This window comes from Haliotis cracherodii, unplaced genomic scaffold (genome assembly GCF_022045235.1).
Source record: "Haliotis cracherodii isolate W230 unplaced genomic scaffold, xgHalCrac1.p SCAF_5, whole genome shotgun sequence".
Lineage (NCBI taxonomy): Eukaryota > Metazoa > Mollusca > Gastropoda > Lepetellida > Haliotidae > Haliotis > Haliotis cracherodii.
In genome coordinates, this window is record NW_027266308.1 from 50,369,685 (window position 1) to 50,441,773 (window position 72,089).

At 40.7% G+C, this 72,089-nt stretch overlaps 1 protein-coding gene across 2 annotated transcripts; it reads left to right on the top strand.

Annotated features, from left to right (window-relative positions):
* Positions 1 to 8,653: 8,653 nt before the first annotated feature.
* LOC139442470 (uncharacterized) lies at positions 8,654 to 54,202 on the top strand. Of its 2 annotated transcripts, none has more exons than XM_071223278.1 (2): positions 8,654 to 8,973; positions 50,894 to 54,202. In XM_071223278.1, the coding sequence occupies exons 1-2, from the start codon at positions 8,916 to 8,918 to the stop codon at positions 51,664 to 51,666; spliced, it is 831 nt and encodes a 276-aa protein (XP_071079379.1). In that variant the 5' UTR covers positions 8,654 to 8,915; the 3' UTR covers positions 51,667 to 54,202. The 2 variants fall into 2 exon arrangements, with proteins under 2 accessions (XP_071079379.1, XP_071079380.1); XM_071223279.1 differs by lacking the exon at positions 8,654 to 8,973 and adding an exon at positions 22,570 to 22,630.
* The last annotated feature ends 17,887 nt before the right edge of the window (positions 54,203 to 72,089 follow it).

Genomic DNA, 72,089 nt, shown 5'->3' on the forward strand with positions numbered 1-72,089 from the left:
ATTCTTGCTTGTGCCGTCGATAGCCAGGGGAATGTCCGGTGCAGCATCCTTAAAAAGCCTGGGTTTAGCTTTCGTGTGGCCATACTCGGTCATAACTCGGGATCCCTTTCATAATTCTTTTTCGAGATATACAAATTTGTTAGTTCCTCTTTTCGGGGAAACAATTAGCAAGTGACGTGTGAAAAAAAGGTACACATTCATGATTGATAGTGGATAAATATTAAACAAACAAGAAATGGTCATTAGATGGTGATGTATTTGATACGGATATCACAATTGTGTTTGGGACGTTAAGTTTGCAGTGTTTTCATCCTAGAAACGTTGTTCTGGTCAAGTTCAAGTTTCAAGTTTTGTTTGTTTGTTTTACGCCGAGTTTCAATCACTAGATTGCCTCGTTCAGACTCGATTATTTACAGACCGCCGTCATTTCGCTGGAATATTGCTAAGTGCGGCGTTAAACAACAAACCAACAACCGACAACAACATGTACGTGGGTCGATCTACAGTGAGACGGGTTCAGATCATCGACTGAAGTGGACGGATTGCACGGCTTGTCGTGGCCCAAGCGACGACTACGTCGACGATGAAGAATCGCCGTCGGACTTCCGGCCAATGTGTAAATGAGAGGACGGGTCTACATGTTGGCCACTCGGTCCCGGTGTGCTTTCTGTCACACGATTGCCAATAGTTGTACCATTTCGACTTATTTCAACCCATCAACAATAAACATGGCTGCTGTCGTCTAAAACTTCAACCCTATGTTTTGTCTTCCATCATCACCCTGAGCTACCATCGGAGGGGAAAACCTACGATCTTGGACAAAAACAACAACTGAGTGAGGTGAAATGGGGTTTAACGTCGCGTTCAAGATTATTGCATTTATATAGCGACGTGCCTGCACGTATGTGTGTGGCTGCTTGTACTAGTTGCTGATGCCGATTATTAGTGCTAGCTCACTGAGATACCATGCCGCAGTTAAACATGAATACCCCACTCAGACACAGTATACTGACTCCGAGCCGACCAGTCCTTGTTTTAGCCCCTAAATGCCGAGCGCAAGACAGGGTAACAACAAGTACCATCTTTTAACGTCTTTTGGTATGACTCGGCCGGGGATCAAACCCCGGACCTTCCGCTCTCCGGGCGGACGCTCTACCACTAGACCACGGAGGCGGTCACAACAACTGGGGGCCCGAACTTGAAGCAAACATATTGTCTCGCCATACATTGATTCACAACAGGATGTCATAGCACCGTGTGATTGGCAGCGATGATTGCCAGTCATAGGATGGTTTCGCTATGATTTGGCCTAATAAAACATATTAGTGTGTCTTCACGTGATTTCTGTCAACACAGCTCAGAAGATTGATCTCTTCAGAAGCACCTGACACGTGCTCGGTCAATATGGCTGACGGTCCCAGAAGAGTATCACGTGGAATTACGTTTGTTTTATGAATAAGACATGTGGGCGCCTCCGCCAACTGGAACGCCTGGGAAGATGGGATTGGTCAAGTGAGGTGGGCACGATTAGCACGTGCACCTGAAACATGACACGCCACGACACCTCGCACACATATTAACCGTCCCTGTGGGAGATGCGGCTTCAGAAGGTTTTCGTGGAAATCACGTTTCACAAATATATTTTCGGACTGGCAAGCTAATACGACAAGAGCTGATGACGCTTGTAAAACCTCGTGATTCCTCGAAAATAATGACATCGTTCATTTTTTAAAGCAACATTGTTGTTCTGGGACGATGCCTTTATTAATGGAACATGTCGGTGTAACGAATAGAACACGTTCAAAAATATTTGTACTGAGTTATTGCACGGAACTATTGGCAATCGACCGAATAGTTACATTGTAGATTGATTTTAACATACGACGTTGTTACATACACCAATAAAAGTATGAATTATTCAGACAGGTTTATTGGATCAATCTTACAACAGAAGAGATGTACCAAACGCTGCTTGAGTATGACGACAGCTCTAGCAAGGGAACGTGCTTCGATTTAGAATTATCCTTCTTGCACATGAAGAGGACCGCCTCCGTGGTCTAGTGGGAGAACGTCCGCCCGGAGAGCGGAAGGTTCGGGGTTCGATCCCCGGCCGCGTCATACCAAAATATGTTAAAAGATGGTACTTGTTGTTACCCTGTCTGGCACTCGGCATTAAGGGGCTAAAACAAGGACTGGTCGGCTCGAAGTGGGGTATTCATGTTAAACTGCGGCATGGTACCTCAGTGAGCTAGCACTATAAATCGGCATCAATCCGGCTTAGTACAAGTAGCCACAAACACATACAAACACGTGCATGCACGTCGCTATATAAGTGCAATAATCTTGGACCCATTTCACCTCACCTCCCCTGTACATGGTGACACAAGTAAATGAGTGAGATATGTTGCAGAACAAGCAGCTCATAGTGGTGCATAGTGTTATTTATCGGAATAGGAACTCATAGTCACACACAGGTTCAAGTGAGTGCGGCGTGAAACAACAAACAAAACAAATTCAAACAATTCATAGTTGTACAGAAATGCATAGAATACAGCTTTGCAATTCGTGTTTGTTAAAGCAATTTACACCTGTTAAGGCAAACCCACGTTCCCCACGCAATTCATAGCGATTCAAAACAATTTATAGTGGTGGAAAGGAAAACAGTATGCAAGCAATCACAGAAAATACTAGTCAATCAATTATACAGGGAAGAAGATGGCTTTTTTCTCCACAACATATACAGAGCTCCCACTATTACACAACCATACATTAACACAGTGTGGCGCGATCGTTTTTCTCCCCACCTTAATCTCTCTGGACCTGACTTGCCAAAACTGGAAGAATATTCCCAACGTCGTAACCATTTAATATATGAATTAGCATTTTCTATTCACTGGCTGCCGATGCTATATATAAATTCTATTCAATCATGTATTCACCAGAAAAGAATTTGCCACCGCAAGCTGAAGACTAAAACATAAAGCTTGATTATTTATTCATGGTTATTTACTTTATGCGCAGTAATACGGACGGTGTGTCGGCGAGATAATGTGATGGAAATTTAATGCTCAGTCAGCGCTTTTTTATATATAGAAATTTGAGTTTATAAAATGTGTTGTTTACTGGGAGTGTCATGACAGACATAGCTATTAAAAGCAGACGATAATCGGTGTTGTTTATAGTCCTGCTGAAGGTTCAGTAGACGCTCACGGAACTCTGGGAGGTCGTCTCTCGCCATGGCGGAAGGTTACCACAACGCCAGATGGCAAATTGAACCCGCACGGTTTTATCGAGAAACTTATATAAACCATGATTTATGTGCGCGATGGGCTCATTACTTCGACTCTCTAACAACCCGGAAGGTTGGAATGTTTCTCAAACCTGACACATTTCACACCTGTTTGTCCGTCCGCCCGTCCGTCTGTCTGCATCCGTTTCTGTCTGTCTGTGTTGTCTCTGTTTGTCTGTTTGTCTGATTGTCTCTATATGTATGTGTCCGTTTCTGTCTGTCTTTTTCTCTCGCCTTAGTTGTTGTCTGTATGTCTCCGTCTCTATGTGTCTGTGTCCGTCTGTCTGTCTCTGTCTGTGTCTTTCTCTCTCGCATCAGTTGTTGTTTGTCTGTCTGTCGGTCTCCGTCTCTATGTGTCTGTCTCTGTCTGTGTCTTTCTCTCTCGCATCAGTTGTTGTCTGTCTCAATATGTCTGTGTATATCTGTCTGTCTCTTTGTCTCTCTAACCCTTCCTCGTTCGACCATCCTCGTTGCTGTTTAAACCCAACTCACTAACTCAGTCACGCATAAACTCTAACATGTCCAACTGGGGCGGTGGGGAAGCCTAGTGATTAAAGCGTTCGCTCGTCACGCCAAAAACCCGGGTTCGATTCCCACCATGGGTACGATGTGTGAAGCCCATTTTTGGTGTCCATCGCCGTGATATTGCTGGAATATTGCTAAAAGCGGCGTAAAACCATACCCACTCACTCTCACATGACCACCGACCTCATACAAACACTCTCTCCCACAATGAATTAAGTCGTCTCGAAAACTCTCCCACACACCTTGAACATAAACAGTCAATCCCTCTTTTTGTGTATATGTCTGTTTATGGTTCCATTACGGTGCACGAGGAAGTCAGCAGCGTGGCATGCTTCCCACTACATCCACGCCCTCCTTTGCTCCGTACAACATTGACAAAAGACACCCGCGTTTCACGTGTCACTTAATGCAACACCTACATACATTTCTATATCACCAAACACGATCTTTTAGTTTCAACATCATATCAATCGACTCCATGGCAACTTCAACCACAAAACACTATTGATTCCAACATACAAAAATCGCTAATTACATTACTCAACATTCTTCATGGTCTGGTGTATGTAAGTATTGGATCAATGCATAATTAAACAGGACTTTCTGGATACCGCCCGGCAATTCAAGGTGAAGGGTTTATTGTGGAGAACTCAGTTTGAAGGACATGCGAGTACATCAATATTTACATCTAAATAGGCGTCGGGCGTGTTGGGAAAGAAATCAAGGACGTGCGTTGTCAGCAAGAAAATTGATGTCACGTTATTCTTCTAGAACATGGAGACTGTCAATCTGGTAAAATGTAGTTTGTATTGATTTCGCGCCTCTATATTGTTGCAATGATAATCAGTTCGAGTGTGTTAACAGCTCTAGAGACGTCATTTATAGCGAGCACGCGTATCTCGTAACTGGAGTGAGTGAGGGAGTCTGTTGAGATTAAGTTGACAGTCTTCGGTTACCAGCTCGTGGGTTTCTCTACAGTGATAAACGTGTAACCCTGTCGCTGCCGGTATAATACTGCTATCACGACATCCGGTTTTTATAAACACCCTTCCGTCTTGTGCCACCTGGTTTTAAAACAGATAATTCCGTGCCTCTTTATACCTTAATGAGAACGAATATATGCACTTCCAGTGTAATGGCATGACTCCCTGTTTGCGTTTGCCTTAGAAATAACAAAGTTACATGTAGTTCCGCTTTAAAAACCATGTCCTTCATTCATTTATACATTCGTAAGATTGATTATTTCTTGCGACCTTCGCTAAGAATGATATGATATGCATTTAATTACATTTAATTTCGGCCCTTGAAGATCCGGGGTAGGATCGGTCTCCAGCAACCCATGCTTGCCGTAAAAGGCGACTATGCTTGTCGTAAGAGGCGACTAACGGGATCTGGTGGTCAGGTTCGCTGATTTGGTTGATGCATGTCATCGATCCCAATTGGGTGGATCGATGTTCATGTTGTCAATCACTTGATTGTCTGGTCCAGACTCGGATTATGTACAGACCGCCGTCATATAACTGAAATATTGCTGAGTGTGGCGTTAAACAACAAAGAAATAAACCAGCAGACATTCAATTTCATTCTACTACCATTTTGAGCATACAATTTTGAGTGTATGACCTTGAGAGTGAATACAGAATTTTAACAACATATGTTCAAAGTCTACACTGCTTAAAAGCCAGGTATGATATACCTATGTGGTATTCAATGTAACAACAAAATGTGGCATATAATGCTCACTGACCCATGAAGATTCCGGGTTAGAATAGGTCTACAACAACCCATGCATGCCGTAAAAGGTGACTTTGCTTGTCGTAAAAAGGCGACTCACGGGATCGGGTGGTCAGGCTCGCTGACTTGGTTGAAGCATGTCATCGATCCCAATTGCGTGGATCGATGCTCATGATATTAATCACTGGATTGTCTGATCCAGACTCGATTATTCACAGACCGCCGTCATATAACTGGTATATTGCTCAGTGCGGCGTTAAACAACCAACCAACTATTATGCTTACTGTAAGTAGGTCTCCTTGACCTACTATCGTATAGGATTGTCATCACCTATCGTTCATAACTGTTCAAATCAGATAACCGCTATATGATATATCAATATGATATGATATCGCAATACAAATGGCAAGCATAACGTACGAGTGTCCTACATTGACACCTTGACCTTAGGTCACCACAACGTTCTTTTTTGTGATCGAGGCCCGGCTCCAAGGTTGGCTTGTACAAGTTACATGGATTTACAACAAATCCCCTTCGAGTTGGTGAACAACGTTTTTCAGGCTATGACCTGGAGGATGGCCTTGACCCTTGACACGAATGATCAGTGGTCTAAATTCCCCCAGGGATGACATGTATATATTTGATATCCATGAAATGTTCAGTGTCCGCGTGGTTACTAAAACAAAGTATGGCGGTGGAGATCACATTCTGACATACAGAGAACTACGGTTATAACGAACTTAAAAGGACCACTTAATTTAGTTCGTAATAACCGTAGTTCGTTATAAGCACATACACAGAATATATACATCAAATGGACGGGGCAAAAAAACAGTTCGTTATATCCGTCAGTTCGTTATAAGCGTGTTCGTTATAAACGTAGTATACTGTACAATGTGACCGATTTAAAACAACCTCAAAACGTGACAAAAAGCTTACGTGCCCAAATAACATTCAACCTATCAACTTCTAGAGCCGAAATTTTCTGTGCTTGATAAAACATTATCACATGCCAAACAATATGTTTGGTTGTGAATAATCAATAACTCAACATGTATCCTATTTAATTATTTATGGTAATGAAACACCAATAATTTAAATTGGTCACAATCCCCAATAATTTTCACATTATAATTGCAATTGAACATGAGATCCTAGATCAATCCATCTTGTTTTCTAACCGTCGTGTAAATAAGGTTACGTTTAAAAATCCATTTTAAATACAATCTTAAAATCGACATTTAATCAGTCTTCCATGCGCGTGTGTGTGTGGCTGCTTGTACTAGTCCGGACTGATGCCGATTTATAGTGCTAGCACACTGAGATATCATGCCGCAATTTAACATGGATACCCCACTCAGACACAGTATACTGACTCCGAGCCGACCAGTCCTTGTTTTAGCCCTTTAATGCCGAGCGCCAGACAGGGTAACAACAAGTATCATCTGTTAACGTCTTTTGGTATGACGCGGCTTGGGATCGAACCCCGAACCTTCTGCTCTCCGGGCGGACGCTCTCCCACTAAACCACGGAGGCAGTTTTCAGAAAGGTATAAATAACAATATGTAGTTTAGTGTCAATGTACAAATCTAAATGTGTTAGGCCAGAGCATCAGCCGTACACGAAGCATGGTTAAAGGATGACTCATTCACGATAAAAACACCGATAGGTTCTTTGCATTAAACCTACACTAATTCAAAAAAATAACTCGTTTACGATTTCCTAAAATACATAGCAAGAGAAGCCTTTATCCACAAATAGAATATGACATCTTCCTACTGGCCATTGACACAGCACTAAGACGATATGACAATGTGACTTGTGACGTTGGTCGTTTTTTGTTCGTCGCTCAGTGTAATCCCAGCGTTGAGTTCTCGACGCAATTCCCTCTCCTGCCTCCTCGACGTCAGCGGTAGAAGGCTGGATGAAATCTAAAGGGGGACGCTGTGATATAAACAGCTAATATATATATAATACCAATAAGGTGAGGCGAGGTGAAATGGGATTGAATGTCGCGTCCAAGATGAACGACTCATATAGCGACGTGCATGCACGTGTGTGTGTGTGTGTGTGTGTGTGTGTGTGTGTGTCAGTGTGGCTGCTTGTACGCGTCCGGACTGATGCCGATATATAGTGCTAGAAGACAGAGATACCATGCCGCAGTTTAACATGAATACCCCACACATACACAGTATACTGACTCCGAGCCGACCAGTCCTTGTTTCAGCCCCTTAATGCCGAGTGCCAGACAGGGTCACAACAAGTACCATCTTTTAACGTCTTTTGGTATGGCGGGCCAGGGGATCGAACCCAGAACCTTCCGCTCTCCGGGCGGACGCTCTACCATTAGACCACGGAGGCGGCCACTACTATATAAACATATATAAACACACACATATATTAACATCACTGCAACACATGATTCATAAACTGAATGTTTTTGTTTGTTCGTTTCAAATCGTTTGTTGTTTAACGCCGCAGCTATATGGCGGCGGTCTGTAAGTAATCGAGTTAAAGTTGATGTGCGAATTACGAGATCGATCTCAAAATATTCCAGATGCACCAACACGCAATTGATACCATGACGCGACTAGTTAAATCTATGTCGTATTCCTCATAACTGCATTTGAATACAAGAATGACACAAATCGAATAGAATTTAAATAAAAATTATATAAACTGGTATTTGTGTGTACGGTCGATATCGTTTGCAGATACAATCACGTAAGTGTGTATCAGAAAGATGTACTTCATGCCAACCGCACTGAAGAAATTGTAATCTAGGAAAAACTCGTAGTAAAATATTTATGTATATTATTAGTTCCCACGGTGAACATTATATCCCATACACTAGGCACAGCAGCGGAATTCTGGCAAGCTTTGGACCAGCAGCCAGACATGGATCTACAGCCTTCCCCACCTACACATCGGAAGGGCCTGCCACCTAAACGATGCGGAGCTGTACGTACGATTAAATCAATGCAGCCAAACAAAAGCCTTCTGTGATGTTGAAGATGCTGATTGGTTGGTGAATTACGTATGCACGCGTTGATCTGTCAGTTACAGGTCCACGTGTGAGTGTTCGCTCCAGACTGTGGGCTTCCCTCTGCAGTAGGAATCCCCGATATCGTCTCCTCCGCTAGCTCTGGTTACATGGTCTAGGTCGTAACTGCCTGGGCTATCGCTCAGGTTGTAAAACTGTACACGTCACTAGGACTAAATATATAGGCAGTGAGACCATAGCTGTATGAATGTTGTGTGCCGATTCATGAAAGGACATTTACTATCCATGCCGATAAGAGGAATCCCTGCTGTGAGCAAGTGTAATACACGGAGGTAGTATTTGCGGGTACCCCGACTGTTAACATGGGCAACAACACTAGCAGGAAGGACCAACGCCGATCTCGGCCTGGGGGACAGGCTGGTGAGTAGACTACCCACATGAATGCACATACTTGACAGAGATTCAAACCGACAAATCTCAATTACTCAATATACAAGTCGTTATTTCGTTTGGAGTAATTAAGGTGCATATGTCGAAATGTGATGGTAGGACATTATTATATATTTTAATTGTTTCTCGTATATATCAACGCTTTAGCTGATTAAATGTTAAAGAGTTTAAACGTTTTCAATTTAAACATTATTGCATAAGCACGTATTCTGGATTTAACTGTTTCATGTTAACGATATAACGTTTTAGCTAATCTAATTAAAACGGTAGGCTTATTTTCAAATTGAACGCGGCTGATAAGCTTTAGACACAGAGACCTACTTCGAGCTGTGTTCGTTATCGAACTGGGAGATCGCATAATCTCATTTGAACAGGGGAGAAGATAGTGTTGGTGTGACAGATGGTCGTGCAAACATATTAACCTATGCGGATGTACCTTGCGTCTGGCAGTAGGTCATCACCCTGTACCATCAGGTGGAACTGTACCAGCTGCAGTAGCCTCCCAATGAGATGTCAGTTCCAGGCACGGAACACATGAAATATACTAGCATTTCCTGTTGCATATATCACTTCCTGGTTCTTCAGCCCTGCTGGAAGCGACACATGGTGGATATGGATGAATGGTAGTGTGGCTCATAGACGTGTAGGGTTCTACAAACACTACACCAGCTGACAGAGTTGGTGGTTGGACATATAGTATCAGGTGGTTGTTTTGTCCCCATGATGGAATGGATCTGGGATCCTGTACAGGGAAAGGATGCTGATTTCCCGTTAGAACAATATCTGTTTTTCATCGGATAGCTATTATCAAATTGTTACATTGATATTCTTAGTTTTGGGTGTGCATGTGCCATGGAAATGGATGGTAGCGATTGGAAGGGTTGTTTCCAGATAACAGGTCGTTCCTTCCAGTATTGACATAGATCAGTGTCATAAAGATTCTCACACTTGAAGCTCCCAACCATCATCAAAGAGTTCTGTCTGTACTAGTTCCACTGGATCAATGAAACATTAAAAAAATATCAGCAGTGGATTACGAAGCCGTATCTGACCCACTATGGTTTTTTAATAGCTGTTCAATAACCATTCGATCATAATCAGATTTAAACATTCTCCAATTCATAACGTGATTCAGCGATAATTAGAATTAAACATTCACCGAGGAGAGAATCGGTCATAATCAACAAGAAACAAACGCCAATTCATGGAGAGAATCGATCATAAACAACATTACAAGAAGGCTAATTCATGGATAGATTCGATAATAATCAACATTAAACGAACGATAATTCATGGAGAGATTAAACATGATCAACATTTTACAAAGCAAACTCTTGGAGAGATTCAACAATAATTGGAATTAAACATAAAACATTTCGAGAAAATCTACCATAATCTACATTAAATACAGAAGGTCATCGCCAGAGAATACCCAGTCTCGATTATACGACGAAACAGATTCCTTTGGGCGTAAGAGACAAAATAGTAGTGAAAAGTATATGAATGGATCACTGAGAATCGGTGATACACAAGGTGTTCGCGAAAATATGGGCATGTCCTTGCCTAACACACGCCAGTTGAGATAGACCATTAAAAAACATTCGCCATCATGACAGTGAGAGATTCGACCTCGCATGCGTTATAGAAAAAGGACCTGTTCATTTCCCTTGGCCCACATAGTAAGTACACCAAGGTACGACATTGTCATGTGACAGGGAGATATAGCCTGGAGGATGCTTGTCTTCAACGCGGTAGTTAGGAATCAGTTGTCTTTCCCATCATTACACCTCCAGCTGTGAGTGTAGGATAAAGAACTCCCATGTACAATAAGTATCTTTGTACCAAGTCCCGTGAGTTGTAAACTGTGTATTGCCTCACCGTTTGGCCTATTTATACTGAGATCCACACACAGGCACACGCTGCCCTTTGCTTACACTCACACAGCTTCAGAAAAACGCGTTTAGAATCGGGAAACAGAAATAGCCTTGATAGTTTCACTCTCAATGTAAAATCAGGCCGCAGCGTAGATACCTAATCTTCGAATTACACTAATTGTGTGTGTTAAGATACATGTATCTGCAAAAACAGATTATTTGAGTACGTGAAACTGCTAATTAACCTAGTAATGAGCTATCCTCAAAGTAGTAATAACATCGACCCATCAGTGTTTATTTTCCGAAAGTTCACGGTTTCCTGAATTATTTACTAAGTAACGGGAATTTCTTATCGTTTTATATGAGGATCCTGCTAGCCTTGCTCCAAGGCTGTACTGAAGGATAAGTCCATGCGTGTGCAGGACACCCGTTTCTTATAGGGGCAACTTGTTCTTATTATTTATATAATCTAGAAATTATGATTTAAACTAATAATTAATGCCCTAGAGACTTGTGAAAGTCTAGAATCCTACCTACTCCCCCCCTATATATAAAACTGATGGTATTACTGCCCTACACGTAAACAGCCCTACAAGTCTAACTGAGCAGATATCATGCTGTATTCATTATGGAGTGTATATGCACGTCTAGTTCTTTCACCGTCACCATTGTTATAAACAAATCACCGGCGATGGAGTCTCTGATGGCACGGTCAGGATCTTAAAAGCAGCAGACATGTGTAAATAGTTAATTAAAACGTTTGGAAAATACGTGGATAACAAGCTGATTCCGACAATACAGTTTGTTTTAATTGTCTATTATTATTTTTGTGTGTTTAAATGATCGCGTTATTATGATGATTATTATTACTTAAATCTCAATCATCATCATTATCATCACAACTTCATCACAATTATTATTATTATTATTATTATTATAACAAGTGGTGGTAGTGGTTTGCGACAGCAGCAGCGGCAATAGTAGTAGTAGTAGTAGTAGAAGTAGTAGTAGTAGTAGCAACAGCAGCAGCATTTTCATTCCCAAAAGATCCCCAGAGAAAAAGTTATCCCTAACACGGTACCCCACATTGACAACGACCCAGACAGGTCCTGCAGACAACTTGAAGAAACCCCATATATGATGTTCGTGAATATACATTTTGATAGTCAACATCTAAATTTCGGCCTGATAGTTCCCCGGGGACCAGCTACATAACCGCCCCAAACCAAGAAGGTAATAAACAAATTGAACTCTCATTACCTTAATGACCAAACCGCTTCCAAATGATGAAGTTTCTAATGCTAATATAATCACTTTAATTGATATATGTCTGGCAAACAAACCATTTGATGTATATGTGTCCCCTATTCTCCTGATAATGCTAATGTAATTTGCCGATGATATCCTAAGGGTATTACATTCCTGCCTAGCCAGCGTTCAGCAAACAGCCCGAAATGGCAAAGATACCTCCAAAGTCCACTGTTGACGGTTCCTCGCCTCTGTCCACATCTTCATCCTCCAAAACATACAGCGGAGTCATGTGTTGCTTGTTCAGCTGATTCCAAGTCCCTCTTTCGGGGGGCATGTGCTTTATTTCCCCCCAATCCCCATTTAAAATCAATCGGGAGGAAATCAGGGCTTGATCGAAAGGGGATACGTTGGTGGTTGTTGTTTGAAGGTAGCCGATGGTAGATGAACTATCAAAAGCCCATTTTACTAGATTTGTAATATACGGGTTTCCCAACCAAAATATGACAAGACATTGTGTATCCATCTGATTCTGATCTGAGTAAGTGGTTGAGTGAGTTGGTATTAACGCAACTTTGCACGGCAATTCAATCGTATAATGCTGTGGTCAGTAAACATCTATCAAATCAGTTAGACCGTGAGCACTCATCAGCGGATCCTAGCACGGCTAATGTACGCAACTCTTCACAGTGGGCCACCTGTTTCCCCTATAGGTGTCCACGCGTGAGCTTATCATGTCTTACGCTGTATCTGCAATTATACAACTTTTTTCTTCTCGAGACGTAGACAATTTTCAATATCATACAAAACGTTGTCCACGTGCTGTAAAGTCGTGACTGGTAAAACCCACTCTCGCCGTCACAGACTCTGGAGACTGCCATCCTAGACCATTTGCATTCATCAGTTTCAGAAGTGATACAGTCTAACTGCAGCCTCCTTATGCATCCTTATGTTTCTGACTGGAAAGAGCATGAGTTCAATTACAGTGGAAAAGGTCCATTATTCTTTGGTCCATTGGACATAATCTATTGCACGACAGCAGAGGCCTGTTTGCGTAGGATTATTTTCGCCATACACCTGTACACACCGGGTTTTCTAGAAATGTCAGAGAGGTATCTTACATAAGCATCTTTTTATCAAACCAGACAATAACTTTAAAACATGTTAAAACCATCTGTTGTGACATGATGTCAAGCTAAATGAACTTAAACGCTCGATGTTCATGATACAAGATTTCCCGTTGTATAATTTGCTTGTTGTTTTACGCCGCACTCAGCAATATTCCAGCTATACAACGGCTGCTTGTAAGTAATCAAGTCTGAACCAGGCAATCAAGTGAGTGATAATATTAGCAACGATTACGATGACACGGTATGAACCAACCACCTGATCCATTATGTCTCCGTAGGTTACTTGGTGGACTAACATCTAGTCTCTGAAATGAACATATCTTAGAGACAAAGATGAAGCCAATTGCTAAAAGCGGCGTAAAACCATACTCACTCACTACAGGCAAAGAACAGTTGTTAAATTATTATAATAAAAATATAGTGAACAGGAGCCAAGAGACTCCATATATTCAAAAAATGAAGTAATCTAGACTTACCCACTAATATAACTTGCATGGGCCTTACTGGATATATTTGTTTCAGGGTCTGCATGACAGACAAGTTAACCGGTATCTTGACATGAATTCCTTTTTGATAGACATCAAAACTAAAATCATCCCGCGTACAGTATGTATATTATACTATTTATCAACCATTTTCCCTTGATGATACAAGTATATATTTCAGATACAATTGATATATTATTTTCAAAAGTACATGCTATTTCAACAGCTACTATCATATTTATATAACTTCTATTATTTATTTTCATGAACTTCACTTCAGCGTTGATACAGTGAGCCATGAGCACTACACTGTAATGTCAGTGGGTTCGTCTCCGTAGTTTAAGACACACAACCTTTGCCCGCACTTGCCTACACCCTCGAGGGGAAACAAACACGTGCCATCCCCACGGTAAGGATACCCATCTCAGGGCATAAACACCTATCGTTTCCCCTCATCTGTTTGGATAGAGTGCACCACCTACGGTTCCCCCTCCCCCTTAGAGGCCTTGCCAGATGTGCCCCTCAAATATCTTCTCCCCCCTCTCCGCTCCACATCCTCATCTTTTGGCCTGCCTTCGGCGTTATTTGAATGATGTCTGGTCAGTAGATCGTCAGTACGTTATTCACGTTCACCGTCGGTTTGAAGTGCCCGGATGGGCTCTGTAGTTCACAGTACTGTGTCAGAGTCGTCGTTTGTATACAGCTAGTCCGTCATACAGATCCTGAAACAAATACATCTAATACAGCCTATGCAAGTGGGCAAGTCTAGATTACTGCATTTTCTTAAAATGAAGAGAATCTGAGGGCTCCTTTTTATTATTAGTACACTACGTTTATAACGAACACGCTTATAACTAACTCACGAATATAACGAACCGTTTTTTGGCCCCGTCCATTTGATGAATACATGTATATGTATATGCTGTGTATGTGCTTATAACGAACTACGGTTATTACGAACTAAATTTAGTGGTCCCTTTAAGTTCGTTATAACCATAGTTTACATAATTTTCTTAAGATAAAGTAACAACTGTTTTTCCAGTAAGATGTTAGTCTATTATACAGCTTATCTTGATAGTTGTTCAGGTTTTTATATTTCGAAATAAAACATATATTATTTACATGAAATTCATTTCTGCTAAATCCTAATGGTACTTGAACAAACATCGCATATAATATTGTATTATAAAAAAACAAAACGCCATTGCCAGAGAACAACGAGTTATATCCTGTCTCGACCACTTTACACAAGACAGTACACAAAAGACAACCAGTCTCCTCAATAACAACATTTAAATCGGATTGATGATGATAGTTTAGACTTGCATCTAGTCTCTGAAATGAAACGTTTTTTCGGAAAAAAAACTGCTGTTAAAATATCTTGATAAATTATAAAAAAAGCCTGGACACTCTTCATTTTCACTCCTGAAACAGCAGTAATCTAAACTTGCCAATTATTACAGACTTGCGTGGGATATATTGGATACATTTTTCAGACTAATGATAGTTTATTATGAATATCAGTTTCAAAATCTTTTGGACCTTTTCATTATATGTTCACACTAAAACAAAATAATTTGATTTAACAAGACAAATACATTACCAGAACAAGATGTCATTCAACAATACAATGGACAAAAAGACTAAATTAAACAACATACCAGATCGATCTAATCACGAGAATTCAAACTGCAAATAGCATTCAACATAATGATGATGATGAAGATGATGATGATGATGATGATGATGATGATGATGATGATGATGATTAATGATGATAATATCGCAGCCAGTATAATGACTTGATTTTATAAAGGTTGCCTTTGCCGAAATTACATTTACAATAAAAACAGTTTATCATTCAGAAATCCGTTATATTTATATTGTGTGTATTATGACTTATACTGTTTATATTATTATTGAACCATTGAAGATTAAAATTTTGTCTTGTTCTAAAATCACTATATCTAATCCATAATTCTAGTGGTCGTATCTAAATAATAAGTTTTGTATTTTCTCAATATTTTATCTTACAACTATGGCCGGGCGCACCATCTTTTTTAATATCAGATACTAGGAATATTAAGGATATTAAGGGATCAGTGCACTCCGTAACTAATGAATAATTGTAATTATACACCAGGCAGTTGATTTAGAGTAAAGCTTCAATATTAGGTAACTAACACATTCTACAGAAGGCCTGGGTCCTTATATATACCAGTGGTAGATACTTCACTCTGCCACGAATAAAGACTTCAAGGGACTCAGCAGCCTTCTCTCTGTTTTAAGGTGACAGGCGAGTAATCAGTTCTACTAAGTTAATTCCCCAACTCTATCTGGTCATTGTGGCTTAGCAAACAGGACCACGCCCAGACAAGCCATGATGATAAGGGTGATGATGGTTATAATTTTTTATTTTGCCCACACAGTGTTTGACATCTTCATTCACAGATGAATAGGGATATTTTCACGGGGCCATATGTGGGCCCCTTACACCAAGGGGCTGTGAAAGTCAGGGACCATAAATGGTCCGTGACATCGAGACGGTTAAGCCTCGTTTTTCCTCGAACTTTATTAATCCAAAATTTAAGCCTCGTTTTTCCTCGAACCTTATTAATCCCACATTTAAGCCTCGTTTTTCCTCGAACTTTATTAATCCCACATTTAAGCATTGTTTTTCCTAGAACTTTATTAATCCCACATTTAAGCCTCGTTTTTCCTAGAACTTTGGGGCGGTCGGGTAGCCTAGTGGTTAAAGCGTTCGCTCGTCACGCCGAAGACCCGGGTTCGATTCCCGACATGGGCAAAATGTGTGAAACCCATTTCTGGTGTACCCCGCCGTGATATTGCTGGAATATTGCTAAAAGCGGCGTAAAACCATATACACTCACTCACTCCTAGAACTTTATTAATCCCACATTTAAGCCTCGTTTTTCCTAGAACTTTGGGGCGGTCGGGTAGCCTAATGGTTAAAGCGTTCGCTCGTCACGCCGAAGACCCGGGTTCGATTCCCGACATGGGAAAAATGTGTGAAACCCATTTCTGGTGTCCCCCGCCGTGACATTGCTGGAATATTGCTAAAAGCGGCGTAAAACCATATACACTCACTCACTCCTAGAACTTTAATTAATCCCACATTTAAGCCTCGTTTTTCCTCGAAGTTTATTAAATCCCTAATTTCAGCCTCGTTTTTCCCCGAACTTCCCTCATTTAAATGATAACGTGTTGTGGTATCAAGGCTCCACCAGACGCAACCCATAATATTTCCCCATGGTATTGATCTGTATATATATATATATGGAATTGAATCTTCTCAGTAAAACATGGCGACCTTTTGTACATATTACGTTCAGCATGAATATTTGAAATTGTGCGTTACACACTAATTAAGCAGACGCGTGGGTTTAGAATTGGTGTTTCTCCCTCACCGACCATCTATATGTATGCCGTATCAAAATATACGCGTTTTAATATTGTGTTATTCATCCCCCTTGAAATGTCAGAAGTCCATAGTAGCCATCTATTTCTACTATTTCCATAACACTTGTCACACAGCCTCGCACAAAACGCTTGATAAATGCAGGAAAATGTTTGATTTCTCCGATACAGCAATATCCGGAAGATCATAAAAAAAGCCAATGCCACACCAGGGGGAGCACGGTCGATATACGCTGTTACAGACAAGCTATATAATGGTTAGTCTCTCTATCGATCACACTACCAATTTCCTTCCTTCAAAATTATTATTCTCGGCGAATTGCTAACGGCGAACTTGTATGCGATGGTTGTAATCCAGACCTTATACATATTATTCGGTTTTTTTGTAGGTAACAACTGTTGAGCCTGGGTGTAATCCATGCCTTTCGTCGTGATATGTACCGTTACATCTAACGGTTGATTTTCCTTATAGTACTTACTACACGAATGTATTTAAGCTATTTGGAAGTTTGCTTACGGCCAATTACGGCAAATCGTTAATGAATATTGTTTGGTGATATTATATTATTTATTTTGTTGATATAATTTAAATTTGCGAAAACAAATATAGTTTATTTCATTAGATACACTTTTTGTTCATTGAAGAATCATTATGAGTCCTATTGAAATAATCGAATAATATATTGAATTTTTCAAGTCCTAGATATTTATCAAAATTCCAGTTTCAAAATGAAATTAAGAGGTGAGGTGAGGTGAAATGGGGTTTAACGTCGCGTCCAAGATTATTACACTTATAGAGCGACATGCATGCACGTGTGTGTGTGTGTGTGTGTGTGTGTGTCTGTGTGTTGCTGCTTGTACTAGTCCGGACTAATGTCGATTTTATAGTGCTTGCCAACTGAAATACCATGCCGCAGTTTAACACAAATACCCCACACAGACACAGTATACTGACTCCGAGCCGACCAGTCCTTGTCTTAGCCCCTTAATGCCGAGCGCCAGACAGTGTAACAACAAGTACCATCTTTTAACGTCTTTTGGTATGACTCAGCCGGGGATCGAACATTGGACCTTCCGCTCTCCTGGCGGACGCCCTACCACTGAACCACGGAGGCGGTCTATAGATAGAGGCTACACTAACGACATGATAAGGATTTCACTTTGTGTCCACAGCACTGACGATATCCCATGCTTCTCTATACGAGTGAATAAGTTAGCGCCGCTTTCACCGTTATCCTAGCCGCGGCGAGGGGCAGCAGGACTGGACTGGAGATATTGTAACATGTATGAAATAAAACCCTGGTCACTGGGACGAACCAGCGCTTTGAGCACCAGGCTAGCCGACCTCCAAGCGTTATGACGTATGTGTGTTTACGGCGTTAAACAGCACCCTCCCTTGTACAATTTATACCCCGAATCCTCCAGTCGTCATTTAAGTCGCCTCTCATAACATTCGCGGAGAACATCGTCCCCTCGCACCCCTTAGTTATCATAACTCGCTGATGGTAAGTTCGAGTCCCAGAATCAATCTCGGTCTGTCAGAACCATACCCCTGAGTTTTCCCAAAGTAACAAACTTCAACGATCTGAACGAATTCCTTCCCCGACAAGCTGTGACGCCGGGATAGAACTGGAATACTTTTCAATGAACCCTAACGTACCGACTACACACCACTACACATTCAAATATCTCATTCTATATTATTAATTATATTCCAACCATTTTTAAAAATTTGCAATATATATAATTTGTTTTCATAATACTTCGAATATTTTGAAATGCAAAACAACCTGTCGTATCCCTGTATCTATTAATTTGAACTTACCTCAATATCCCCACAAACCCAAATAGACTTGCATAATGTCTCCAAACTTGTTTAACTCGCATGTCGGACATACTTTCTTCCACCCGAGACCTGCATCACTTCGGGCTTTCCTCCCACACTAAGCTTACATGCCGAGATAGTACTGCATACTGTTCATAGCGGCGTTAAACCCAACTCACTCACTCACTCACTGAATTCTGATTCACCAAATTCACATGAATCCTAATTTCGCTCATGTTTGGTTACAATATTTCTCTCATAGAAACTCGCTCACACCACGTATCTAAAATTTGATCAAAAGTATCTGTTTTCTTTCTCAAATCACAAATCCCTGGATCCAAGATCCCCTCATCCGCCGTTCCACCTCCTCCACCAGAGATCCGTGAAGATCCGGGTTAGAATTGGTCTTCAGCAACCCATGCTTCTCGTAAGAGACGAATATGCTTGTCGTAAGAGCCAAGAAACGGAATCGGGTGGTCAGACAGGCTGACTTGGTTGAGGCATGTCATCGTATCCCAGTTGCGTGGATCCAGACTCGATTACTTAGAGATCGCCGTCTTATAGCTGGAATATTTAGGGGGCCTTAAACAACAAACACACAAACAAACAAATCCTCAACCAGTACCTCATGATGTAAGTGGACACTCCGCGCATATATTTTTGTGTCTGGCATCCTCCAGTGTCATGACATCACGCCAGCTATTAACTTCTGTTCACCCTCGACGGTGACAGAAGACTTGGAAACTGCACAAGCCAGAGTTCTTTTTCTTTAAAAAAATGGAACCTTCAAGGATGCTGAGGGAACAACCGTGCTTATTGTTTACTTACCCTTGTGGCTCAGCTTCCCAGCTCCATAGGTTTTTGGGGGACATGTGGTGTGATCTAGATATGTCATGTGTGATCTACTTGACACGTATAATTAGGATAAATTCCGTTCACTTTAAAGTTAGATAAGAGTAAATACGCATATCCGTGATATAATGATACAATCATAAGGTTTATGGTCAACTTGTTGATAATATCATTGTTATCATCACCAGTATCAGATTGTGTGCTTGACAACGGTATTATGATCTATACCGAAACGTCGCCTTTACAGTAAATACAGAAGTTGTTATCCAGAAATTGTGGCTACTTTATCACAGTATCTTCATGGTGTATTCTTCATAAGTGTGGCCCTGTCGTTTAGGGCTCTGCAATTCACGGTGCAGACTTGCGTACCTTTGGTGTGCCAGGATCCGGGGTTTTAGTTTTAATAGCAGTCCCCTATTGATGATTAATGATATGATTAATAGTTTGTCAGCACCATGCCCGTGCCCGTGAGAAGCACGTATGTGAACGTCTGAGGCCTGGATCACATTCCTCCAACATGACACTGACACTCCGTGATAAACACGTACAGTAAAATGCGGCGTTAACACACTCAATCATTCATAAGTATGTTATTGCATAGATAACGTTTAGAACACACATTTTCGTCTACTGTTGGCATCATTTGTATAATGCTTCTATTATTTATAGATGAAGCAATGTGACGTTTTCCAAACAGACTTAGATGTAGACCTATTCGGGGCTTCGTTCCACAAAGCGATCTTAGCACTAAGACGATCGTAACTCCCTTACCTTATTCTAGACTCACGACAGTCGTACCTAAGATCGATTTGAGGAACCGGTCCTGTTGGCCAACTGAATTGTGACCTTGATCTTTAATCTCCATGAGTGGTACTTTACAGTTAAGGCAGAACATCCCAACCCTCTCGTGAGTGAGTGAGTGAGTTGGGTTTAACGCCGCTTTTAACAGTATTCCAGTTATATCGCGGCGTGTCAGCTTAATGTGGGGGGAAAGCCCGAAGTGATGCAGGTCTCAGACGTTTACCACTTCGGTGAAAACCCACGAGCACGGGTATGGTGCTGACAAACCTAGAAACATAATTGGGTCGAACCGGAATTCGAACCCACAATCATAGGTTTGTGGCGTGCCCAAGGGACGCAACTCTGCACACCCGTGCCCCCCATCCCTCTCGTGAACGTGGTGCCGTCACTGTAACGTCTCAGTGATTCCTTACTTTCAATTGCTTTGGATTCTGTTGTTTCTCCGTGTGAAAGAAGACAGTGGCGTTTTTAATTAACCTGATTAGTCTTGTGTAGGCTTGACATATGAACCACATTTTCGTTCTAAACAGTGTCAAACTACGAAAGCCATGTCTGCACGGGGAATATGATGTGTCTCACACCACGGGAGTGGCTGATCAAGTAGTGAAAGTAGATCTAGGTTGTAAAGCGTCCGTGTATCAATTTCAATGACGGTTGTAGTTACTGGTTGTCGTATTCGGTTAAATAAAACAAGTTCTGACACGAGGATTAAAGTGCATCTACTCGCATTATATGGAAATGCCTGACCCGATCTGTCTTTCATGTATTTTTTATGCTTTGAAATGTGTCTCTCATAGAGTTGTTATACTTTCACATGTGTCTCTCATATAGTTGTAATACTTTTGTACTGTAACCCATCGACACAACAATGATTCATCGAAAGTAGACGTTTGGCTGGTGAACGCTGTGAGCACATATTGATTGGAATACCGTGCTTTCTTATGAATAAGGAAACGTTTTTCTCGCTATTATATATACAGTAAACTACGGTTATAACGAACACGCTGACCGATATAACGAACTTATTTTTTAGTCCCGGCCATATGTTTATATATGCTGTATATATGCTTATAACGAACTACGGTTATAACGAACTAAAATTAGTGGCCCCTTTGAGTTCGTTATAACCGTAGTTTACTGTATTCGGAATAAATTTATAAATTTCTTCAGGATATCTATAAAGTGTATTGTTGTGGAAATATGTAAAATATGTGCGTACAGACATATGAAATATTCACAAGCAAATAAGTGTGAAGTATATATCCGTTTACACAGAGCATAATGTTAGAAGTGCAAATCGGCCATTTATTTGTTTGTATCCTTACGCGTGACATAACTAAAAAGCATAACTATCTGCAATTGATCATGAGAAGTCACGTGATCCTCAATAGCATACTCAAGCGTCTCATGTATCGATCGTGTTCTTCCTGTGTTGACAAATCTAATACCCCCTGAGCCCAAGACGGCTTCGAGAACAATGCACGTGCAGCACGAGCTTGGCATGCAAGAGATAACGGACAATTACTGACAGTAATTAGTCATCCAGTGGTTCTAGTCTGCGGAGGAATCCCCCAAGAGGGGGTGTCAAGCCGATTCACCCCCATTGTGGTCTGAATAATCACACTCGAGGCCATCTGTCGAGTGGCTAACCCTTTCACAGCTAACGATCCCGTCACTGCATTTTGTCCAATTGAAATATTTATATAAAAAAACGACCAACAAAATATCAACAATTTCCCCGTTTCTGTATCTCAAGCTAAACCTTAAATGATTTTGATATGAAATAACCTTTCTTTAAGGGGCATTTTCGCAACACAAAGTGTTAATGTGTAACAAAGGGATACGAATTAGAATTGATTCATATTTCAGAAATCGATAAACGCGCGTGAAATTCTTTTGTTTGAGACCAACCATTTTGTGAGAGGGAAGCGCGACAGTGTCCTCTCCCCGTTGTCCTGCCATCACTGGGCATGCGTAAGTAACGCCATTTAATTTATATCTGGTTTACATACAGTCAGTTGATATTAAATCAACAAGGCCTTTGTTTACAGTCAGTTGTGATGATATTAAGAAGCCTTATATGTAGTCAGTTGAGAATATTACGAGAGGACCTTAATATATAGTCAGTTGAGAAGATAACGAGAAGGCCTTTATATAGCGCGATGAGATTAATACGAGAATGCTTTTATATATAATCTGCAGAAAGTAATAGGAAAAGGGCTTTTTACTTCTACTCGGTGTTACTTGAATCAAAACAGCTTTCTTACAGTTTTAGTTTTTTTGCAAGAGCTCTGCTGTTGTAGAATTAACTATGATTTTTTGGTTTTAAAGGAACTCATTTCGAATTCTATCAAGCAGCTTGCATAGTTGATGTGTATATTATTTTACATGCGATCAAAATAACTCGGAAAACCTCGCACTTAAACAACTCTAATTGGTGACTACAAGCTATCGTATCGTTGATACGACGATACTCGACAAGACTGCGGACTGTAGTTTTTAATGGAGCAGACTTGTAACATGTTTCTGATCGTTACCATATTACACAGTTTATTATACCAGTCTCAGCACGCCACCCTGTCTGGCACCAAGCCATGTTTCGGCCACACGCCATTACGCTGGAATCACTATTGCGTAGCCGTCGGTGTACGAGGAATAGCTCTGTGCTGACTCACAGGAACAAACACACATTATATATTAACCGGTCGAAGACTTCGTGTGATTCCATGGGGATAGGCGGCAAGTTAAGCCGTAACAAGCGCACCTGCTTTGCCGTCGTCACCTCGGTTAAATTGGCCATGGTGTTTATCTGACTCGAGGAATGTTGTTGGAGTTCTAGTATTTGGAAATCCTTTGTTGGGTGTTGATTCATCAGTGGAAGAAAAACATACTATATATTCTTTATTTGTTCTACTAAACGTTTTAGAATATTCTTAATTTCATATACCCCCCTCCGTGGTCTAGTGGTAGAGCGTCCGCCCGGAGAGCGGAAGGTCTGGGGTTCGATTCCCGGCCGCGTCATACCAAAAGACGTTAACATATGGTACTTGTTGTTACCCTGTCTGGCGCTAGGCATTAAGGGGCTTAAGCAAGTACTGGTCGGCTCGGAGTCAGTATACACTGTCTGAGTGAGGTGTTCATGTTAAACTGCGGCATGGTATCTCAGTGTGCTAGCTCTATATATCGGCATCAGTCCGGACTAGTACAAGCAGCCGCACACACACACGTGCATGCACGTCGCTATATAAGTGCAATAATCTTGGACGCGACGTTAAACCCCATTTCACCTCACCTCACCTCTTAATTTCATATTGAAACTGGAAATTTGGACAAATATCTAGGACCTGAAAAATTCAATATATTATTCGATTATTTCAATAGGCCTCATAATGATTCTTCAATGAACAAAAAGTGTATCTAATGAAATAAACTATATTTGTTTTCGCAAATTTAAATTAACTTTCGGAACTTCTGTTAAAGGTGTTGACTGCTTTTACATGATACCTTCTGAGTTGGTTTTTAGTTGTATTTTGTCATATATATCTGTGATCGTATTGATTTTATATTTATAAGAACGTGTATATATATTTTCTTATGTTCAGCCGTTTGTGGTTTTTTAGATATTTATTAGATATTTGTCTACACTTTGTGTTTTTTTTAGATATTTGTGTACACTTTGAGGTTTTTTTCTTGAGAAATCTACTGTTCTCTTCTGTTATACTATTGCTTAAAGCCTTTTGGTATTAATGGTTGAAATACAATGTTTTCCCTAGTTTTAATGTAGGTGGTGGAAAGAATTAATGAATAAAAAAATTAAACAAGTTTTAAGATTATGCCATCTTTATTGAATCTCACACATTTAAAGCAAAAGTCGAGGAGAACATCAACCCGGACTTTTGATAGTTTAAAAGTTACTTTTTTTCTAATTTCACCTTTTTATGTTGGTCCAATAAAATATAAAAGGTGTAACAACATGAAGAATGCCAGCTCTGTTTCTCTGCCACCCGGTGTCTTCAATGGCGTATTTTCAGGCATTATTTTTTTATTTCCAATTTCCTTTCATCGCTTGACTTCAAATTGTCATCTTCTTATACATAATATCAGTGTATATAAGTCTATATAATTGTGTTTTGCCCATTTCGATTTAGTTGCCGTTAAGACTTTGTCAGATCTTAGACGACCTCGGCGTTTTAGTTGCGTGGGTAATTACATGAGCAGTCTCAATGGAAAGTCGTTGCTAACAGACCGCTTCATATGTCCATGGTGGTCATTCCCTTGATAATCACGCTTAACCGGGAGCAGTGGTTATTAGATATTTGTGTAAGCTTATGTGGACAGGTCATCTTCTTGAAAGCAATAAATACGAATCCGGAAACAAGAAGACAAACGTTTATTCTTCTCGACTGTCGTTACCCTTTTAGCGAACACCTGGAGTCATAACTGATTGTCCGTCACCAATTTATATTTTTAATTTTCACCACTATTTTGGCTTTTTGGCCCAACAGAATCTGGTATCATCTGGTGTTGACGCTGTATATTTAAGGAATTTGTAATTCCTACAATTAATGCATTTCCATTTCTATATACTTTAGGGTTGATGACGTAGCGGTCAAGGTGGTCAAAGCTTTCTTAAACATAATTCGATTAAAAAATGGTCGAAATTGGTCAGAGACGATTTTTTTGTGTTTCCCGACTTGATGTTGCTACTATAAAGCACTACTGTGTAAAATCATAGTTATCATATCAGGCCTGACTTATTCATATATTTTATTTTTAGCATCTTCTTCCGTTTAATCAACACGTTTGAACCGTAGGGGCACTGGACACGCTTACATCATTAAGGAATTGAGCTCACGGTTATTTAATCGCTGTGCAGAGTTGCGTTCCCTACTGCGTCAAGAACCGGTGATAACAGGTTTGAATCCTAGAAACGCCCCAATTATGATCCTTGGTATGTCACCATCATACCCGTACAATGATAACTACGACCTCTGTATCTGGCGTTTGCCCCCCCCCCCCCCCCGTCTTTACTATAGAGACACTGCTTTAGTCATTCTGGAATAACACAAGGTTCGCATGCGCCCGTAGGTTCTGCAGCTGCTCTGATGGTAATGACTAATTATTGTTCAAACCCTACTTTGACTTGCCGCATGTTTTCATCCTAATTCGGACTTAATTGGGAAATTGAAATTTTAAGAGTTTTTCACTCCGAGCACATCCTTCCTACTCGTACATTTCTTCAGTTTGGTGCAAACATTTCCATTCCACTGCCTCCCTTCACATGAAGTGGAAATGAACAGGAACTTCATTTTAAAGCATGTTTTCGGTCCGTCTCAATCAATGTCCTTTCAAATAAGCCCACGTCGTCACATTAACACACTACCTCGGATCGATGCATTTGGAACGACGTGTTTCCGTCCACGGCGCATCAATGTCCGATATCTCCAGAATCTTTTGTTCCGATTTCCCTAGGAAATCCCAATTGTGAGTCCAAAGCGCTTGTATCTTCAGACGGCGTCCTGTGGCCCAGTAAGACACTCTTTTATCGCCGTTCTTCAATGGTAACACCTCTATAACAAAGACATTCCGGTCGACTCTTCGGTGGAGACACCGATGTGTTATTTTATTGAACTGGTGGACCGTCGTTCCTTGGGAATAAGGCGAAAGGGATGTAATTGATTTACCTCAAGATTCCGAGGTTTTCTGAACCGCCGTCTCAGGACACCGGCTCCAAGTATTCCAAACAGAAAGTTTCCTAATTCAATTTGGAAACCGATGTGCTCGTTCCCTGCAGAATTGGCATGATATTGAGACAAAATAGATTTTAAAAATTGAAGAAATACAAAGACTGAGAAAAATAGATAGGGAATTATTCTCGTTGAAATTCCCATCAGAGATACGATTCAGTCTCGGGTTTCCAAGCACATTAGCGGAATTGTATTTTAGGCATTCGCCGTCATTTCATGTTACCGCCAATCATTTCAGCGTAACTGTATAATCATATTACATAATGCTTGAGTGTGCATGGGTGCATTACGTGACAGACAAACGCATTTCTTAATGTAATATTTAATATTTCTAAGCTGTTTATAAAAACAAACAAAACATTAATCCAAAACATCCATGACTGGATTATGGGGATAGGTTCACAAAACAATTGTCTCTCCGGGATGTCGTCGCACGATCGATTATATGTCATTGCAGGATATGCGTGAATATTCGGTCCAAAATGTGTTGTAAATTGTTGATAAATACGCTTGCGTTCGTTTTTGAAAGTCTCCTATGAATCGTAATACGGATATATGTAGTATTGTCAGTTTTAATGCGTTCTGTTCTTGGCACCTAGCGTTTAAAGAAAACATAGGAGTGAGAGAGTGAGTGCGTTTGGTTTTACGCCGCTTTTAGCAATATTGCAGCAATATCACGGCGGGGGACACCAGAAATGGGCTTCACACATTGTACCCATGTGGGGAAACGAACCCGGGTCTTCAGCGTGACGAGCGAAAGCTTTAACCACTAGGCTACCCGACCGCCCAGAAAACATTAAGGGTGAATCGATACACCGATATTCCGATGCATCGCGATACTTGACCCACGATACGATATACGATAAACGTTGGCCCATTTATCGATACGCCACGATACGGAACGCAAATCTCAAGTACAGCTATTCCTCGCTATTGTGCCTTTCAATAAACTGCTAACTTGGTTATAGCGCGCGGTAACGCATGGCTCCGAAAAACGTACTTACATTTTTAATAAGCTCAGGTTTTACACTGACAGATGTTTTTCCCCATCTCAAAAAACATTATCAGCTGATAACCGCATGCACATATCACCGGAAATACCAGTCAGCAAAACCGAACTGAAGTACACAATTCAATACCATCATTATACTATCTTGTTGATATTAAAACGTGCTCATTGTATATCTGGACATATGTTTGTGATATATTTTATTAATTTTATTCAAAATTCCATTTAATATTGTTTTCATTAAGTTAGGTGAAATCGTGTGTGAAGAGATACAGCAACCACGGTCAGATTACCGCTTTTGACGCATTGAAACGAACTTGCTGAAGAATGGATACATATATTTAAAATGCCATACTTTTAATCGTTAAAAGTCATGTTTGTTGCAATTTGGCTAATATATGTCAACATAACATTTTCGCAATCGAAATACATGTCGCGTGGGAAGTCCCTACGGTGACTGGTCAAATTGTTCCATACGTAAAAATATCCTGCAACAGCAATCACCAGTACCAAAATGCTACGCTTGTGGTTTTTATAATTTTAAATACATATATAGTAAAAGCTGCAACTAAAGTAACACGATATTGGAATATATTATTCCCGATAAAACGATAATTTCAGATACAATTTCTTCGACCATTGCATAAAAATTCTTTGAGATTGTATCACTGGTGAAGTACATTTATTATTTTCTGGTGTTTGAACTTAAAAATTGTTTTGAAGGAAAGTTAGGGAAAGTTCCACTTTGAAGCTTAACAACTTCAGTAGTCTTATTATAAAATAATTTTGAATGTTCCAAAATCATGAAAGGTTTGATCTTTACATGCTTTAAGTCTTGTTTTTGTATCATTGCGTATCGAGATACGTAACGTATCGTGACCAGAATATCAAGATGCGTATCGTATCGTGACCTTCCTATATCGTTGCAGCCCTAGAAAACATAGGAAACAATATGATGAACCATAGTTCGTATCATTTAAAAATCGTCACTGACTCGAGAGTATTCTTGATCATATTACTGTAAAATGTAAGTGGGTATTTGTGTATTCTCTGACTAATGTTACTGTAAAATGTAAGTGGGTATTTGTGTATTCTCTGACTAATGTTACTGTAAAATGTAAGTGGGTATTTGTGTATTATCTGACTAATGTTACTGTAAAATGTAAGTGGGTATTTGTGTATTATCTGACTAATGTTACTGTAAAATGTAAGTGGGTATTTGTGTATTATCTGACTAATGTTACTGTAAAATGTAAGTGGGTATTTGTGTATTATCTGACTAATGTTACTGTAAAATGTAAGTGGGTATTTGTGTATTATCTGACTAATGTTACTGTAAAATGTAAGTGGGTATTTGTGTATTCTCTGACTAATATTACTGTAAAATGTAAGTGGGTATTTGTGTATTCTCTGACTAATGTTACTGTAAAATGTAAGTGGGTATTTGTGTATTATCTGACTAATGTTACTGTAAAATGTAAGTGGGTATTTGTGTATTCTCTGACTAATGTTACTGTAAAATGTAAGTGGGTATTTGTGTATTATCTGACTAATGTTACTGTAAAATGTAAGTGGGTATTTGTGTATTCTCTGACTAATGTTACTGTAAAATGTAAGTGGGTATTTGTGTATTCTCTGACTAATGTTACTGTAAAATGTAAGTGGCTATTTGTGTATTCTCGGACTTATATTACTGTAAAATGTAAGTGGGTATTTGTGTATTCTCTGACTAATATTCCTCTCGGTAGAGCAATAAACACCTACTGATTCACAAATAATACCGACAAACAATTTCCATAATCGTGTGAAATTACCATATGTGTCCACTGTGCGATTCCGACTATACCATAAGCATGAGTTTATCAGCCACTATCAAATAGTGATGCTACCAGGTGTTTGCGAAAATGTGAGCGTGTCCTGAGCAATGTGCACCGACTGATTTTTTCCCTTAAGAGCAATGTATACCGACAAAAAATTACCCTCTCGTAAGAGCAGTGTTCACGAATTTTATCCTCTCGTCGGAGCAATGTGCACCTAATGATTTTCTTCCCTTAAAAGCAATGTATACCGCCAAATAATTATCCTCTCATTAGAGTACTGTTCACGAATTTTATCCTCTCGTCGGAGCAATGTGCACCTAATGATTTTCTTCCCTTTAGAGCAATGTATACCGACAAAAAATTACCCTCTCGTAAGAGCAGTGTTCACGAATTTTATCCTCTCGTCGGAGCAATGTGCACCTAATGATTTTCTTCCCTTAAAAGCAATGTATACCGCCAAATAATTATCCTCTCATTAGAGTACTGTTCACGAATTTTATCCTCTCGTCGGAGCAATGTGCACCTAATGATTTTCTTCCCTTTAGAGCAATGTATACCGCCAAATAATTATCCTCTCATAAGAGCACTGTTCACGATTTTTTTCCTCTGGTAGGAACAATGTGTACCTAATGATTTTTCTTCCCTTTAGAGCAATGTATACCGCCAAATAATTATCCTCCCATAAGAGCAATGTTCACGATTTTTGTCCTCTGGTAGGAGCAACCAGGAAGTTCGGTGGTGAGGGAGAAGGTTTTCTTAAGAACAACTAAACAATCCTTTAAACAATAAACCGAAACAAACTCCGTAACAGATCCACGTGGAGTATGTGACAACTCGGCCATCGTCAAAGAAAACGTTGCAATCTATGAGGTTACCGAAAACGTTGATGACTCATCAGTTGAAGTCGCTGGGTAGGAATTCTGTCATCAGTGGATGTGATGAAGGAGACACCCCCAAGTTGAATAGAACATCGTCAATCTCAGAAGTTCATGCATAGGTTTGATCAAAGACGTGCCTAGCAGCCGGCGGTTACTAATACGTTTGACGATCCCTTGGAGGATGAATTAATGTCACTGCGTATCTATGTGCCTATATGGTGTGTCTGTGATTCTCATGTAGGCCACACCATACTTGACTCTGATTCTGAAATAGAAAAGAGAAAAACTGCACCGAGGTGTTATATTTTTATACTCGTGGATCTATTCTGAGACACTTTATATTCAATGCCACGTCTCTAATTTGCAGTTGGGGCATCGTATTAGCCGCGAGAGATCCCCTGCTCTTATCAAACTAGATATATTAGCCTCAGAGAAGCATAAGAGGGACATTAATAGCACTAACGCCAAGCTTGATGTCTGTGACGTCACATCGTCGCTCGTGATCACGCGTCACATGCCTGTCCGGTGACGTGGATGACTAAGTTCGTGATGCGACCCCGTCAGTAGGTTGACTGGTAAGATTGCCCATAGCCATCATTGGAACCCGTACAAGACATTACCGCCCATACTGAAGCGGTCTTTATTAGATTGGTCTCTGTCTGGCGAGTCATTTGGCGCCGTTGGGCGTTTCACATACTTCCCCTCAACAACAGATCCCGCAAAGTGTATCGAACCCATTCTCCGATCCCTGATGAATTATTAAGTCCTCCCTTTACGATCATTGTAATTTTATCACACATACCATTCAGGATGTCAATTATGCTGATTATTCATCAATTCTAGTGCCACAAAAAGAATCAAATATCAGTTGTTTGTAAACAGTCCACTCTGAATTGAAGCTTACAAGGTAAACTAAAAACAGGTTCATTGAAAAACACCAACGTTAAAACAGGCAGGTGCTACCGGTTTAGCAGGACACGCCTACCCAATTCGCTGCAGCTTAGCAGACATTAATACAGTTTATTTTTTAATCATATCAAAATGTGAAATAACAAAATTACCAATTAATTCGGCTGTTCATAATTGTGTGAAACAACGATATACTTTTAAAAACACATAATGAGTAAAAAGGTTCGAAACTTAAGCTAGTTGTTTTTCGCGAACACCTGGTGTTAGGATCCATTCATATCATTTTCATCACTACTTTGCCTTTTACGCCCAATATAATCTGTTTCGACAGATAATCGAGACTGATTATTATCTAGCGTTAACGTTGACATTATATCATTCCATGACGTATTTCAGTATATGAAGAGGCGCTGTCTGACATTAAAGTTATAAGCCAGGTATCAGTCAAGCTACATGCTGACATTTTTCGGTTTGAAAAGTCACTTGAAGGCTGAGTTAATCTCTGTTCCTCGATCCTCATCAGTGACGGTAGCATATGTCGCATATAGAGGATGTTTTGATGCCACGTTTTATAGTATGTTTCCATGACGCCAGATGTGCTGTACCCATTTCAGTATAGTTTTGGTAATGTTTTATAAATGAAATAGTGCTAAAAACCCTCGAGAACAGAAATGCGCTTCATATTTCGGCAAAATATTACAGGAATGTATTCCACCGAAATATATTTCACAGCAACTAAAATTATTACCAGGCATCTTCGCATTACCAACTCACTCACTAACCCACACACCCACGCACCCTCTCTCCCACTCACTCACTCTTCTTCAGACAAACCACCACTTAATATATACTCTATTTTGCCAATCTTCTACTTCTACTCCTCATCTCCCGTTTTCCCCTCTCATCCCTCTTCCTTCTTCTCTCTCATCACTTATTCTTTTGCCTCTAATCCATCAATATGGTGTTCCTCCGAACCACGTGTACAGTGTTCTGCAAATGCTATACATGTGAAGTTGTTCTGTACGGTGGTTTTCAGATTACAAGCAACGGTCTCTTCCAACTCCTCGCAACAAATGACACATATAGAGTTGGAAGAATGTTTTTCTGTCACCACTGATATAATACAACTCCTGGTGAAATTTCGTTCAGGCTGATGTTTTATTCAAAAGGGCATTACATCAATCACCGACCTTTAGACTGTTCCTGCGTCGCTTTCTTGAGAACCTACATATCATCTCATGAATTTTAACCATCTGAAGTTGACCTTTTTAACATGCAACTTTGCAATTACGACCAGTGGATGATGAGAGGCCTCGCGACCTGCATCGGTGATGAATACATACGCCCAGAGGTGCCTGCTGGATGAGGTGACAAGTCAGGGACAATTGTATATTCCGGGGGCTTATTTTCTCTGAAATGAATATCCAAACAGTTGTTTTTGCCATCAATCATGTACAATGAACAATTACATTTTTTTAATTTGCTGTCCAATTATGTTTTACAGCATTTTCTGGAATAATTGTTTTTAAAACACTCCCTAAAGATATCACTTGATCAGCCTCTTACAAGTCTGGTAGATCAATTTCTTCTCCTTGGTTTAACAATTGCTATAATTTGTCAGAGTGATTGTGTTAGTATCACATGCATAGTGATGGTATGAGATTAGCTCCATGTACATGATACAATATGTCAAGGCAAAATTGTCCTGATACAAGGGGTCATGTGTAGGCCAATCCACTTTACTATGACCAAGAGCAGAATGAAAGGTCATTATTATTTTGTTTGTGTGTTTGTTGGTTGTTTAACGCCTCATTCATTAACATTCCAGCTACATGACGTTCTGTAAATAATCGAATCTGGGCCAAACAATCCAGTGATTGATATTATGAGCATCAATCCACGCAATTGGGATACGATGGCATGCATCAACCAAGTCAGCAAGCCTGACAACCCGAATCCGTGAGTCGCCTCTTACGACAAGCATGGGTTGCTGAAGACCTACTCTGACCCGGATCTTCAGGGTGAGGTCTTTATTAAAAACACTGTGATTGTGTGTTCGGGTCACGGTTCGACATGATCATGTTTCTAGGTTTGTCAACAAAATAGTAAACGTCTGATACCTGCATCTAGCTGACACTAGTCAAGGCGACATTAAATATAAAACATCAACGCCAGAGAAAAACCAGTCTCGATTATCGGACGAAATAACATTACAGTAAACTACGGTTATAACGAACTTAAAGGGACCACTAAATTTAGTTCGTAATAACCGTAGTTCGTTATAAGCACATACACAGCATATAAACATCAAATGGACGGGGCCAAAAAACAGTTCGTTATATCCGTCAGTTCGTTATAAGCGTGTTCGTTATAAACGCAGTGTACTGTATATAAATGGATCACTGAAAATCAGTGATGACACCAGGCGTTCACGAAAAGGGTTAGCACGTCCTGCCCTACCGGTAACACAACTCACTAAAGGTTGATCAAACATTAGACAGCCATCTCCTAAGGATACCTGATGACTGCTAAACACGGACATTTTAAATGAGTTATATGATGTTAGTGCCCTTGGACGTAACGTGTGCCCAGGCCTTGGCGTAATGGATGACCAGACTGCCGTTTCTACAGCTGCCGGGTTAAAAAGATGAAAACGAATATCACGTTGTAAACATTCTTAATTGAGATCTATGGCTAATCCACAGCTGTGTTCTTGGCAACATTTTCTTTATACTTTTTCGTTTGTAAACTCCGTTAGCCACGACGGAGATGTTGCCATTGCAGAAGGACCACGCTAATATGTTCAGCTTAATCAGCTCACCTGATGCAAGCTGCCTTGCAAAAGTAAGTTTATACCTGAAAGTTGGTTTTGACCCAAACATTACAAAAGTTAACAAAACGGCACTTGGCTGAGAACAGTCGCCAGAACTGGAAACTTAACGTCCAAACCACAGCAATGATACCCATATCAAATACGTGGTATAACCATTTCTTGTTGACCATTTTAACCACCATCAGTTATGTATACTTCATTTTGCCTGGCAGTTTTTAAGTATAACATTGATACCTGCCTATCTTATGACAAATCAGAAAAAACAAAGCTATCAACGGAAATATGATTATAACACAATCTTACGAAAAAATAATCTATCTTTTAATACAACCATTAAATCATATAAATGGTAGTTAAAAGGCGTTTGTGTAATGATAATCCTACCGGGTACCCATTCACTGCTGGGTAGACAGAGTCACATTTCCCAAGGAGACGCCACATGTGTTACATGTGCTTCAGTGTGGGCCAGGACCGAGGCCCTAGAAACTCCCAGGAGACAAACTGCCGAAACCCTGATGGTCACCCATCCAAGGACCGACGTTGTTTAACGTCACCTGATTTGTGAACTGTGAGCTGTGCACAGGACCACATGCCACCACGTGCTTTATCTAAAGCTAGTATATGTGTCAGAATTGCCCAGAAGGATCTGCACAATCACAAGGGATATCCCAGTCTGTCTTCGGGCCATGCCAGTCATGTCTTCTGGTGCACACCCATACGTAAGGTGATGATGGGGTTCCAATGTGCCGGAAAGACTGCCACAGGTCATGTTGGAACATGCTTGTTCGGGCTCGCCCTTTCATCCCAGAGTTGAACACAGGGACAATTAAGGGATTGAGATAAATGCAAGATGAAGATGCTTATTTTCTCTTTATGGGTTTAAACATACCATCCCATGGCCTCGTTTCGTGTGATGTAGATAAGTATCTAGATTTTCATAAAGATACTATCACGCTTACCTGAATTATTGTATTTATGGAAGTGCGGGAACACGTAAGTGTGAAACCTGGACACTTTGTTGAACAATTGGAACCACAACGTCAAACGCCCATGGGTGTTCATGCTGCTATCCCTGTCACGTGAATAGATACATGGTTCAACGAGGTGGGAGGGATGCAAATTAGAGAACGACAATCACGAACCATTCTGTACTTATAATGATGACTAGAAGTGTTCTCGAAATGAGTAAAAATCTCTTTCGCAAGCGGTAGAATTGTGAAATGGGTTGTGAGCGAAGGTCGAAGTCACTGTACTGTGGGCCCCAGAAGGATTCTAGATGGCCCTGGAAAGATTCTAATTGGCCCAAGAATAATACTGGGTGGCCCTGGAAATATGCTAGTTGGTCCCAGAAAGATGCTATTTGGCCCTAGAAATATACTAATTGGGCCTAGAAAGATCTTACTTTGTCCTAGAAAGATCTCAGTTGGTCCTAAACTGATGCTGGTTTGTCATAGAAACTATTCGAGGTATAAAAGATTTAGGGTACTTCCAGTCATTCTAATCTTATGGAATAATGGTTATAACTCTCTTTAATTGCTTTATTTATTCGCCATCGATTCCGTGGGGCTAATCCTTGGTGAGACTTCGTCTGTACGGCACTAGGGTAACACACTGACAGAACACTGACATCAGCATGACGACATTCCCGAGACCCTCTGTCCTGACGTCCTTGCAGGAAGGGATGGACAGAGAGATAGAGATTGATGGAGAACACTTTTAGAGATCATCCCCTTTATTCTCAGATCCCATCTTTGCCTGCCTCTAAGCATCCCGAGGCTAAGTAAAGCCCCCGTACCGCGGAACACCTTGACTTGATGTAATGAGGGCTATTTGGAGCTAACCGCCGGGCGTGGTGTATTTAGCGGAGTATTTATCATTACAGGATTATGGTAAGACAAGCAAAGTAAGGTTGGTGTGGTTAGGTTATTGATACTATTAAGAAACGCTTTCTAAGTATTTCTTTGAGATTATGTTAGGAATAAGATTTATCGAGGGAATTACGTCTTGAAATTACAGCGGTACTGAACATGTAATTGAATATCTGTCACATTAAAAAACAGCCCAAACTATTAAAAGGGCGACACTCCAGCAAATCTGCACTCACGAATAGTTTTATTAACATAAATATACGCGACAAAATCCCCAAAGCGCTCAAAAGCTTAGTACGTTGCCACCGGGCACTCGCGTAGTTGTAACTGCTGTGAGTGAATTCTGAAATCTCTGTTTAATTAGCTGGTCCTAGAGAAATAGTACGACCGTCTGACTCCAGAAAATGGTTTTGCGTCAAGTATCTTGAGGCCAAGGATTGCGAGTATGGCAAGTCTTTAGGTTAGTATTGACAGCTGTATCCTTTGGCCGTCTTAGCTATCACGTTGTCCTGAACACCAGGTAGGGATTGGAGATGCTCTTTGTAGGCAGCCATGGTGGCAACAGGTGATGCCCGTGGCAGGCGCCGGTCACGGCAGATGCGGAAGATGGCCGGAAGATGCTCATCTAACAAAGGAAATGGAGAGTGCACCGACTGAACTTACGGGCACTGGTATAATGACCACTGGCGATCAATGCCAATTTTGGATTGGTACCCACAGTGACCAGCGGATCCTTGCACAGCTTAGGGACGCTATTCTGCACTCCGCGCTCGGAACGTCTTTGTAATCTATTTATTTATCCGTGTTTTAATCAGGAATACAGTGTAGGTGTGGAATACAGAGGCGTATATGAGTGACAGTATTCAAATGTGTCAAACCTGCACTTCAGCGTGAAGTGGGACAGCATGTCAATTCGCAATACGTACTGGTAAAGAGCTGTCATCTCAAACATCATACGTGGGGCTAGAGAGCTATCATCTCAAGCCTACAAACGTGGGTTAAATATAAATTGTCAATACAAGAGAATAACCAGCCTAGATTTTCTGCGAAACAGAAGAACTATCATTTTAAGCACGCATGATAAATAATAATAGAACTTGCATCCTCATCCTTTGCATTGATACCAATTGCTACAGTTTTGACCGATTCTGTTTCACGGGATATAAGCACTAATTCTAGATAACCGTGTTGGTAGTCCTGTTATCTGATCAACTGAAGCTCTGTAATGTATAGAGTACACTTCTGTTCAAAACAAGCGCCTCTTCTCTCCCAAACCTAGCTGGCGCCATTTGTAACTCTCGAGGTATAAATAAATTATTGTACATTGTTGAATAGAACAAATTACTTCTTTACATGATTACATTTGTTAGATTCATATACATATGCAAATTTAATCACCAAGACAGGTTTAAACCCGTATTACCTTTTACCGTTTTACATATCCATGGCCTGTATTACCATATAAAAAACACAATATTTAACTAATTGACTTAACTGAATTCTAAATCCCCAAGACATAAAATAGGATATTTTTCTAAGTCATATGAAACCGAGCTTAACTGAGAAATAATGACACAACAAAACAATACTGTCAATTACTGGCTGAAATGTGTGCATTACGTTTTAAACTGATATGCCAGGCATAATGGTTCGAGCACGCTTGGTTCTTTGTGAATATGCAAACACCAAGAATATCGGTCGTAAAGTGATTTATTTTTGCAAAATCATTACCCCATGTAGCCGGAGAATTGCTTCTCATCATGTACAAGTGTCATGTCCCTTCGAATCAATCCAGAAAGCGCCAAACTGGCTGAATTAAAAAAAAAAGGCAAAACCCGCCCTCTCCTTGCCAAATATGCATTGGCAGACTCCCCGAATCAACGGTCGTCTTCCATTATCACTCGACACTCACAAGACAATTTCCGAGCCATAACATTTGTTTATGACTGTGTAATATCTTAAGCCATTGGGACGAGTATTTTTAGAATGATTAGGATCTATATTTTTTGCTGAAATCAAAAGAAAATTAGTTTATGAATGACGCATTAGTGTTTTAAACACACATGAGTGGCGAAACCCAACTGCACATGTTGAGCAAAAATCGATCCGTTTCTCAACTCCCCTGGGAACATGAAATACCAAATTACCTCTAAGCAGGATTACGGTCTAATTCTTTGCACACGCCTTCACACGTCGCTAATGGGAGTTTGTTGAAAGTACACAGTGTGATTTCGAGCAGTGTTTCTAGAGTTTGGTCTGAAGTGGCAGTATAAAGTACCTGAATTACCCGTCCGCACTATCTTCCCCATTGAGGTTATGCGATAACCCGACGGTGGCCTCGCACAGGTCTCTCTGAAAGCATTCGTCAAACATCCATGACAGCCACTTAACTAAAGATTTACACCCGCACACTTTTGTAAGATAAATGTGTGGTTCTTGTTTCATCTTAGTTCGATGGGACTCGACCATTTCCGAGCACGTTGAACGGTAAAGCATTTTCGTTGTTAGTTAGAAAATGTTTTTGTCATTTTGTATTTTGAGGCAACAATTACCCTATCGTACGGTTTTAAAAAAGAAAATGTAAATTTAAACCTTTAATATGCACTTTTATATATTGTATTCTGTTATCTATCAAATGTTATTCTAATTTTTTGAAAATAAGCATAATATGCATGTAGTAGATCACCATCATTATTGTTTAACGTAATAAGTCAATTTGGCGGTTTCCGTTTTCTTGAAGCCTCCTGAACGAGAGTATTTGCATTCTCAAGGAAACCTCTTAGTAAAATTGATGGAACTCTCTTGAGTAATGTTGATTTAATTACTACATAGCATATTCTGACGAAGTTTAGTTGTGATAATTATAACCAATACATGTTGAAAAATCACTTGTGACTTTAATTGCAGAGTGCTTAAGCAAACATAATAAAAAGCCTTATACGATAATTACCAGGTGTGATTTTGATACACGGAGGTTTTTTAGTTCTTTTTAATGCTTTGTTGGCTAATTGGGTAATTAAATAACTTCTTTCATCTTACCAAGGGGTCATAAACATGCCAAAGGTCCATTAACAGGCAATTACCGTAGCCTTTCCCACAGGTGACTCAGAAAGGAAGAAGATGGATCGATGCTTTATCTAACATAATCTAGTATCCTATACGACAACGTTTTTTATAACGTAAACAAGGCAATAGTTAGCGTTGTGGTTAAAATATTTTATGTGACGTCGGAAATCCGGGTTCGAATCCCGGACATTCATGACGTTATCTCACATTTAGCGCTCTCCTTTGTTATGACGTTTTGACGTATTTATCTCGGTGCTGGAAGTGGAAACAGAATTTAAAATTGACAAATGACAATTTATTTTTATGTTAAAAAAAGAATTTAAAGTATGAAACATGCAGGTTTGAGTAATCCTTCCCATATCGATCTAGTTTTGGGAATTGTTTTTAGAAAAATAGTCAAATTAATAACAGACTCGGACGAAGCAAGATCTTAAAACCAAGGACAAACAACTGGTGAATACATAGAGCTACTTTCCATGTTGTATAATATACTGTTTTGCTTGAACAGAAATTATTAACAGCATTAATAACTTGTTGATACTCAGTTCTGCAAATGAATATCCATATCGCGATGGTTGTTATAATGCCATACAGTCGAACAAACTCCAAGCACAAGAAAACATTACTGTACGAAAACCTTAACGAGATAGTGGCTCTTAAGACACCGGTGGGTATAATTTGGATGTATCAGTTGAGCGACTCTAATCAAGTAGCCTCGGAATTGATCTCATATTTTAAAATAACAAAAAGAATTGAGCCTCAATTGATTTCCAATGTAACGTTTGTTGTCCGAAAACTCGATACCTGAAAATTATACATCTTAAGCTGAAGGCCCCAGGCTAGATCGACCAATTTTCGATTTGCAGACCCATGTTATGCTCGTTAGTTCGTACAAGGCGGAACTAATCGACTGTAATTCAGCGGATCAATAGTGATTAGCCTTTGTTCTTTTATCTAGGTTTACTAAAGGTATCAGTATACAGAATTATCGACTATTAATCAATTATAAAGAGGCTACTTCTTTTGTAGGGCGTAACGGTCAACATCACATTGTCTGCTGAGATGATAGTTTTGTAACTTATACTAAGCATGTTTTAGCACTAACCTGAACTGCCTACATGGTATCTTTTATGTGCGTTTTTATCGCAACAAGCTACTGACTTGAGCTAATTCCTCTGTTTTGACATACTGCTGTTTTCTTACTATTTTTTAATTCATTCTTCACATAACATTTATAAGAAGTATATATAATGATATCGATTTTATTATTTTTTAACCCAGCAATTGTACTGAGAGATTGAAATGTTGACGTTGGCAATCTTTCGTGCTTATAATGAGATCACTTAGTTGTTGTCACTCACTTGATAGCGGCGTAAGAATCTACATAGAGACGTCGCTATGTGCAATAAACCAGAAGTTGTTATCCATAAAGATGTACGTTTTTCTTACTTATTTTGCCAACTTCTAGAATGCCAGTCAAACAGTTATAATGCAATACATTTTGGGCTATAGTGGGACGCAGATCGGGAAGGTATAGCGTGTAGATACATATGAATACGATAAAACACCGATAAGCCGAACTGCATTATCTCGATCAATCGAGACTTCATTGAACTTTATAGCGCCGGCAGAATCTCGAGCTAGGGATACTCGACATCACGTCGAGGTGTGAGAACTTTGATGTGCGAACTGTCAGAAGCCCAGTGTAGATCCAGAAGTAGATATTTATTCGTCGGATCAGAGTTAGTGAGTGAGTGAGTTGGGTTTAACGCCGCTTTTAACAGTATTCCAGTCATATCACGGCGTGTCAGCTTAATGTGGGAGGAAAGCCCGAAGTGATGCAGGTCTCAGACGTTTACCACTCCGGTGAAACCCATGAGCACGGGCTTGGTGCTGACATACCTCGAAACGTAATCGGGTCGAACCGGGATTCGAACACACAATCATAGGTTTCTGGCGTGTCCACGGGACGCGACTCTGCACAGCGAATCGCGGCGCCTTAGACGACTGGGCAACCTGTGCCCACTCGTCGGATCAGAAGAATATCATACATTATTTATAACGTGAATGTACCACTAGAACGAAGGAACTGGCCTCCCCCAGGCCAGCGAGTGTAATGAGAATCTTCCAAGGCAAGTGTAGAGGTCTCCACAGCCATACAGCGACAAAGTCAAGATAAACGGACAAGACACAATCAGAAAAAAAACATACTTAACTTTCCCGATTCAATAATAAACTAAGTTTGTCAATTTATCAGCTTTGTTTTGTCTGCGGTGCAGGTAAACGGGTCATTCGGTGGAACAGCATTAAGTCCCATTCAAGCCGCAATCTGGCACTAGCGTGTTGATCTTTATCCTACAGATAGCGGATGTTTAGAACCACAAATACAGTGATCACCGTGCACGGAATACAAATCGATTTTTATCACCATACAAGTCTAGTTAAACTGTTAAAAAAGACAGCCTTTCCTGCCCCTATGGTGTAGCCGGCAGCCCTCGTCCTCGCGCAGGTGCTTGGCTGGGATTTCTTTTCGCCGTTCATTAAACAATTATTACACCGGCTAAACAAAGAAGATGGGATTCCTGCGACGCCGAAACCACCTAATCGAAAAGTTGATGGTAGATTGCAAACAACCAGCGTATACAACGTATACAACGATACCGAGTACAACCTTCCTCTCAGTTTCATGTTGTACACGGGTAAGCAAAAGAGTTTCGAGGGAGTTGGGTTTTTCAGGCTTGAAACAATGTTCGTAGTTGATGCTTGTCATCGTATCCCGATTGCGTAGATCGATGTTCATGATATCAATCAATTGATGGCCTCGATTATTTACAAACGGCTGTCACATAGCTGGAATATTGTGATGCGGCGTTAAAGAACAAACAAACAAAAGGCGTGTCAGCATAAAGTCAATGGAAAGCTTAAAGTGATGAAGGCCATTGATGTTTACCACTTTAGTGAAACCGACAAACACATGTACGATGCTGACTTCCCAAGGATCATAATCAAGGCGAACCTACAAGCGGATCCTTGAACGTGTAAGGGACATAACTCCGCATAGTTATCAAATGTACCCCCGCAGGAAGCAAGGACACAATCAGATGTTCATTCTTGATCAATATGTATTCCCACTCTGTGCCTTTTTAAGGACTTCTCAACTCTCGTTGGCAGCAGATCCGGCCAAGTGTTAATACAGCTATGCAGTCATCAATCCCAAAGTACTAGATGTAATCAAGTAGAAATCGGAAATAAGTATGGATATATTTCCATGGGATTTTTTTCTGCTTTGAGAATAAAGGATCAGTCTGTGTATGCATGGGAAGGCCGATACGACCAGAGTGTGTTGACAGCGAACTCGTGTAAAATTCTAACTCCCAAGCCAATACACTAAAAACGGACTTGTGTAATCAATGTCGCATGCCCTAAATGATTTTTATATTATTCAACATGATGTGTGTATATGTTTTCAACAAAACACAGTCTTAAGAACACAACCCCAGGTTTGTCTGTTTGAAGAGGGAAGTGCAGATAACGTCAATCTCTCTCGCCTTCATGTAGTTCTTTGTGGCGTGAGAACAGTGTAACACTAGTTTGTTCCTTTTCATTCTGTGTTCAACAATTGTCATCGTGTGGTGCTTCAGATATCAAAGAAGTCGGGTTTTTTTTATTGAAAATTCATATTTTGCTTTTGTGATATACTCGCGGCAGCTCCGCCAGTGCAATGAATTTCATTGGGTTTAAAGACAGGCAAGTGGATATCGCTATTGACAAGGACAAGTTATTTACAATAGACGCTGCAAATCAACAGACTCTTAATAATGACGTTGTTTGTTTAAATCTCCACATTCTAAGTAATGTTTCGATCCTAACGTATTTCTGAAGTAAAACTAACAAGAAAGTCAATATTACAACCCAACCCCACCCCTCCCCCTCGCAATTTCCCTCCCTTAATCTAAGTATATATCAATTATGGATACATATTACTATAAAGAGATAAAAATGTAAGATGGAAGTACGTCGTACTTAGCAGAGATTTCTTATGGTCATGGGAAAGGTTTTATTGCTTTTATCTAAAACCGGATTCTCATAACGGATTTGCTTGACATTTTACAGTCTCAGAAAAAGAATCAAGATCCATTCTGTCTAACCATTTGAATTTTCAACTTTGTACACCACTATACCACATGACAAACTTAAGGGAAAACTTAATTCCTTGATCCATGGGACATTTGTTACAAGACGTTGTTACCACCGTATCTATATTCAGAGATTCAGGACAAGTTGTCAAAAATGAAGGCCAATGTCTTCTGAAATTTAGTGAGAAAACAAGATGTGAAAAACTGGACCTCCTCATTGATAACATCTATGTAAAATTTGGGGTTAAGAAATTTAAGCCAGAATAGGCATCCACATGGGCACCAATTGTGTTCCCCTTCTTGCGGGTCTGTTTCTTAATGCATATGAATCGGAATTTCTGTTCGGATTGGCAAAGTGAAAACAAGGTGATTTGGCCAAGAAGTTTAACCCAAGCTTCAGGATCATTGATTATCTGATACCAGTGAGACCGCCTTGTGTTAAGATATATGCATAAGGACAAAACACTACCCACGAGACTATATGACTAGACGGATGACTTCAACTTTCCAGTAGTCAACTTAAGCCTTCTCTTCATGTCGAGCAATATTCCAGCAACTCCAGCCTTTGGTGTTTACATTCACAACCTTTGAGTTACAATCGAGCATGCTCTTTCTACCAAGATTTCAATGATCATCAAAAGTTGTTTGATCAATGTTACAACATTGGAGGCGATAGTAAAGGTTTTAAATCTTTTTTATGGTAGACATGTGGATGACGTTGAAACACGGGTGAAACACGCTTCTATGACCAGCATAGGTTGCTAGGGACCAATTCTAACACGGAAACCCCACGGGGATTTTATCAGTATAAATTCATGAAATACAAGTAACAGGTTCGGGTGTTCAGGCTGGCTGCCTTGGGTTATGTATGTCATCGTTTCCAAATTGCGTAGATTGATGCTCATGATGTCAATCAGTGGATTGTGTGATCCAGACTCGAGTATTTGCAGACCGCCGTCATATAGCTGGAATATTGGTGAGTGCAGCGTTAAACAACACGAAACAAACATACAAAATATATTATGGAATAAAAAAGGGGCATACCAGTGTCTTCCCGGTGCTGTACTTCCGTGATATGTGAAGTTGTTTATAAGAAGCGTCGTATCTTACTTGGCTCACAAAACTATAAGATTTTTCGAATGGAAATTAGAAGATTGCACAAATTGGTCTACCGCTGTGCATTTTGTCACGAATGACGTCATTCAGATGTGGAAATTGCCAGTCAAATCTCTAGCTCCGGAATGTGTAGACATCTCATGTAGTCCGCATCATATTATCAATGCAGGATGTATCCCTGCGCGCGGAACAAAATGTGCAGAGGAAAAATTAAATCCGTTTCATGATCTTACATTATATTTTCTGTTGATGGAAGGAAAATATATATTCGTGGTCTGTTTACTTTTCATTGCAAAATAAGATTTTCTGATGACATATTGACGGCGTCATTGCAGACGTTAGCAGTTGCCAGACTAGATATTTACGGATGAGTGTCGATGGAACTGGGTGGGTTGACTGATGTGGTGTCCGACATCACTTACGGCGCAGAGTGCCCTATGTCTGGTGACGTCATCCACTTTATCAATAATTGTCTTCGTAACTTTGCTTCCGACCAAGTGTGTTTACTCTTGTTTACAATTTGTTTTACATCAAAAGGACGGTTATTACCAATTTGCCACCATGTTAGATCTCCTCTTCATCTGTGTATAACACGTGTGAGGAGAAGAGGGAGATGCTATAGAAGAGGGGTAGCCGTTTATTCTCAGCAGCATCCTCTCGATATAAGTAGTTGTGTTTAAGGTTTAGCGTGCGTGCGTGCGTACGTGCGCACGTGTGTGTGTGTGTGTGTGTGTGTGTGTGCGCGCGCTTGCACTAGTCCGTACACGTGCCGGTTGCATAGTGCTAGCCCACTGAGATACCATGTCACAGTTTAACATGAATACGATTCAGATCCGACCAGTCCTGGTTTGATCCCCTCAAAGCCGCGCTTCAGGCACAGTAACAACAAGTACCATCTTTTAACGTTTCTCGGTATGAAGCGACCGGAGATCGAACCCCCGACCTTGCGCTTTCCGGGCAGACGCTCCATCCACTAGACCACGGAGGCGGTTTCGATAGAAGTAAAGGTGTGGGCATTATTTTGACAGCCATCCACAGGCTACCACAAGTTATTACCTACGCTGGCAACAGTCATTGGCATAATCCATTTACCACTTCATCTGCGCAGTAATGGTTGCTCACTGGCGTAAGGCGTAGCATTTCGCCCTGCAGAGTTGCGCCCCTTTGTCGCGCCAGGATTCCTGCTGGGTACAAACCTCAGACCCGTGCAAATGGTAATCGTCTGTGTGGGCGCTCTCTGAAAGTGTTCCAAGGCGCTAAGCTGACTTCACTTACCCATTCAACGTCGAGCTGATGTTGACAACTGCAACTATCATTTTTATTTTGTGTACATAATGATAAACTTTGAAAATGTATGACTCACTCCATCGACGTGCTTTAGAATTGACAGTATCGCCAGGTTGAGTTGAATGGAATGAACGGGAAGAAACGGTTGAAGTCTTGTCTTGTATGTCTTCTAGACATGTTAGATACAAAGCCAGATTGAAGACGCTATATTTAACTCGTGTGGGATTTTACAGCTAAATGGTTCCGTCGAACAAACGCGTTAAGGTCGATTGCAGTTATACAACGGCAGAAGACGGCATTTAATCAAGTTCGTCTGCTACAGGTTTCTACAAATGGTGTCATATGCCTCTGTCGTGGTTCCAGTAGCAAGAAACTAACAATGAGACTATTGATCCCAATTAACTAAGGCTGTGAGAAGCTTTCACTAAAATGGCCACGCTGCCTACTTGGTTAAACGTTGGAAATATTAATTTGTTGCCAGACTCATCTCTGTTTCTCAACCACAGAGATCAAGAATAATGTTCCCTTTGTCTAGCAGTTTAACAGTTGGTCAATACTGCATTAGAGACGTGTGAGGTGTCATGGTCACGTGACAATTACCATACGTGTCCTGACCGTGTTGTGTTTTATATTATATTTTTATTACCGAACTAGTTTAACGCCGATTTTAGCAATATTCCAGCAATATCACGGTAGGGGTCACCAGAAATGGACTCCACACATTGTACCTGTGTGGGGACTCGAACCGGGTCTTTGACGTAACGAGCTGACCAAGGTGGGTTTCAAATGAACGCTACCAACTGGCGAACTCACCACGATGTGAATGAAATAATCACAATATTTACTATTACTTTTTATTATTGGCTGTCCATAGATTATAGGTAGACTTCAACCTATTCCCTTATTGTATAGGGGATTATTACGTCTGAGTGATTTCTACATACACTAAACTACGGTTATAACGAACTCAAAGGGGCCACTAATTTTAGTTCGTTATAACCGTAGTTCGTTATAAGCATATATACACGATATACACCGCAAATGCCCGGGGGAAAACAGTACGCTATACCCATCAGTTCGTTATAAGCGTGTTCGTTATAAACGTAGTTAAGTGTATAAACAAAACGACTGGCAAAGTGGGAAGCCCCACCCCACCCCACCCCACCCCACCCCACCCTCGACACACCCTCCAAACAAAGGCGAAAAAACTCCATGTAGTTACACGCCAACCACTGCTGTCATAACTAATACGGTTGTTCCAGACATTTTGAACATATTAGAAACATATTTAGTCCATATTTATTTGTTATGTCATGTGGCCATTTCTTCTCATTTACCTGACGTACCCAAAAAGGCACAGGGTAATTATTTCGTATAACCTCTGATTTTCCCAAATGTAACACAGAATTGAGTCGTTTCATCTAAATGAACCTGACATTCCGCACAGCACCGTGCTATTTGCTTACTAATGATTCTAGAAGGCCAACATCGAAGGGCTTACAAGCTATTTTCCTCCACGTCTTATTACATGTGATTTTCCCATCAACTAGTTGTATCACTGTGTTTGCACAATGAAGACTTCAGACTGGCTAACTATTATCGGCTAATGCTTCTCTTGTGCGCGGAACAAATGGACGAATCAGTCATTATTGAAAAGGTTAGGGGAACAGTATCACATGGCTGCTGGATATCAGACTAAATATCCTTTTGATTCTCTTTTCTTGTGAACTGTAAAACTAAAAGGCACATTGTGTTAGTTTTGATTTTGTATCATTTGTAATTTACCACAAAACATTAATAATATTAATAATGTAAAAAAATATCATTTTGTCATCAATCAGAGTTTATAGCCATGGTGGTGCATGTTATATGGCCTTTTGGACACATCACGTGCGTTGTTTGTTGGTTTATTTAACGCCGCACTCAGCAATAGTCTAGCTATATGGCGGCGGTTTGAAATAACCGAGTCTTGGCCCGACAATCTAGTGATTGATATCATGAGCATCGATCTACGCAATTGGGATACAATGACATGTTTCAACCAAGTCAGCAATCGATCTCGTTAGTCGCCTCTTACGACAAGCATAGTCGCATCGTATGACCAGTATTGGTTGCTGGAGACAGGGTCAGGGTCAGGGTTACCACTTACCAAAGCTGTTTCATGAAAGTCTTGACTCAGTACCTCGCCCACTCCGTGATCAATGTTTAGTAAAATGAGAGTCTAACTGTACACAAGGCGGGGGTTTCAACTTCAATAAATCGAATTCCCTACCCTCAAGTATCAAATCATTGTGACATACTAGAAAATGAACGTAGCTACCGTTAAAGCGATGACGTTTAAATATCGAGTGTCTCTTAAAACAGTATCGAGTTCGAGTTATGATATACGGCTTGGGGTCTCCGTTGACAGCTTACTTTTATTAACCATATGTCATGGAGCTATTGGTATTTGACGAGACAGCGGTCCATTAAGGTCAGTAACGTAGACCAGCGATGTTGTATTCAGAGTGATCGAAGAGTAAAGTACGGAAGGAATCAAACAAAAACGTGCATATTGTTCGATATCATACCCGTTTTTAGATATGGCAAACTGCATACCACACATAGAGACCTACATGTGCACTCTAACCGTGACCCTTCATTCAGAATATTGGTCATAACCTCCTAGAATTTAGAATTAAGCCCCAGAAAGCCTGTGTCAAGTGGTAGAGGGTCCGCGTCGATCCCCGGCCGCGTCATACCAAAAGACGTTAAAAGATGGCACTTGTTGTTACCCTGCCTGGTGCCCGGAATTAAGTGGCTAAAAAGGACTGGTTGGCTCGGAGTCAGTAAACTGTGTCTGAGAGGGGTATTCATGTTAAACTGCGGCATGGTATGTCAGTGAGCTGGCATCAGTCCGGACTAGTACAAGCAGCCACACACACACACATCCGTGCATGCACGTCGCTATATAAGTGCAATAATCTTGGACGCCACGTTAAACCCCATTTCACCTCACCTACAATGTTGTCGACTAACATTGGAGTCGACTAATTGGATCTGGTGGTCGGGCTCTCTGTCCTGGCTGATTGTGTGTCATCGTGCCCCAACGGCGTGGATCGTTAGCTTTGAGTCACTGGTTTGATTCTTTACAGGCTTACGTCATATAGCCGAGAGATGCTGACTGCTGTTGTCTCACTAGTGGTGCCGCATCCTTGGGCGACTTTTGATCATCACCAGTGTAATTATCAGAGGTTGACATCCCGTACTGACCACAGTCACCTTTTGAAGGACAACAGTGCTTGTGGACAGCGTAGTCTTCATTTTGGCGAACACGTTCCATGATTGAATTGTTTTGTGCCAGAACCCTAGCATGTAATCACGAGTTGTACGAAATAAGCAGCCCTCTGGCTTTAAAGTCCATATGACACTGTTCCCTCTTGGTGGAGGGACATAAGACACAAGTCGTTGATTTACACTTCATCCGCATTACGATGAGGGCTAACGCCATCCTTTCATCCCCATTTCTGACTGGAGGTGGCACATGATCTTGTATTAACGACCCTCGACGTCCGAGCCTTCCGTACAACTGTCACCTCCATCTTCACCTGGTCCTTTAATCTGACAAACCACATCAAAGTAAATAATTTCATTCATTAGCATGTTGTGCGCGAATCTTCCCACAAGCGAATTATTGCTGTGGGGATATGCATCCAATGCCTTATTTCAAACAGGTTTCTAAAGAAGGTACCTCGACCTCCGTAATTCTGTCTCCAGCTAACTATTACGTCATTGGGGTAAAATTTATAACTCAATTATTTCTACGAGAGCCATGAAGATGGTTCATACCTGGCTCTAACGTTGTGGTAATTAAACAGACTGCATTCTGGTATTTCTACGATGTTAAGACGCTCAGGAACGCGACCAACAGCCGCGCGGTTTCTTTAATCCTATGTAAAAGTTTGTTAACCTTTAAATGTCGACAAACCGCTGGTTGCATGCACGCCATCAACAGTGAACGTGGACGTCTGTTACTGCTAAGTAGGTTATCAATATAGTGGTAACAGCCTGTTGCATTTATGTAAACACAGACATCAAAACAACGTTGTCAAGCATATATTTAAAAACATATAACCTTAATTCACTCTTATACCATAAATTACAATATATTTCTTTTCAGCATTCTTATTTGTTAACACTAAACATAAACACAACCGCATGATTGATAATAAATTGATAAAAAATTAGTTATATTAATTGTTCATTTATTTTATGCTCGTTTTATCTTCTTTTATGATGAACTGATCCCATAATTGTGCATTCCTTAAGCATATTCCTGTGGCACGGGATGATGTTTCACCGACTCCTTCCTTTTAATACAAGGCTTGTTCCGTGCACATCATCTCCACCGACACTGCACTAGGTGGCACATGCCCAGTTCAGAATTAAATAAACAGCATTTTCAAAGCACTCATTTTAAGTGAGATTATAAACGAGGAATTTGAAAGTGATTCCTCTCAGGTTCTGAAATTTCCATCAATAATGCGATTGATGAAGTGACAACCATGAAATTGCTGTCTATATATGACATATATATACAAATAAAAGCGCCAAAATCCATTTTTAGTGTGAAGTGCTACCATGTTAGTGATGAAACATCAACGCTAGAGAATAACCGATTATCCGACTAAACAGATTCCATTGAACGAAAAGTGCAAAATATCGGTGAAAATTGCGAATATAATCAGCTGAAATTGCAAATATAATCTCTTTTAAACATAAATGTTAAGACAGAAAATCTAACCAGAAATTAAACCAGTCTATAAAGTCGACGGTCCCATACTGTATTACCGGGTAAAACTACGTAACGACGGTGATGACATTTGGCCCGGTTGATCAATACGACGAGAGACAGATGGATCATAAGAGCGGGCAATCAGTGCTACTATATGACGAACTGCAAGGGGAAATAAATGTGCTGAGGCATAATTGGTAACCTGACACTGATTGTTATGGGTTTTCTCTGTGGTGACTAAAGTTTGTCATACTGGATTGTTCCTTGGCTTAACCCGGACCGTTCAGTTTTCGTTGCTGGTCTCTGGATACGGAAGGGTCTGAATCTTTCTAGGCTGTGTTTGACATTTCTCCTTGGTACATTGCAGCGATGGTGTGTAACTCGTGGATTCCAATTTAATTAGAAAGAGTTTGAAGTAATTTATCATATGATTATGACACGTCAACGCCAGAGAATAACCAGTCTCGATTATCCGACGAAACATATTCCATTCGGCGTTAAAGGCAAAATAGTGATGCAAATTATATGAATGGATAGCTGTTAATCGGTGAAGACACAATTGTTCGCACGAACCAACTAGCTTCCGTAACATTTTTATTCATTATGTGTTATGTTTATTTTTTAACAAATGTCGTTGTTTCACCCAAAAATAATGCTCGTACTGTTATCGTATATTTTGATATGTTTCAAAGCTACATTTTAATGTCTGCTTAGCTGCAGTATTGTGTGAGTAGAGGTAACAAGAACAATGTTACAGTTTTTACTGATTTTTAATTATTCTCATTCTATTTCAGTGCATGCCCTGAACAAGATAGAAGAGCTCCGAGGCCCCTCCGTAGATTCCTATGACAAACTAATTGCCTGGCTGGCAGAGATGGCAGAGAATGATAATGTGGAGCTCGACACATCAGTGTTTGTCAAACATTTGAGTCGAGTGTGTGATGGGTCCAAACCAAACAAGAAAGGTCAACCATTCCGTCAGAACTCAGCGTCATGCGAATCTCACACAAGCCACGCAAGTTCGGGATCCCAACGTTACAATAGGTCCACGAGGTCCGTGGATGACAATCTGGACCCAAGGTACATTCTTAGGCAGGCACTGAACAGTCGGCAAGGAACGTTTGCGAGTAGTGACGATTATGAGGAGTCTGAAGATGTGAGGAATGCCTCAATGGAGAGTCTGTACAGTGGTTCAGACAGGGACAGTGAGCTAGAGAGTATAGCCACATGTGATTCTAGTATAAGGAGTGGAAAGCATCCCAAATATTACGACTTCAAGAAATTTGTGGGACCAAGTGGGCGATATGCCTACAGCTCCAGTTTAGGAGATCTGGACAGACTGGACAAACAGCCACCGAGTTTGAACCTTGTGCTCAATGCCCGACGGAAAAGCGTCAGCCTCCTCGACTTATCTCCCCCTGATCGAGATTGCTTTGACTTTGAAGAACGCCAGGCACCATCTACTCCACCCGTTACTCACAAAGATGACAGCTTCCTGGACGACAAACTGCTCGATGGCAACATCGCAGATATCTTGTTTTCAGTGGAGGCTCTGTGGGGCAAGTGAGGATCTACCGGCTCCATTTGTTGGTTTCAGCTTTTGTTGAGCGGTTTCTGCTTCACTGGTCACGTGCCACGGTTTCTGTCCTGCAATGGAGTGATTGGTGGTTTGCACTTGATACTGTGGGAATATGTTCCTGCACACACCACGCTTTGCACGTGCAATTTCTACACAAGATGCACTTCCGGTGCAAGGTGAAGGACACACTTCAACGTTTCTCTAAATGTAAGACCTTTGTCAAATAATTTCATGGACATAGTGCATTGTCGAGATCTGTTATTGGTGCTGCACAATGCAATTTGAGCTAGGTGAACAATCTCGACAAAACGCACAGATTAGCGTTGAACCGGAAACGAGGTGAGCAATATAGAGTCGGGTGGCAAGAGAAGAGTCCGCCATGTTGAAAAAGTGTCTAGTCGTTTGTGGATACAACACCACAGTCCCCAAGTGGGAAACGTTGTACGGGGTAGCCAGAGATGCTTGAGTGCTCTGGCCCCTAAAAGACACACAACACATCGATATATCACCTGTCATACTCAATCTTTGATATATTACAGTATATCTATCTTTATTGTGTTGTTTTGTTTCCTTGTTTCATAATCAAGTTGAAACCACTGGGGTTTTTCCAACATGCATAGGCATATAATCATAATATTTTTTGTCTTTGAATTGAAATTGAATTTTGGATAAATAACACTTCTGTAGTTTTTTTCATAACGGTAAATATACGGCAAAACTCTTCCAGAACCATAAATATGGACACCTTTGCGTGTATCTTTTCAGGATAATTATTATTAATCCTAGTTTAACTACATAAGATTTGTTAAACAATTACGATTTCTCATGATCGTCGAAAGCGTTTTGTCGTTGATATTTACCCGGACAGTTACCCACACTTTACAGAACATAGCATACTCTACAAAAAATGTGTACTATATATTGAATATGAGCAAAAATCGACTATATGCAAATAATTTTATGTTCTATATAGACATATGTTTCTTCTAGCTAGTACAGTGAAGGTGTTCAATGTCTGTGAGTAGGTATCAGTACGTGTTTCTATAAAAGACAAGGGTTTTACCTGAACTTCATGGCGTCCTTTTCACAACTGCACACAACTTGAATTGTCTAAAGACAGTTATAGATGTATTGTTAACATGCAGTGTACTCCCGTAGACAGTTGGGTACATGAACACATATCTACATGTAGTTTTTTTCAGAGTTGGCAACTGATAGTTTTGGTAGTATTTTTATGTAGTATGGACAGCATAGATACAGAATTGTTGCGGTGCAATACAATCAATGTTTTTGAAGTATTTTAAGGAATAGCCGAGTCAGGGCAGAGACATTGTTCCATAAAAGGGGAGGCATTGCTGATTAATATTTCTAAAGTTAGTATTTCTCATTCTTTCTAAATAACTGTATTTCAGAATTAACCCTTTATGTATCTCCTTGTTGTCGATTTCTAAACAGTGAAGTAATTTACATGCTGCAGTGTCAAAGCGTCTGAAGTTCATCTGTTTTTGAAGAAAACTCTATCAAAAAATGTTTGAGTTCATACATAATCATACTGGCTGTATTATTAACACTTGTATATCCATTAGGATACATTTGTTTCCAATAATTTATGTCAAAGTGACTTCTTGGTGTTTCACTGTTGATATCGAGAAAGAAACATTCTCAAATAATCTGAAGAGGAATCATCAATATTAAACACATCTTCCTGAGCCAAGGGATTTAACTGATTGTATAAGTCCAGTTTCCAACCTTGCCGCACTAGGCTGGAATTTCTGGGCTCGATCGTAGCGCCACCAGTGGCTATTACGAATTATGTCCCTTCTATGTCGCTCCTATTGGCCAATCAGATTTCACCTCCCATACCACTTACATTTGGCTGCGCCCAGTCAAGACGATCTGATCGATAATCAAGATCTGTACTATAATAAAACGTGTCTTACTAGTGCATCAGATCACAAAATATTTTTGGAAAATATCTGTTGACGTTCAGTTGACGGTACACATGCTATGCAAATCCTACAATCGACCGAAGTCCGCACGACAGTTTACAAATGTTGATTTCGCTACGTGATTTAGATTGGACTATGCATAGGCTCGTTAGTCCAGCCAAAATGTAACTCCATAATTCCAGCCTAGTTCGGCAAGGGTTGAAACTGGACTTTTATAGTCTGTTACCTCCTTGCCTCGGGAAGATGTATTTAAAAAAGATGAATAGGAATGTCCAAAACATATTTTGTATCTTATCAAAATATTTCAGTCAAACAAATGTGTCTGAATATGTAAAGACTTCAGGTGATCAGGGTATCAAACTTGGGATTATCCTGTTTAATGTTAAGGAACTTTTATGGTCTACCGTAATTCTTCAGGATCCGAACTCCTTTAAGTGTGAAGGCCTGTTCACAACAGAATTGTGAAATATGAAATTTTATCTTCTATAAGAAACACTTCTTTTCTTTTCTTCACTAGAATACATGTTGTAGCATTGTACTTGTTTAATAAACCATCAGAAATATTCACAACATAATACTGACTTTGGTTCTGTTTTATTTACAAGACGATTTCCCCTGTTTGTTATTTTGTACTGTGGATAAAACTCACAGATTCGTCCGAGCCTTTCATCAGTGTTTGGGGAAACAGGATAAAATGGGTATGTATTCGAACAGCTAGAATAGTAGCTTTAAGCCTCAATCATGATTACCATCAGATTACAGCGGAGAGTTCCGGGACATTAACATTACGCATTCGTCACCACTCGCCCCTTTCCGTAACCTGCAAGAAGACTCGTCCCCCTTTCGATGAATGTTATGTGCGAAAGTGCGACAAACCAATCAGAATGCGCGTATGATTTCAAGTTCTTCGTCAAAGAATCCCTCAGAAATAATTTTGATTTTACATATGTCTTGCAGCTAAAAATATACCCAAGACACAGTTAAATGTGTTCAATGATACTGTATACTTCTGCATGTCCAGCTGTGCTTTAAATTGCATCTGAAATATGTATGATATATGGGGAAATATATGTGAACCATTACGCAACGAGTTGACAATTATTTCAGGTCTGCCCGTTTGCGCTAAGAAGGAACCCGGTCGCAAAAATGGCCATGAGAGGGGCACGAGTCGCTTTTCGGCTTGTCCCGGAATAACACGAGTTGGTCACGAATGGAACATTGCGAAGCGGATCGTTAGATTTATGTAATAATGCATTTGACTGAGTGTAAAAGGCAAACTAGCTTTGAAAACTATGTGAAGGGATCACTGAAAATCACTGACGACACCAGGTGTTCGCGAAAGGGCAAATGTCTGTCAGAAGCAAAAGTATTGCATGCTGAAGCTGTTGAATGTCTTGCGTGGCTACCTTAACCCTCACAGACGGATGCTAGCTGAAGGGAAGGAATGCTCGTCTGTCTAGCAAACAACTGTCACTATCAATAACGACCCGTGTGCGTACCCTGCTATGAACGCCCCTTCGATTCTTTTTGGACATTCTGACGTTTGCAACTTTATTAAATCTTCAGTCCTTCGTGATTATGATAGCTTCTGTAGGTAGAAGTAAATTTGAGTCCAATGACGTGTTTCTTGCTTCCAGTCTCGAGAATCATTTATGCCTGGGTAAAACGATGGCAGTCTTTACGTCATTGTGGAGTCAATTTAAAAGTCCTCTTGGTCACACCGTAGACATTTAAATGTGTGTATTTTCCCCTTCTAATATTACACCTTCCGCCTGAATGTACCGTTACTCGAGTTATGTTCAGCTCCACAATATACCTGGAGTAAATCTAACACAGAAGCGTCTCCCTTTTCGATCGAATGTTTTCTGGTTTGCGTAGATGTATCTTGAGAAAATTACATTAAGAAAAAGCATGGGTCCGTGTTTTTCCACTCACATTCAAATCATAACTTTTTACCCTCTGGTTGTTGTTTTTATAATCAGCTAATCAATATCCAAATTATGAAATTTTCTGTATGTTGTAACTGTCAACTCATATTGTTAAAAATATCGAAATTAATTTATTTTGTCAAAGGTTTACATAATTATTTATGTATCAATCATAAAAATCACTTATGGTTCTTTTAAAATCTGGTGATAAATATGACGGCACAGACTGTTATATATTGACGATTGTCCTTGGTTTGCCCTTCTGCAAGTCTATGATAAATAGATGCAATCATATGTCAGTCTTTATCACCATCATGAGGCTGAAGAAAAACCACACACACATACACACGCACAACCAGCTGAATGCTATATCCCCACCAAGTATCGCTCGTGTCAAGATAAACACTTCTCCATGTCACAATAGGTCTCGCCCAAACCAAACTACCTTCATTAATATACGTTTTCCGATACCACTCGGGTATAAATACGTGCGTCCGGAAGCTTTTGTCCCCATCTAATACAAAGCACAGTAAGTAACTCACACGTGCGTTGCGTTATCACAACAACCTACACACACTAACACAAGTGCAGGTGTACTCTTATGACATCTTGTTCCTGCAAATGCGGTCTTATAATGTCACTTCTCAAGTAGGATTGGCGCGCAACGCAGTCCTGAGAACCTGCGTTTATCTCGCTGATAAATGGTCTTTGATAACAACGGACACTTTCATAAACCATTGGTTATCTAACGTAGGTCCTTATCTTCTAAAAGTGGTCTATCTCATGAGCCAAAAGACCTTTGAACCTCTTCTGTGATTTCCGACGTTGGCAATCTCTCTAAGGAAAGTGTCTCGTCCAATTGGCCCAACAGACCAGAAAATCGGCGGATGGCAGGATAGCCTGGTGGTTTAAGCGTTCGCTTGTCGCGCCGAAGGCTCGAGTTCGATTTCTCCACATGGGTACAATATATGAAGTCTGTTTATGGGTCCCCGCCGTGATTTATCTGGTATATTGCTAAAAGCAGCATAAATTATACTCATTCACGATCATATGTATTAACGTCTACGGTAGGCTCGTCTACTCTGAAAGTGTCGTTCTCATGAGCCCAACCCCAAATCTGTGAAACGTGGTGATATATTTTCACATTGTCTATACAGACATTCGTGTTGGGACTCAGGGCTTTGCTGCAAAGCCGATTTCATGACGGTCGTTAATATCAATACCACCGTGTCTAGCCAGGGTCCTAGAAACACCCCACCACGACCAAAGAGCTTGGCCCGATGTAGCGTGCATGAGGTCCATCAATATTAGTGTTTAGAAGCTTTGGACATAATGATTACTTAGTGACATAGTGGCGGTTCTTCATTACCTATTAACATCGACGACAAAGCAAATGTAAACGTAATATTCTACAATTGTAAACATCAGCTAAAGGAATGTAAATAATATGTTATTTAACCTATAGCTATCATTGCCGTAAAGAAAACATAGGAAGAAGTATCCATTGATGTTAACGACGCTTCTGAACAGTATTCTAGTTATATCACGGCGTGTCAGCTCGATGAGGGAGGAAAGCCCGAAGTAATGCAGGTCTTTGACGTTTAACACTTTGGTGAAACCCACGGGTATGGTGCTGACAAAACTGGGATTATAACCCACCAAGCGACCCCACGATGATAGATCTCAGGCACACCTAACAGACGCAACTCTGCGCAGCACATTGCGGTGCTTAAGACAACTTTTGTTTGTTGTTTTACGCCGCACTCAGCAATATTCCAGCTATATGATGACGATCTGGAAATAATCGAGTCGGGACCAGATCATCCAGTGATTGACATCCTGCGCATCGATCCATGCAGTCGGGATACCATAACATGCATCAACCTAGTCAGCGAGCCTGACCACCCGATCCCGTTAGTGGCCTACTTTAGACAACTGGTCACACGGAACTCCCGTTACTTCTGTATTTCATCTGTATTTCAAAACAACATACCAGTTTTTTATGTGTGTCATTAAGAGAAAGAAACAATCAATATACAACTGATATTGGCGTTGGTAGTTTGTACAATGGCTTCTTTCCGAGTCGAATCAAACATATCTACAGTATTATTTCTGGCATCCGATATTCATATGAGCAACATAAAAATGAGAAAAAGAAACAAAATGTTATTCTTGGTGCAAACCCAAGTTTTGATCAATAGAAACGTTCACATAAACAGCCCAAACAAGATATTCCAAAAAGACCCACCTCGTATCAAATATGAAACAGTTATGAAAATTTCCTTTAATCTCTTCATCAAAGGAGACTTATTTATTGGACTTCTATCAAATGCTTCTTCTCACAAGCATGATTTGTTGATAGTATTGCAATCTTCACTTGAGAATATGCCTATCTTGAACCAAAATATACAATTCGATATAGTGTGTTTACACAGATTTGGCAACTCCGATGTGTGTACTTCTGAAGCTCTTCTCCTCTAGAACACTGTATGGAGCATGTGTTGGCATCTGTGACCTTTGATTGGCCGCCAGCCACCAGACACACGCCACCTGGCGGGTATAGACAGAAATACCTCACACAATACAATATGGCAGTCTGTTTGTTCGCAGGATTCCCGTATCGTGTATTCCTTTCGACAAACAATACCTTCATAGTTCTGTTGTCAGAGAAACTGGAGAAATGTGCTGATGGTCTCGGTGGGGAACGTCGGAAACGATATGCTCGGCCATGAGAGGAGACATACAGCGAGCAGGTGACGGAATGTACAAGATCGTGGTGGATATTATGAATCAAGCAAGGGTTTTCAACACCTGCGTGTTTGTACGGGTAATTCACAATACACGGCCGCCTATCTAACCACACATTTATTTACCCTGCCACCTTTTTATCAGGCTAATATATTTCCCTGCCAATCAGTCGTTCAGATATATAGCTTCATGCATTCGTGGCATGTTTTTACTTATCGAGCTGTCTTTTTTGTCCATTCATTCACTTTCGTCTATACATCCATTCATTTATTCGTGTAGTTGTTCACGTGTCTTGGTCTGTACCCATGCACTTACGCAATGTGGGAAACCTATTCCTGGTGAACCGGCAATGATGCGGCTGAAGTGTGACTGGCTAAAACCCAAGCTTGGTTACTAACATGTAGGTTTAAGTTTCAATAAAGCTGTTTGCAATTTAACGTCACACTTCTGAGCAAAGGCAACCTATAATCCCATAAACTGTTTGACGATTCTGTCGGAAACATACTAAAAATACACGCCGATGAAAACAAATTCATAAGAAAAAAGAATTAGTGCGTTAAATTGTGCGTCTCAAGCTACAAGTGAACAAACAGGAGGTACATGTTCATGTGAACTCCCCCGGAGGCACATGTTCAAGTGAACACACAGAGCAGGCACATGTTCAAGTGAACACACAGAGCAGGCACATGTTCAAGTGAACACACAGAGCAGGCACATGTTCAAGTGAACACACATAGTAGGCCCATGTTCAAATGAACACACATAGTAGGCCCATGTTCAAATGAACACACATAGTAGGCCCATGTTCAAATGAACACACATAGTAGGCCCATGTTCAAGTGAACACACATAGTAGGCACATGTCCAAGTGAACACACATAGTAGGCACATGTTCAAGTGAACACACATAGTAGGCACATGTTCAAGTGAACACACACAGCAGGCACATGTTCAAGTGAACACACAGCAGGCACATGTTCAAGTGAATACACACAGCAGGCACATGTTCAAGTGAACACACATAGTAGGCACATGTTCAAGTGAACACACACAGCAGGCACATGTTCAAGTGAATACACACAGCAGGCACATGTTCAAGTGAATACACACAGCAGGCACACGTAAAGTGGATTCACCCAGGAGGCACAGGTTCAAGTGAACACACCAGGGTGCACATGTTCAAGTGAACACACCAGGAGGCACATGTTCAAGTGAACACACCAGGAGGCACATGTTCAAGTGAACACACATAGTAGGCACATGTTCATGTGAACACACCAGGAGGCATATGTCCAAGTGAATACACATACTAGGCACATGTTCAAGTGAACACACACAGGAGGCACAGGTTCAAGTGAACACACGTGTTCAAGTGTACACACAGGAGGCACAGGTTCTAGTGAACACACACAGGAGGCACATGGTCAAGTGAACACACCAGGATACACAGGTTCAAGTGAACACACACAGCAGGCACCCGTTTTACTAAGCAAGTACACCTTTGAGCTTTGTTATATACTGCTCAACAGAAGTTTAGGACGACCCAAATCTTTCATATTTCTATAATTATTCTATCGTGGCATGGCAGATTAACTATAGCAATGAGAAAGAATCAGGTGGACCTTTTTCTTTTTTTCAGGTGTAAAGCATTGTAGTTTAAGTGTGATACATGAACATACAGCATTAGTTAAGAATTACATAAGCAATAGGCGGCTGGCAGTACTGATGTTCCCGTTGGGATAGCTTTACTCACCTCACAAGTGTCAGGACATGCTATGTTACCGATTGTACACAACGGACTTGCCGGTTCACGCATGGTGCAGTTTCTGTGCTGAAGGTTCTGGAATTTGTCGATTCCATTTTCTATTGCGGTGAGGTGAAATGGGATTAACGTCGCGTATTACTTACTTATTTTGGAGATTTAACGTGCGCTTTCCGACTGCAAGCGTATGTCGCACACGGTACGTCGCGTCCAAGAATATTGCACTTACATAGCGACGTGCATGCACGCGCCCGTGTGAGTGTGGCTGCTTGTACTAGTCGCTGATGCCGATTATTAGTGCTAGCACACTGAGATACCATGTCGCAGTTTAACATGAATACCCCACTCAGACCCGGCCTTGTTTTAGTGCCTTGATGCCGAGCGCCAGACAGGGTAACAACAAGTACCATCTTTTAACGTCTTTTGGTATGACGCGGCCGGGAATCGAACCCTGGACCTTCCGCTCTCCGGGCGGACGCTCTACCTCTAGACCACGGAGGTGGTCCCATTTTCTACTGGAGAATATAGTGATTGAGTGAACATGACTTCAGTTATATCACGGCGTGTTAGCGTGCGAGAGAGGAAAGCCAGACGGGAAGCAGGTCTTGGAAGTTTATAGCTCAGTTGAAACCCACGAGTACGAGTATGGTGCTGACAAACATAGAAACACAATTAGGGCGAATCTGGCATTGGAACCGACGATCATAGATTTCTGGCACCCTAACGGATTGCTCTGACACGAAGTGCCAACCGTGCCTCCAGACATGAATAAAGTACAACTGAGGTATGGAAATATAAAACATCAACTCGAGAGAAACATCAGTCTTGGTTATCTGTCGAAACAGATTCCATTGAGCGCAAAAGGGAAAATAACGGTGAAAATCATATAAATGGATCACTGAAAATCAGTGATGACACCAGGTGTTCGCGAAAAGGGTAAGCATGCCCTGTCCTACCGTTATCACCCCTCACACATGTGCTTAAAAAATATGTGCTTGTTGGTTGCCTTAGGCCAAGCAGACCTACTGCCAGGCCGTATAGATTCCGGGATAGAATAGGTCTTCAGCAACCCATGCTAAAAGGTGATTATGCTTGTCATAAAAGGCGACTAACGGGATCGGGTGGTCAGGCTCGCTGACTTGGTTGATGCATGTCATCGATCCCAATTGCGTGGATCTGGTCCAGACTCGATTATTTACAGACCGCCGCCATATAGCTGGAACATTGCTGAGTGCGGCGTTAAACAACAAACTAACAAACAAAAACAAAATACTGCCATGCAAAAGCAGCCTGTAACAACATCGAGTTTGACCAGACAATCAAGTGATAGACCAAACTCCAGTCAAACGACCAAGTGTCAATCAAGTGACACGAACGGCTAGGAAATAAAGATAATGCTGTAAGAGTATCATTTTCTCTTCAAGACTCCATCATCACAGATCGGTTTAATTGTACAGACCTGCGGCAAAGGACCACGCCCACACCACACCCACAGATAAAGCCACTAGCGCATTCTGCTTATCTCCTCTCCAATAATCATCGCTATCGTATTTGATAGAAAGAAAACAAGATGAAAGCACGGAGGAACATGTGGTATGCCAACACATTATAACCCGAGCTTTAACAGCTTATATCAAGTACCGGAGATGGCTAACAGCTTTGAAGTTCGCTGAATACACCATAACTGCTGACATGCTGTCAGAGATGTAATTACACATAGTTAACACAGATTTCATGAACACACTGACACAGTGTAGCCAAACACGATGGGATCAGGGCTTACTACCTTATACGGTGGCCCATAAGGGACATGGAGTCTGTTTTTCAATATTTTGATATTTCACTTACTTTCTTCGTAACCTTTTGCAAATTAACACGATTTGTCATATAAATATGTCATAAATCATGTATAAAGAAGATATCAAATCGCTGAAAAGTGAAGCGAAAATGTCAACTACTAAAATGAAAATGTCAAAAACAAAAACGAAAAAGTCAAAAAATAAAATGAAAATGTCAAAAACAAAAACGAATCATAAACACTTGTCAAGGGAGAGAATCGAGGCAGGAGTTAAACGTATCCCCCAAAGGGCTGCAATTCAGTTCATTTTCTGTCCTTCTCTGACCCAGTAACATTTTGTACATTTGTTTCCATTCACGATACTGTGCTTACCGTTGTGTATAATACCTCAGTTGTACGCACCTTGAAGTAAGCATTGAACCCAGCTTCCGCCGTTAAACTGGCTGGAAAATACGATAAGGTGTGTCGTAATTACACTAATTTCAGTTCCGTTGAGTCGGATAAAGAGAAACATATTCCGAGTGCTTCTCTGTTAACGCGTTGATCTTACAAAATAATTAGTGTGAGCTACAGCGAAACGTCGTAACTACGAAGTGTTCCAACTAACAATGAAGCTGTACAACATACGGCGTGCTCATAATGTCGGACACGAGTTTGTCTGGTCCAGATCCAATTATGTTCAGGTGATATTGCTGTAGTATTGCAGCGTAAAAGAACACCAACAAAGCTAGGTGAATGTGAGTGAGTGAGTATGGTTTTTTTCAGCCGCTTTTAGCAATATTCCAGCAATATCACGGCGGGGGACACCAGAAATGGGCTTCACCCATTGTACCCATGTCGGGATTCGAACCCAGGTCTTCGGCGTGACGAGCGAACGCTTTAACCACTGGGCTACCCGACCGCCCCCTAGGTCAATGTAGTGGCTAGGTTATTTATATATCTGCTGCTCCGTAGGTCTGTGACTTTTACATTCAGACAACAAAAATTGAAATAATAAAACAGCCTGTAGTATATTTATATGTCAAGTGTTCACTCACATCAGATCGTTTTATTTTACATCCCCGTGAAAGTTCTTTTCTGAAACGCTGGAGACATATTTTTTTAATTCACTATGATACGATGTCTATATTTCATTCATTATGATTCAGTTGTTTTGGTAGATCCCCGGAACCAGTGTGGAGGTATAGTCGGAAGGCTGAAAGTGGTGACTCAGATTCAGCACCTGGAATACATGTAGGTTCTTCCTTCATAATTAGCCAATATTTATGCCAGTAGCCCTGTTAACATGTGGCGTGGTCACGTTTATTAACTTTCAGCCGATAAAATATGATGAATATTAATTATTTTATTAAAAACTGATGCTACTGAGTGAGAGAATGTTGTTTTATGCCCTAACAATATTATTCCAGCTTTATTCTCACAGTATCATATGTGTCTGTCTGTGTGTGTGTATTTTGTGTGTATTGTGTGTGTGTGTGTGTGTGTGTGTGTGTGTGTGTGTGTGTGTGTGTGTGTGTGTGTTGTGTGTATTTGTGTGTGTGTGTGTGTGTGTGTGTGTGTATTTGTGTGTGTGTGTGTGTGTGTGTGTGTACAATCATGGTATTCCTTAATTTACTGTTTCTCACACCAAAACTTAGCACACTAGACGTGACTTAAATACGCGATCAGTGAGTGAGTGCGTGAGTGCGTGAGTGCGTGAGTGAGTAATATTTAATGCCGCTTTTAGCGATATGTTAGCAGTATCACGGCGGGGGACACCAGAAATGGGCTTCACGCATTGAACCCATAAGGGGAATCGAACCCGGGGCTTCGTCGTGACGAGCAAACGATTTAGCAACTAGGCTACCTAAATATCGCATCATTAACGCCATGTTGTTTACTGGGTGAGTTGAGCTGACATTTCAGAAGCCGAAAAAGACACAGGACAAAGACATTGACCACATTGATCAATCCCTCAAACATGGGAACAGTGATTCACAGTCGAGATGGACGTGGACTTTGGAACCTCCCTAGTCTGTCTTACAGACCCTGATACAAATAAATCAACTACAGCCCATGCAAGTCTATAATGTTTGGCAAGTCTAGATTACTGCAGTATGAAAATGAAGAGAATCACTGGGCTCCCTTTTAATTATATTTTTATTAAGATAACTGAACAACTGTTTTTTTTCTGTACGATATGTTCATTTTAGAGACTATATGTTAGTCTAGAACCTCCCCAAAGAATGCTGATATAACTAAGGAATGTTACGTGACCAATGGAGGTACAACGACCCCTGGGCCACCTACATGACGTCGTCATATTGTCCAGACTGACCATCAAGTAACAATAATCAACCATCCACGTTATCAAAGCCTCATCCAATCAATGAAGATTGCCTACGTGGTCTATTGGATAGAGCGTCTACCCGGAGAGCGGAAGGTCGGTAGTTCGGTCCTTGGCCGCATCAAGCCAAAAGACGTTTAAAAATCGTTCTTGTTGTTCCAATGCCTGGCGCTGGGCATTAATGGGAAGAAACAATGACTCGTTGGCTCCGAGGCAGTATACTGTGTCTGAGTTGGGTGCCCACGTTGTTATGTATTTTCATGTAGATATACGTGCAATAATCTTGCACGCAAGATTATTATATTTAAGCCCCATTTCACCACACCTCAACCTACAAGGCTCCAATTTTCAAGACCACGCTGCATAACCCGTTAATTCGATTTGACTGTAGAGATTAAAGTGTGGTTGGAATGTACGTAAGTTATAACGTCTGAATGTGAGGAGATAATGTCAGTTATAACGTCTGAATGTGTGGAGATAATGTAAGTCTCTTGGAGTTGGCGTGAAATGTGCTGAGTGATTGAGTGCGGTATACAAGAGACTGTCACCTGATTATCAGGGCAGCCATTTGAGAAATCAGCAGATTAGACTGTTTTGGTTTTGGTGGTGTTCTCGTAATCTCGAAGCGTGAGTGATATGTTTTTGTAAATATTTTCATGCTAAAGTTCTTTTATAATGAACATTCATTCTTGTGTTTGTATGACGTGTATAGTATGTATGTGTTGTGATATGATTTTATAAGAACAAGTGGGAGTTGTTTATCGAATAATAAAACAGGGGAACAAAGGTTTATTCTCACTGCAGTGTTTTATTGTACGATAAACAACGACCACGAGTCGTTTATTTCTGATATGAGATATCAACATTTTGTACATACAGTAAATTACGTTTATTACGAACACGCTTATAACGAACTGACCGATGTAACGAACTTATTTTTTAGTCCCGGTCATGTGCTGCATATATTAAGTTTGGTATTCTCATAATTTTCAAGCTGCTTATCTGCACCTTTTCTCCCAATACCGATTGTCATATCTTTCCCACTTTTGGTAGCGATCGTTCTGCCGTTGCGTTCATCTGCGCTGTCCTGTGACATCTATGGGGAACAACTCAATATACACTTCTCTCTACAAAAATATCGTCTTCCAGTTTACGACGTCATCAAGTTGCGAGTACATGTACGAATCTCCAGAAATGACGTCATAATAGAACAATGTTTTATCGTGAAATAAACCGCGCTTCGTTCTTCATTGTTCTTATATATCTTATATAATAGTATAAATATACATAGCATCTCTCACTACATATAGTTCACACAGACGTAAGTTACGTATAGCCGATGTTGGCGGTCGTCATTGTATGTTTTTTGTTGTGTTGTTGTTGTTGTTGTTGTTGTTGTTGTTGTTGTTTAACCGCACTCAGCAATATTCCAGCTATACGACGGCGGTCTGTAAATAATCGAGTCTGGACAAGACAATCCAGTGATTGACATCATGGGCATTGATTCACGCAATCGGGATACGATGACATGCATCAACCAAGTCAGCCAGCCTAACCACCCGGTCCCGTTAGTCGCCTCGTACGGCAAGCACTGTCGCCTTTTGCGGCAAGCATGGGATGTTGAAGACATATTCTACCATGGATCTTCACGGGTCATTGTATGTATCACCACCAACATTGTAGAACGCAATAGTATAAATCATTGTGCCAGTACTACTCTGTTAGATGTTCTAATTAGTGTACGTTAAAAGCTGTAAGCCCATTTGGTATTGGTTCATTTAAGAGTGTTCATTCGTATGCATATTGAATAACCGTGTGTGTATAGTTATCCTCGGTGTGCCCTCATGCTCGACTGTATGTTAAATAACAGCGATTCTGAGTACGTGTAGGCTAGCTTACTGAAAGTTAATTGACAATGTGTACTGAGGTGTATAAATTTGATTATATAGTGTCCGGGGACCAGGGAGAGACATGGACAGCGTCTGAGGTAGATGGACTGTGTGATAGGAGGCTGGACTAACTGGGATGTCAGACAGATAGATGTGAGATAGAGCAGATGTGAAACTTGAAAGTGGGCGACGTCGATGACAGTCATATCATTACTGTAGGGGCTTTATGCAACTTGAAGGTGACTGTGACGGTATATACGGTAGATCCGGACATGTTATACGTGAACTTTCTGAACATTCAATAATATACTACTGTGTTGTGTTTTCTTATATGCATGTGATACGTTATAGTATATGCATCGGTTTATTGAATGAGTGAGGTTTAACGCCGCTTCGAACAGTATTCCAGTTAAATCACAGCGTGTCAGCTTAATATGTGATGAAATCCCGAGGTGATGCAGGTCTCAGACGTTTACCACTTTGGTGAAACCAAACCTCGAAACACAATCGGTGAGAGCAGGGATTCGAACGATCATAGGTTTCTGGTGTACCCAAGGGCCGCAACTCTACCTGCGCAGCGAATTGCAACGCCTGAGACGACTGGGCCATCTGTCCGTTGCTGTTTTGATGTGATACTGTTGATGTATTACTATGATGATATAATGTATCATTATAAATAGGTTGGTTGGTTTATTGTTTAACGCCGCACTCAGTAATATTCCAGTTATGGCGGCGGTCTGTAAAAAATTGGTTCTGGACCAGACAATCCAGTGATTAATATTATAACCATCGATCAACGCAATTGGGATCGATGACATGCATCAACCAAGTCAGCGAGCCTGACCACCCGATCCCGTTAGTCGCCTTTTACGACAAGCATAGTCACCTTTTACGATGCTGAAGACCTATTCTACCCCGGATCTTCACGGGTCAGTATAAATAGGGAGTGGGTAGGAAGGAGTGTGGCAACTTGTGTAAGCAGATAATGCGTGTGTGTGTGTGTGTGGTAGGAGCGGCAGGATGTGAGGGGGTTAAATGGATGTGAGTATTTGAGTTACTTGAGGTTAAGTAATATATTGATTATCAATTCATATCTGGCTTTGTTTAACTACCTGTCGTGACACTCCCGATTATAAAAATATTTGGATTAAAATGGGAGAAAAAACGTGTAGCTGCCCACAATATACAATTCGTCTTCCCGTTCTCCTCTCTTGTTGTACAAATTGTGCGAGTGGTAGTGCTACTGGTAGGTGAGAAATGCCTACCCGTTTCGTGAACACCTGGTGACATCACTGATTTTCAGTGATCCATTGATATAACTTTCACCAATATATTGCATTTTAGACACAATGGAATTTCGGCGGATAATCGATACTGGTTATTCTCTGGCGTTGATGTTTTGCGTTATATCGATTCTGTGGCATACGTGATTCCAGAGGTAAAGCCCCAGTACGGTACACAGACATGAAATTATTATAGCATCGTGGTACAAAAACAAAAACAGGTATAAAATAGTGACAAAAATGTATTTTGTTTATACTAGTGAAGAGCCCAAAGTCAAATTGTCTTTGATACATTTTGCAGATAAAGATAAAGTTTCAGTATTCGAAGACTGGAGCAAATTAAGTAGGAATAAACATGTTTTACATTCAAGTTTGAAACACATCTTTGTCTTGAAACCTAAGTCGGACATGCTAACATAAAATTGTTCTCATCTCTGTAATAATTTTACATAAGGGACAAAATCTTCAATTTCTTGAAATACCTATCCTCCTTCCAATACTTTTCATGATTTGTAATTCCTCTATTCTTAATCATAGTAATTGTAATCATCCATCCAACCATCATTACGAATGGAAAATACTCAGGCCAAAATCCAAATTCCTGCTAGAAAACGGCACTGACGGCAATTCCTCTCTGAAAGAGCCTCAATGATCGCTGAATGCATTTCCGCAGGCGCTGAGTAAGATTGACAGGGCGAATCCTATGCTTTTACCCTGAGAAATGTGATTAGTGAGATGAAACGGAAATGTGAAAAGGTAAACAACCTCTTCTGACAGGGATGTGAGGTATTTCTCCAGAGATTTATCAAGGAGTTATGTAAAATCTCTTTTCACGAAATCACGTTATTGTTTACCCACAATAATGATGAAATCAGTTCTTGTTATAGTTCTGTTTACTTTCAATCTCGTTATCGCACGCCAGGGGATATATGGAAATATTGCATATCAGCTTAAGAGTAAAAACTGCTCATAATATTGTTGTTTTTGGTTGTTTTTTTTTGTTTTTTAAACCGCTTTCAGAATCATGTCATTTACAAACTCTACGTTAGAAATCATCTTTAAATTATCTTAATATTTCCAATACGCCTCAAACCTTGATGTTCATGATCCTTGAACCTAGAGACAGTAAGTCTGGCTTCGTGTTACAACTAATCCTTGACTTCCGCATTGGCGTGGCATAACTCGGAACCACTGCGTTACATGATAGTATAACATACTAGTATGATCACACAAACAATTCAGACCGGTTCAAAATTGCTATAAGCTGTAATCACCACTTTTTTCTACTCTTGGGCGGCGGGCTGTAAACAATCGTCGTCGTCGTCGTGCCGAAGCCATTTCATTTCTCTTCTTTCTTGAAAATACATTAATACTTTAAAATAACAAGATATTTAAAATAATATACTGAAAATTGATGATAAATTGTCAAGAAAGATTGTTGATTATGAAATTTCAGCATGTTGCATTGAATGTTCAAGATATTAGTAATGATGTGGACCTAATGGGATTCCTTACTACAGTCGGGATGCGATAAAGCACATTAAACCAAGTCATAAATCTTCATCTCAACTCATTTTTTTTTTCTGTCGGCCCTTGCCCCAGAACATTCACCTCCCTAGCATCCCCATAGTAGAACATTGACCTGTCCGGCATACCCATAATAGAACATTGACCTGTCCGGCATACCCATAGTAGAACATGACCTGCCCGGCATACCCATAGTAGAACATGGCGTACCTGCCCGGCATACCCATAGTAGAACATTGACCTGTCCGGCATGTCCATAGTAGAACATGACCTGCCCGGTATACCCATAGTAGAACATTGACCTGCCCGGCATGTCGATAGTAGAACATGACCTGTCCAGCATGCCCATAGTAGAACATGACCTGTCCGGTATACCCATAGTAGAACATGACCTGTCCGGCATGCCCATAGTAGAACATGACCTGTCCGGTATACCCATAGTAGAACATGACCTGCCCGGCATACCCATAGTAGAACATGGCGTACCTGCCCGGCATACCCATAGTAGAACATTGACCTGTCCGGCATGTCCATAGTAGAACATGACCTGCCCGGTATACCCATAGTAGAACATTGACCTGCCCGGCATGTCGATAGTAGAACATGACCTGTCCAGCATGCCCATAGTAGAACATGACCTGTCCGGTATACCCATAGTAGAACATGACCTGTCCGGCATGCCCATAGTAGAACATGACCTGTCCGGTATACCCATAGTAGAACATGACCTGCCCAGCATGTCCATAGTAGAACATGGCCTGTCCGGCATGTCCATAGTAGAACATGACCTGTCCGGCATACCCATAGTAGAACATGACCTGTCCGGCATACCCATAGTAGAACATGGCCTGCCCGACATAACACATAGTAGAACATTGACCTGATCGGTATGCCCACAGTAGAACATTGACCTGCTCGGTATGCCCACAGAAGAACATTGACCTGCTCGGTATGCCCACAGTAGAACATTGACCTGCTCGGCATTTCCAGGGGAGAGAAAAACAGATTAAGCATGTACTCTTTCCTTACTTCAAATGTATTTCAACATTGGGGATTCTGGGTTAGAAATGGTCTCAGCAACCTACGCTTGTCGCAAGAGGCGACAAAACGGAACGGTAGCAGTTGCGTGTACTTTATAACCGAATAATAAATGATAAAATGACTATTGGGTAGCTGCATACCTGTCAATTTTCTAACTTTTCACAAAGTCGGCGTTTGAGTTGTGACTTTACGTCGCTTCTCGCTTCAAACAGAATGACATTATTTCACGGCGTATCAGATTATTTTGAGAAATCCTTGGTGAAACCATGGATCATGAATATAGGATTCAATCTCGTCCAATCAGCCGAGGCTCTGTTCTGTATAAAACGAAAAGAAACCATTCTGTAATTCAAATTCCGACGTCTTGATTGAGAAGTGTAGATGATGAAAATCATAACAGAGGCCCTTTCCATAATCATAAGAATGTCCTTTGTATGATTCCGACTATATCATAAGCATGTGTTTAAGAAACAATGGTGATATCAAGAGCTCGTGAAAAGGTGAGCGTATCCTGCCCACCAGGTGTCATCTGTCACAAACACATGCAAAGGCAAGTCAAGTGTTTACCTTCAAAACACGGAAACATATGGTACAAGTGAAAATAGGGAATTGCATTGGACACATTTTGGACATTGATGCGTCAAATTTGGAAATGCCCTCCCTAGTCTAACATAAAACATTTTGAAAGCTTCGCCGAGATCTTGAATATAGGAACCTCGATGAAACGACATCTAAACAAGAGTCGTATGACGCTCTTTGAAAATCTTCGTAGAAGCATTTTTCAAATAGGAGAAAATCGTGTCTATAGTTACACAGCAATTCGAGGTGGCAAGGACCGAGCCAGCATATGCACCACATAAGATCAATAATTCACGTTTTGTATAACGGCACAGCAGTCCAAATATATGGGTATTCTTCAAAAGAAGAAAGAGCACACCACCAATTGAAAATTACAGTGATTGCATATGTCAAGTCCACAGGACACTATGATTCTATGTTCTGCTTTGTATAAAACCTTGTGAGTATTATATATGTTTTATATGTGTGCATCTGTGTAAATCTGTGTTCAATCTCTATATAAATGTCTGTCGTTGTCCTTGGTAAGTATATTGCCGTTGTCTGTGATATATGACTAGCCAGCAGCAATGCCCAAAGGTCAGAAGCCGTCAGTCAATAGATGGCAGCTTGCCGTGTTTACATCCAAACAGTTGCTGTCCATGAAATGTCACCGAGACGTCCACCTGCTGAATGTGGGAGACGAAGTCTTCAAGGACGTCAACTCCGGAGAACCCGTTACTGAAAACAGTACCTATAATGACTTCCCAGAGGACCCCGAGCTCTTCATGCAATGTGTGATTCAGGAACCCTCGTCTCTGGAGCCTCCCGAACAGCCTTGGTCGGTGCTCGCAGTAACGATACTTCAGATGAGGCTGACAATTGATAAACGATCCGGGATGTGATCGAGACTGGAATCTCATGATACACCTCTGAAGGTTTCAGTCTTGAACATGACCTGCAGACATTGTGTTGACTACAATGTTATTTCAAAACCTATCAACTGAAGGAAGGGGCGGGGGAGCAATGCAGGCTCTGTCACTAACACTAACAGAATTGATTGGTCGTGGTTTCGTCTCCCAGATTAGCGTGATCATTGGTCTGTTTGCACCATACCCGTGCAATTTCGTTTACCTGAAATTGTAAATGACGTCATTTATTTTAAACTCCATGAAACGTTAGTATAGTTGAGATGTAAGAACGTGTGATTCATGTTTTGTTTGTTTGTTTGTTTAACTTCTTTGACAGGCATTTAGTTTGTTTTTTTGTTTAACGCCGCGCACAACAATATTCCAGCTATATGACGGCCGTCTGTAAATAATCGAGTCTTGACAAGACAATGTAGTGATTGACATCATGAGCATCGATTAACGCAATTGGGATACGATGTGTCTACAGTTAATCAATCATGGATTCGGGTGTTCTCTAAGTTATTCTTAGTAGTTTATAAACTGCCAGTGAGTGAGTGAGTGAGTGAGTATGGTTTTACGCCTCTTTTAGCAATATTCCAACAATATCACGGCGGGGCACACCACAAATGGGCTTCACACATTGTACCCATGTCGGGAATCGAACCCGGGTCTTCGGCTTGACGAGCGAACGCTT

Bases quoted from the DNA above. Each gene is read 5' to 3' on its own strand.
- LOC139442470 (XM_071223278.1), top strand. From the start codon at position 8,916: ATGGGCAACAACACTAGCAGGAAGGACCAACGCCGATCTCGGCCTGGG. The intron at 8,974-50,893 runs GTGAGTAGACTA...ATTCTATTTCAG, and splicing joins TCGGCCTGGGGGACAGGCTG to TGCATGCCCTGAACAAGATA.